The sequence below is a fragment of the Sceloporus occidentalis genome, unplaced genomic scaffold (genome assembly GCF_023333645.1).
Source record: "Sceloporus occidentalis isolate IW3139 unplaced genomic scaffold, rSceOcc1.0.p SCAF_30, whole genome shotgun sequence".
NCBI lineage: Eukaryota > Metazoa > Chordata > Lepidosauria > Squamata > Phrynosomatidae > Sceloporus > Sceloporus occidentalis.
Window position 1 is genome coordinate 2142402 of NW_028317010.1, and position 72089 is coordinate 2214490.

Here is a 72089-nt window from a genome sequence, read left to right on the forward strand (position 1 = left end):
ACATGCCTTATTTTGTAATTGAAGGAAATCTTACAAGTCAACATCTGAAGATACATTTACTATAACAAACTCTTCTTTTAGTTATGTCTTCAGCGCAGGTTTGGCTGATTATGTACTGGGAGATCTCTGCACTATATGGCCACCAGGTTGCTTAGGTGTGTCTGTTTCTACACATTATACATTTAATGTGAGCTAATACAATGTTAGCCTACAAGGACAAGTCCTCTAAAATGGTGGGATGCCTTGCAACAAACAGTTTTGGGATATGGTGACACTCCCTGGAAGGACTTGGGAGGAGAGAAAAGGCTGTCAAGGTCTATCTGGACCCTGCTGAGATCACTGGTTGTTTCTTTTGGTGGCTGATCACATTGCTGTCATTGCTACGGAGCCCAGCTTTCAGATCACAGTGTGAGGGAGATCCCCTCCAAGGAGGAAAGGAGAAGTTTCCGTACAGCAAAATAACACTAAAAACAGGCTACAAAAAAAACAAAAACCTGGCTTATGACATAATCGGATAATAACCCATTTATTGAAAAGTATATTCTTGAATAACTGTTTGTTGTTTTTTTTTAAAATACATTTAAACATTAAGTGCCAAGAATAAAATTACATCTGCTAAGGGATATTAAAGCGGAATAAGTAAAAGTGATATTTTTTACTTTGTGATTTTAGTCAATTTAAGAACTTGTGCACAGAGCACAAACCATCTTTTTAATGGAACTTACATCCTGCCCCTGGTTACCGATAGCAGTACAGCTGTGCAGGAACCACAGAGGGGTTTATTGAATAAAGGAAAAGTCGACAGGAGAGTTGAGTTTTCAGCTCTTTCTCGCCATCCATTATGAAGATCCAACCCAGTGCTTCTGCTGCAGGAAGATCGTTGTTGGTTCTCCACTATCTGTTTTAAAATCTGTGAGATTTCTTCAAACTCTCTTCACCCATAGACTTATGCATTATACAAGGCCAACTTAACTCTTCTTGCTGGGGAAATTTGATAGTGTTGGCCCATCATAATAAATACTGAAGTGTGACAACCCACAACCAACCATTTCTTTAGTAAATAAACCCCCACAGAGTATGTGTCGCAATGGATTGGATCACCCATTTTTCATGTGCAGGCCTGCTTTGGAGCTAACATTTTTTGGAAGGGTATGTTTGCTAATCTCTTTCCACAAAGATTTATTTAAAAATGTATATTTTCCCTGAAGATCGAAAAGAATGTAATTGCGTTTTAACTAGATTTTTTTTTTTATGTCTATGCTATATATAAGACCAAGGACCAAATAAGGTTTGAGGTTTTTATAGAAAAAAATCCAGTCCGGAAGAGCCAAATCGTCGTTATCTGCAGTCAAGTTGTGTGTGTGTTTTGTTCTTTCATGTGTAACGTCAAGCATTGAATGCAATAGCTTTCTTAAAGGCTATTTTCAGCCATTGCTTAAAAAAGCTGTAACTTGTATATATGATTGTATGACATTAGAGCCACCATGCTTTAGACTTACATACTACTCCAGTGTTTATGTTGGAAGGTTCGGTGGTATTGCCAATCTTGAATCATGTGATTAATTTATAAACATACGTATGTTTTGTAATATTGTATTATGCAAGAAACCGTTTCGTTTATGTATATTTTTCATGACTTTAGATCTAAAATCTTTCGTCTGGATAATCTGTACTTCCGCTGCCTTTTGTTTCACAATTAATGTATAGTTTCTCTCATGATTTGTCTAGGAACATTTTGAATTCAGAAACTTTGATCCACCTCCTTGTTGGCTTGTTCTGGAAGTTTTAATTCTGAATCTAGAAAGACTTATTTGTTTCAAGATTCCCTCATACACATTATAACAAATCTTGATGGAACAGTAAAACTCTTATATAGCCTTATATGCAGTCCTGGACCTGGTCTCTAGACCCCAGAACCCATGTAACATGGGCAAGAAAGAAGTAACATACCTTGTGACTTTGTGTGAGGGTCTTAGACATGTCCGTGTGTTCTATTTCGCATCTAAAAAAAGAAAACGGTATTATAACTGTTTTATTCTAGTAATCGATGTGAAAAAGTCAATTTCTTCTTATCTTTCATATGCTGAAGCTGCCAAGAAGGCACCTGTTATAATCGCACACAAAGCCAGGAAGCTTGATTTTTCAAAGTAAAAGAAGTTTGTCTAATTGGGATAGTTGTCTTTGTTACAGGCCGACCTTTGACCCTGAACAATAGAATGCTTCAATGCTAGGCTTCCCCCGTGTCCTTGTTATTTATGGATTCCTTTGTCCTCTCTCATTTTGTAAACTTACAAATGTGAATTATTGTTGACACCATGCATAACAGAAGGCATTTACCAATGACCACTGGATTATGCTGTGCTTTAAAGAAGACCGCTGCTACAGATCTTCGGCTTTGGTCCTATACAAAGTACCCATCGGTTCCTCTAATCACTACAAAATGCTCTGTGATGGACAGCAAAGACTTTTTAATGAAATAATTATTCATAGATGTGATGAGGGGATCTGGATGAAGAAAATAATATGTTTGTTGGCATTGATTTTTAGCTATGTATGTTTACCCTGCATGTGTTATACATAAATAATCCATATGAACAATTATCAATTCTAAATGATGTAAGAGTAAACAAATTTATACCACAGGTCAAGCAAAATACCCCATCTGGCACATACCATAGGACCAGCTAAAAGCTTGTGTTAGAAAAGGTCCATCGGAACCTAAACGTTCTCAAGATATTATACTCATCACATGCTGATGTGTAGAGTAAGAAATTGGTTTTGGGATCCAGTAGAAATCTCTGAAAGTGACAAATTATCAAACCTTCATTGGTGTTAAAACTATTAAACATGTTTTATTGAGAACAAATGAACAGAAGCTACATTATTGACAAGAGCTGTTATGTGCAGTCTCACAAAACCCCTTCTTCTCAGTTTATGAGTCATAATCCCAGCATAAGGCAACGATGACTTTGTTATGCATCAAGGAGCTGAAATTATTGCCGTAATTTGGTATGATTACAAATAGACACTCTAATTACTGACACACGTATTGGAAATGCGACACGCCTAAACGTTCAGGGAAGCATGCGAATAGAAGGAAAGCTGCTTCGTTTATGTAACAAAAATAAAGTGGATAATGTGGAACACCTAAAAGGAAGAAGAAGAATACCATGCTGCGTATATAAGAAGTACCGTATTGGCTCGGATATAGGCCGCACCCGAATATAGGCCGCACCCTAAAAGTTAGGTGCTTTTTTAAAGAAAAAAGTTTCTGCCCCCCCCCGAGATATGCTGCCACTCTGTCCCGAAGATGTACCCCCCCGAGATATGCTGCCACTCTATCCCCCCGAGATATGCTGCCACTCTTCCCCCCCCCCGCCCGAGATATGCTGCCACTCTGTCCCCAAGATGTCCCCCCCCACCAGACTTACCGGTGCAGACTCCACGGGGTCTTGTGGGGCCGGCGGGGGACATCTACGCATAACGCGTATTAAACTTCCGATTCCGCTGTGGGAAGTACCGACAAGGAAGATTTTTTGCGCAGACGTTCACCGGCAGCGGCGATGCGGGGGATCTGTATCCTAACCCCGCTGCCTGCCCGGCGCCCAGGACTGCGTGTCCCAGGCGTCGGGCGCTAGACCCCGAATATAGGCCGCACCCCCACTTTCAAGACTTAAAGTGGGGGGGGGGAAAAGTGCGGCCTATATTCGGGCCAATACGGTATATTTTTGGGTCCTGGCTTGTATGGATGGCTTGGAAACTTGACGTAAGGATAATATGGGCAGCAAATGATGTGAGAAGATATGTGGTATATTTGTGATCTATGTACCATGCTCCAGAATGATCCTGTCAAAAGGCCTCCTTTGTATTCAGCGATAGGGATCTCAAGGCAGCGGGAGTCTGGAAGCCTGTTGGCTTAACAGCAAAGTATTATATGTATAATAATATTCCATTGTAGTATCACTCCTTCTTGGCCCCCACTGTCCATTCACTACCGATGTTGCTGTCTATTAGGTTTACAGTAAGGAATACTAAAGCTTTCTTGCCCAGCATGGTTTCTCAAGTTGCTACTTATATAAGGAAACATTTCTTAATACCGTATTTGCTCGATTATAAGACGACCCTGATTATAAGACGACCCCCCAAAATCTGAATATTAACTTAGGAAAAAAAGAAAAAGCCTGAATATAAGACGACCCTAAAGGAAAAAAGTTTTACCAGTAAATGTTAATTCATGTAAACTATTTTTTTAAATAAAAGCTATGATTGAGAAAAATATTTTTTTTGTTTTTATTTCCTTGTATTTTCCAACCTGTCCCCCAGTTACGCACATCTGCCCCCAGGCTTGCCACACCAATATGGCACTGTGGCCCATGATATGCCTTTTAACCCTCTATATGCCACTGTGCCCCATGGTATGCCTTTTGACCCCCTATGTGCCACTCTGCCTCCAGAAATGCCTTATACCCCTATATCCCATTCTGGCATTTAGGGGGTTAAAATGCATATTATGGGGCAGAGTGGCATATAGGGAGGTATAAGGCATTCCAGGAGGCAGAGTGGCATTAAGGGAGTTAAAAGGCATTGTATAGAGCACTCTGCCTCCAGAAATGCCTTATACCCCTATATGCCACTCTGGCATTTAGGGGGTTAAAAGGCATATTATGGGGCAGAGTGGCATATAGGGAGGTATAAGGCATTTCAGGAGGCAGAGTGCTCTATTAAATGCCCCCTTAACGCCACTCCAGAAATGCCCTATGCCCCCATTTAACACACACACACACACACACACCCTATACCCCCATTTAACTAACACACACACACACACACTCTCTCACCCCTCTCACCCCTCTCACCCCTCTCTTCCCTCTCTCCCCTCTCAGCCCTCTCTTACCGGTGCTTCCAGCCGGGGCAGCAGGTTGACGTCGCCTTCCGCTGCAGCCGGAAGGAGGTGGAGTTGGCAGGGGGGGTTTGTATGCGTCCGTCGCGTATACTTTCCCCGGCTGTCAGAGATCAGAGTTCCCCGCACCGGTGCGGTTCCGGTGCGGGGAACTCTGATCTCTGACAGTCGGGGAAGGTCTACGCGACGGACGCAGACAACCCCCGCTGCTAGCCACACCTCCTTCCGGCTGCAGCGGACGTTGTCTACGCGAATCGCGTAGACGTCAACCCGCTGCCCCGGCAGTACAGCAGGAAGCACCGGTAAGTGTGTATGATGGGGGGGGGGTGAGACAGGAGGATCCAGGTCCCCTGCAGCGGTGGGGGGATCTGGATCTTAGTCTCCTAATCAGACCTCTATTTGAGGTCTGATTAGAAGACGACCCCGATTAGAAGACGAGGGGTATTTTTCAGAGCATTTGCTCTGAAAAAAACCTCGTCTTATAATCGAGCAAATACGGTATTTCCCTTAGATTATTTAAAAGGACATGATTGGGCGCCCATAATCTGCACTGAGTAACAATATATTTAAACATTCTGAGGTCCTAGAAAAAGGGACAATAGGGACGATGGAGGGACAGATTGGTTTGGGTGGCAGAGAGCTACACTTGGCAGTAATGCATGCGAGACTTAATTGCTTCCCGTACTACATTTTAAGTAAAGGTTAATTGGTTGTCAGTAAGGGCCCTGTCCCTTTTTTGCTTTACCAAATCATTCTGTGCTGGGTGTAACAGCAGTTTATTAAACATTTGCCGGTGGTGTCACTTGTGAGTAAGCGTCTATGATGTCCATGATGTCCATGATACACCAGTATCTGACTTTTAAAGATATATTAGGTCCTAGAATAAGAATATTTATTGGGCCATCTGTTTCTTGCAGTTGGCCATCAAAAGCTACAGAGATGCAAGCAGTTTGATGATGATGATGATGATGATGATGGTTTTTCACATTGTTTCTAAAGTGATTGTGAACAGATATTTAGGGCTGCTGACCCCCCCCCCCCCCACACACTTTAATACTACTGGCTTAGTGTTTAATATCAAGTAATTCATATACATTTTTGTACCAAAAAGGAATATTAATATTTCAAATTTATGTGTTTATTAAATACCCGTTTTTGATGTAAAGAAAAAAAATAGTGACCATTAAATTCAGTGCTTTATGTAATAATGTAGATTAGCATTGACAAAAATCTTATTTTATCATATTGTGTCAAAAAAATAAAACAGACCTGCGTCAGTCATGTGACTTGCTGTCAGTCATGTGATATTTTGGGTGACCGTCCCTGCTCGAACACCATACTGAGCTGATTCTATCCTTTTCTTGGTATAAGATTATTTCTCCCCATTATGTTATCTTTCTTCTTTTGGTGGGTTACTGATTGTTGATAATTGGTTCAGGCAGGCTTTGTGTGGGTAAGGAGAAGGGAACGTACTTTAGGACAGGCAATTAAACATATAATACTGGTCCTGCCACAGGCTGCCACTCATCTCGGTTTCCGTGAGATTAGTTTTTTAAATGAGATATCTCTAAATCAGTTACATTGGTTAACAAACAAAAAAAAAAGTGCAAGCAATAGGTAGTTTTGAAGATCTTGTCGTGCATGTGCTTGCAGCAGAAGGACTTTGGAGTCTGCTGGGGCATTGGGACTGTCCCAATTTTCCCTAGTAACCTGACAGAACATCCCAGCCGGCTCATCAGTCGTATTTTTTAACACATTGAATAAGCCAGATACATTCTGTGCATACTTTCTTTTCGGTGACTCGGGCAGACACAGTAAATATATGTGTAGGAAGTCAAACTGTGTCTAGGAGACTGGTATTACGTGTCTTTTAAAATGACAGCTTTGTCACAATATAGTCTCACAAATAACAAGATTAGCACGTAGAGCTTTTGTGATGGTTTTGCTGAGAACTATTCTACCCGTAATCTGTGCTAGGATTGGCTTTATATGTAATAACACACTTATAGTGCTTTTGTATTTAGGGAAAATCTTTTTTTTTTCTTCAGGAAATGTTCTCTCCAGTTTAACATTTAACCACTTAAAAGATGTTTTGGAGATATTTAGATGTTCATTCTCTGTGTTTCTAGATGTTCAATGGGGTCACCTGGTTTTGGCAGAGGTACTAAACTATTGAAAAGACATTTGTGCATATTAAATGAGTACATCTGGAAGGTTATTGGTTGTTAATTACTGTAGCTGTTCCAATAATCTTTTGGATATGTTCTGGGTGTTTCAGATACAGAACTATATTCAGATGTTGAGTTCCATCACCTTTGTAAGCAGCAGTTGCTTTTTTTTTTTTTTACTTTCAGGTGACCATCAGATTATAGTTGACCTGTTTTTGAAATATTTTCAAACATGTTATTTTAATGCTTTATCCCTCAAAAATGATAATAAAACCTAAAATCCTACATAAAATAACTAACTTATTTGACTTCTACAATAGCAAACACCATATATGAATCAAATTTGTCAAACTTAGTTTTTTTGTTATTATTTGTGGTGATTATATATGTGTGTGTGTATAATATATATATAAATCTTGTGGTCTCATTTGTTTTCTGTATTTTGTTATTTTATAGAGATAGGAATGTTCCCATGTGGCTGCAGGGGAAGTAAATGTTTTATTATTTATGCTGTCTTTCTTTCCCTAGACTAGTTGTGATGTTGAGAAGATATTTAATTTCTCTTGTAACATATGATACCTTGTTACGTAATTCTGGTTGTATCTGGATCTACTCAACATTTTTACCCTTATGCAGTGTTTTGATTGATGCTTCCCATTGTTCTTAATTGTCTTTTTTTGTGTCCCCCCCCCCAATTCTAGGTCCCTGACATATTCCAGAGGATGCTCCTTAAGATCGTGAAACATGGTTTTGCTTATCTCACCCTGCAAGCTTCTTTCGGTCATCAAAATGATGGATCTGTTCTAATTGAAGTGTTTCCTGATGATATTACAATACTTGCCAAAGTGTGAAGTCATGAAGTTTGAACAAGGCCGAGTAATTCCGCGCAAACCTTTGAATTCCGTTAAATAAACATATTTTAACCTGCCTGAAAGCCAAAATATTACATTTAAATTATAATCATATAATTTATTTTTCCTAATAGAATTTTTTTTTTTTTTTTTAAAGTCAAATAAATAAAGAGCCTTCTCCCGGAATATATTGTTCTCCATATTGCTAAGCGGGGTTTTATAGTCTTCCTCATACTCCTTTAAGTTGTCATCTTTATATCTGTTCTCTAGAAAGGCTATTAGTTAACTGTGGGAGGTGAGGCTTGCCGAACTTGACAAATCTTCCCAACAATGCAGCACAGTAATTAAATGACGCAACAGGTTTTTTTTTTTTCACCCTTCTTCAGCTGCCTGGATTTCCAGTTTTGAACTGACTAGACTAGGGCGCTTCTGTGTAATAATTAAATCCTTTAAAAGCTTTTGTGTCGAACTTGTTGAAACTACCAAGGAATAGTCGTGTTTCTTGTTGCAACCTGCCCTCGCTGAAGTTGTCTATCCTATCCCCCACCCCCTTTCATGATGCAGGGGGCTCCACGTCATGTGAGTTGTGTTGATTGTTGATGTAGAAGCTGCTTCCAGATCTTTTTTTTTTTTTTTTTTTTTTTTACTCGCTGTTCTGAGGATTAGGAAACACACTTCTTCTGGATCCGTAATTGTTGCTGCATTAGGGCCTTTCTGGACACACAAAGTCACAGTATCTATCCAGAGTTTTTAGATACTGTCATTGCTACAGTCTCAAGGATATTTTAGACAAGTTGCATGATCAGATCAAGGATGTACTCTGATGATTTTCCTACAAGTATTTCTACTTCTGCATCGATTGTACTCCCTGTATTCCTTCTGTACGGGTTAAGCCTGAAGTAACATTTCTACATTTAACAGTTCCTGCTGATTTTCTTTTGGTTTATACGTTTTCACTTTTACAAACGATCTTACTGGTTGCATCTAGAGGCTCTGCGGAGATTCCGGTCTCGTATTTTCTCTTTTGCACTGAACTCAATGATGTCCTGGAAGAGAAATTACTTTTCTACGGGTAGAGGAGGCGTACACGAGATGTTTACTCCACGAAATTCCATGTCCATTGCTCCAAGCAAAGGTCTGATTAATGAACCCGGACAGAATAGCTGTTTCCTAAACAGTGCACTGCAGGTAAGGATGCTGACTGCTTGTAAACACGGTGTAAGGCTTTGTCCTCCATGTACCCGCAGCTGCCTTCTCTGTAGAAAACATTGTGGGTTATGTATAACAAGTGATTTTGATGCAAAGTTTGGATAGTGGCTTTATTACCATAGCAACCAGCAAAACGGTCCAGTTCTTTAATTCATTTGGTTCCTATGCTAATAAGACTGCTTGGCAAAGTTTGAGCAACTACTACCTTTTTATACATAACCATCAGTAGCTGAAACTCTGAATTATAGTTTCTTATCTGTTCGTGTGGATACAACTATATACTTGCACAGAATATTACTGCCGTCATAAACTTGATAAGTGTGTGTTAAAAGTATATTTAACTTTATTTTATTGTCTTGTATTGGAACACCTTTAGAACAAATTGTGGACCCTATGTTGGCCAGCTATGTCCAGCGTACATACCATCAACAGCTCTGTAGAAACCTGCTTTACACTATTTAAGCAGGACATTCAATTAAATATTATTAATGTGATTGTCTAGGGGTAGATTATTATGGCATTGGGCTCATTATTAATAATATATTATAATCATGTTATTATATATAAGTTTATATAAGTGTTTTTCAGCATTTCTGGTATATAAATGGACTTTCAGAACATCTATAGACAGTTCAACATTGGGAATTCTTTCTCTATAACAAAGTACTAAATCTCCCCAGTGGATTTTATGCACCTAGTCTACAATTTTGGGCATATATAGAAGTAAAAGTTAAACTTGGCAGAAATATCGGTAGATTTCTTAATAACGTGTCTTTGTCAAACTATACAAAAAAAAATGTTTTAGGGGCGCCCCATTGACCATTACACTTTACATGAAGACACAGTTAGTAGCCATCACCCCGTTAATGCAGAGACATTGGTCTCTAAAGTTAATATACACAAAAAGTCCTTATTAGCGCATCCGTGAGGCTTCAGTCACATACGGTGACTTAGTAAGAGATTTCTAATTCAAGGCAAGGGGGGCTATTTATTTTGCTCTCTTAGCAAACCATCAAATTGGGTTTCATCGAGCTAAACCTGTATTTACAAAAGACAGTGGGAACTTTCTAGCCTTGCTGAGTTTTAAGGATACATTTTGTTTTTGTGATGCTGAATTGTACTAAATTAACGTTAAACTCGACCCGATTAATTCATCTATGTTTTCAGACCGACTGTAATTTCTAATTGCTTGCATCCTGCTGGCTACAGACCAATATAACCGCCAAGTCCTTGTGACATGGAACAACTCGTATAACGTTAATACATCAGCCGGTATTTAGAAAGACAAGTTCTAATCTTGTCATCAATGTAAACATAGAATCATAAAATAATAGTTGAGGATTTGACGGCAGATAAGAACCATTCGGCCGATCTCCTCTATCGGCTTTTTCCCGCTTATTTGGTCCTTGCATGTATAAATACCCCGATGTCAACTGACGCCGGCAACAAAGGAGACTTTCACTGTAATAGTTCTCTGTGAACCAAACTCGGTTTACTTCCCTAAAGAAAAAAAATGGCATGTCTTACTATTTATCTCACCAGTTTAACAATACATCACACGCGTATACTTCTTGTAGCAGAGCCTAAGCATTGAGGTTGCAGTTCTACCTTTTCTGCTGAAGTTCACACTTTAATAATTTAACACAGAATTAGAAACATCATTCCTCATACAGCCCAAACATGCACAATATTTTCACGATTTCTTAGGGAATTGTTAATTTAGTGCATAGAAATTAGATTATTCACTCGCGTCTTACTGAGTTTATGATGGCATATAGTATGGGCTTGTGTTTATTATTGTTTAAAATCCTGGAGTATGTATATAAATATTTGTTGTTGTTGTAATGCTAACAGGTGTACTTTACACGTCACAATATAATAAAGAGGAAGTGCAGTCATATAAGTACAGTGGTCATATAGACATTATGAACTAGGTACATTATGTATGAATACGGTAAAAAGGAGCTCCCTGCCCTAATTATATTACACTGTAAGTAGACTAGTCCCTTGCACAATACATTTAATAACGAGCTAAAACAAATCAGGGCTTTCTTTAACACGTGAGCTTGAAACAATGTGCCATGGCTGTAATAGTTCACTGCATGAGCTGTTTTAATAGCCCTAATATAATTTGCACCAAGCTGTCAATTGGGAGTTTCCATCCAATATTTTTTTTGGAAGCCGTCATATGGATGACTAAGGGTATTTAAATGGAATGATGATGTACGTGAAATTATTTGGAGCAGCATAGCTGAATGCCGGAGCGGGTAGGTCTGGAGACACAGTTGTGATGCTAAAAAATATTTATTTACTCTTTGAGTAACCTTGGAAAAATGCAGACTGTTCAGAACATACTCCCTAATAAAACAGTATTCCTCTAGCCCGTGGGAATACCCTTACCTAGGAATTCGACAGAACTGTGCTGTTTGCACTATACCAACCAAAATATTTGCTTGAGCTCCACGACCGCCTTCTTTATTGTGTCCTTTCTTTATTCTCTAGTTTTCCATGAGTTTTCCTCCCCACTGTTTGTCCTTCTGCAAAAAGGAATGTATTACTAAGGATGCTGACGGAAGAATAATTGACACATAACATGTCCTTTATTAATAATAAATAACAAAAATAGAACTGTATTTTTGTTGATACTAACAATTAATAAAAATGCTAAATAATAATAATAGACAATGAACTTTTCACCCTTTGAAGACATGATTATTCTACACCCTGAAACTTGGACAGTTGGTTTTTTTTTCTGCTTTTCTTTGCTTTACACCACATTTCACAACCATTTTGATAATGTTAAAATGGGTTTTTAGATGTGTCAACTAACACTTTGTGACAAATTACACCGACATTAATGTTCATTTCTGCAAATAACATCACTGGCTCCTTAGTCACAAATCGACACTGACATTGTCGGAAACAACCTTTAAAGTAAAAAGGTTCCCAGAGAGTCTATCCAGATCTACCTGAGGCCTGAAGGCTGATCAGCAGCAGTGGGGACCAAAGTCAAAACTTTAAAAATAGTTAAAAAAACAGATCTTAGAACATCTTAAACATATTATAGTCTAAGTTAATGCTTTGTTTTACCAATGCCCATGTCTGTTTTATAAATAATTCTGGGTTACAACGCCTGTATTTATATCCATTTTTATTCATATTTATATATATATATATATATATATATATATATTCATATTTTGCATTTTTATTTGGGGTCAAATTGCTTTAAACAATTCAAAATGTGTTTAAAGGCACAAGTTAACACATTGTTCGTAAAAGGCCCTTCTCATTTTAACCAAGGGTATATCTGGGATGAAAAATAACTTTTAGTTAAAATCAACCAAGCTGGTGACCTCTTTTATGTTTAAAGTTAGTACCTACACAGAGAAATTGTTCCTAAAGGGAGTAGCACACAGCTACAGCTGTTACATATAATGATCCTGATGAGAATACCACAAATCTTTCATATGTCCAATCTTGGCTGTCACATAAGTATATACATTTATTTCTTCCATAGGTTTTGTGGCACCTGGATATTTTCCGCCGAAGCTTCCGACAACTTACAACACATAAATGTATGGGCGATTCCTGCATATTCTGCGCACTTAAGGTAGGATAAGTATGTGTGTGTGTGTGTATGTGTGTGTGGTTCTTATAATGTATGAAGCATAGCAATGCATAGCGCTGGCCAATTCTGTGTTGCACGTTGAATGTATACGTTGTGAACTGTTGTGTATGGAGACACCTTCAATTACAGGTTTTGGTGACAGCAGCTAAATGTATTGATAAAGAAATGGTTAAGATTGCACAAGCTGTGTATATATTAATGTCTTTCCTAGAGCGCTCGGGCATTCTCAAGGTGTACATTTTTAGTATTTATTGAGAAATTGATTAGTCACTTGTACATCATCGCAGTGACAGCCTGTATACAATAGGCAAACCTATTTCCTTTACTTGACAACTGAACAGTGAAGAAAACAATTCTTGATTAAAGTGTAGCAGCAGCAGAACCAAACACTGATTTCTCACAAAAAAAAATAAAGTTTAACATACTGCTTAAGTTGTTGGGTTTTTTTGCCTGCTCTTAGGAAATCAACAAGGAATAGTAATCGCAGTACAAAACATAATTATGCTACACTGAGAAACAGTTGATAAACAACAAATTAAGAATTGATTGAGTGAAGTATTGGAATGCTGAAGCATTAGAATATTTTTATAGCAAACTGATCAGCTTCATCTTTGGCTACTTAGGTGTGAGACTGGCTCATTGGACAACGGGCGACAACAGCTTTATTTAGACAGATTACCCACTCAAATCTGCTGCTCGCTTATGCAATTAAAAAAAAGCAAAAATCTTCTTTTGATCCAAGAGTTATTCCTTCTGCAAGGGTTTGCCATTTATTTGCAGGACACATTTCCTGTGCTCATATTCAGCCTGTAGTAACTATGTATAGAAGTGAGAATAAACAGTCGTTTTGGGTAGAATGTGTTGAAAGTGTAGTCACTTTAGGCACTAAAAGAATGTTCCTGCTGATTATATCCCGAGTCAGAATAGTTACTAATGCTCGTTCTTTGTATTTGAGCAAATTTGATTGATATGGCTGTCCTGAAACTTGGCTAGTGTTAAGCCCACCCAATAAGTCTCATGTGTGACCCCTAACAACGTGATACTCTAGCAAGACCAGCCCTGCTAATTGCAAATGTGCTCTGTCTTGTTGACTGGAACATGATTAGTATTCTGATCCATACTGGAAAGGGTTATAGTATCAATGTCTTTGTTCTCACCGCCTCCAAAATCTCTTAGAGTGAAGAAAAAAAAACTACACAAAATGCAAAACTTCTAACCTGTTCTTTGTAGGAATATTTTTTGATAGAAACATGTTGAAAGATTTCTTTTTTTTAGTCTGTGGGTCATTGTTGTATGATGTATCCAGCTGAAATTCCTCTTTCATGTAATAATTCCTAGACTAGACAGAAAATATATTTTGCTTTGCTCCAAAAAGTATACAGGTCAATGTAGTAGACATTGGATCTTCTTATCAAAGGCTACACTGAGATCATTCAGCTGCTTTGATATGTTTCTGCAGTAAAAAAAAATCTGTCTCTTTTTCTCTCTCGCTCTCTTCTTGCTTAAAACAATAAATAATGCCAGTTTATGGCCTGTGCCTTTGCAATTAATAAGTCATATAGGTTGGTGGAGTATTGGCCGGGGGGGGGGAGCAGTACGCATGTACCCAAACTGGGTGCAGATTTCTAATACTGGGGTATCTAGCTCCCAATGTGCCACTACCCAACTGGCCAGTTGCAAGGAAGATCTCTAACCTTTAACTATGGAGGGCCATGCACAGCCTCCATAGCACACTTTTCCTTCGCAATATACATCCAAACCATAGGAAGGGCTTGATTATGACGTTGTATCAGGGCACTCAGCGGTAAACTGCCATAAAATCTGAAAACATAACTATGATTTCTCTTCTGTGATCTGCATAAAAATCACACTCTGATCTGCAATGGGTTAATAAATTGGGGATTACTCTAGCCTTGGTGTAGAGATAATCTAAATTTTATTAAAGACAGGAGGCGAATATTTGCATAACTTCTTTACTACAAAACCTCCAGCAGCAAAGAAACAGTTAACGTAATAAAAAGTGACCAATAGGAAAACAGGAAAAAGTTCATAAATATCACTCCAAAACAATCCCACTTCCTCTTCTTTGATGGTGTGCCGAAACGTGGAGCACAGGAATGTCAAAGTACTCAAAGGAGAAGAAACCTGGACAAAGGGAAAACCGACCATCCAACGAAAAAGTATGTATCAAGAGGAGAATCAAACTGCAAGAAACAGAGAGACATCATGAAAGTACACCGTTCATGAAAATAGTTTTAGTAAATAAAACGAAACATCAGTCAGAACATAAATAATGTAAATAAATAATATTCATACAATATAATAATAAAATATGACAAGATATAAATAATACCAGACAAATAAACCCAGGGAGGGAGAAAAGCATAATGGGTGGGAAATATTCGCCTCCTGTCTTTAATAAAATTTAGATTATCTCTACACCAAGGCTAGAGTAATCCCCAATTTTATAGCAAGACAGGAGGCTTCATATTTGCAATTTTAAAGCGACACCAATAATCTAGAGGAAACGTGAGGACGAGGGCGATAATAAAAACAGCGAAAAGTAGTTTCCCTAGACCAATCCGCCGCAGACAGAATATCAGAAAGGGAACCTCCCAAATCAAACGCAGCAGAGGCAGCAGCGCCTCGAACGGAGTGTGCGCCAAAACAACTATCGACACCCGCCAAACAGAGAATCCATTTAATCCATCTGGCTAGTGTAGGAGAAGAGACCGGCTTAAAAGGAGATACATAACTAATAAACAAAGGCCCCGAAACTGAGGATCGAAGAGATAATGTAGAAGCAAGATAAACACGAACACAATCCGCCACACACAGTTTAGGGTGGTCAGAAAAATAGGGGTAAACGACCGAAGAAGAAGAAGACTTCGTTCTACGAGAGATAGACACCAAAACACCCTCCGGAGAAAACGATAAGGAGGTAGTGTCAAAAGCTCTAATGTCTGAGACCCTACGAAAAGAGATCAAACAAAAAAGGAGGGCCAACTTAGCTGAAAGTTGACGCAAAGACAGAGCGTTGTTAACCGGCCACGATTCCAGAAAGTCAAGGACAAGCGAAACGTCCCAAAAAGTGGAATACCTGGAAGAAGGGGGTCTCGCGAGGCGAATCCCTCTAAGTAGACGGCAAACAGTAGGATCCTTACCTACGCTCGTCCCATCCACAGGAACATGAGCAGCGGAGATGGCCGACCGAACCACGTTGAGGTAACGATACGACTTACCCAAAGAAAAAAGATGAGCCAGAAAATTCAAGATCATCACCACAGGGGCCGTAAAGGGATCCACCTGTTGTTCCACACACCAGCGTTGCCAGGATTGCCACGCTTGTAGATAGGATCGTCTAGTACCCGGAGCCCATGAATCCCAGAGAAGATTTCTAGCTTCTTGTGATAAGCCTGAGAAACTCCAGGAACCCCGGAAACCATCCAAGCCACTAAGGACAACTGGCCTTGGAGAATCAGTGGATGAGGGTTGCCGTCCTGATTCAGGAGAAGGTCTCGCAACTGAGGAAGCAAGAGAGGGTCTGCACATGACATCTCCAGCAACAGGGGAAACCACGGTTGCATTTTCCAGAAGGGCGTGATCAGCAATAACGTGATCTGTTGTCTGCTCACCTGATGGAGGGTCCGGAGAATCATGGAGAAGGGCGGGAAAGCGTACGCTCCCGCCGGAGGCCAGACTTGAAGAAAGGCATCCACTGCCTGCGAAAGAGGATCCGGAAGCCAGCTGAAGAAAACTGGCAGCTGATGGTTGGTCCTGGACGCGAAAAGATCCAGAGATAGTGGACCCCGAAGTCGATCTAGAGATTCGAAAACCTCTGGAAGAAGACGCCAGTCGCTGACATCCCTCCAATGCCTGGAAAACCAATCCGCCACCATATTTTCTTTCCCTGGGATATACTCCGCCCTGATGGCAAGGTGATTGTCCAGGCAATACTGATACAGATCCCTGGTGAGATCCGACAGAAGCTTGGACTTGGAGCCCCCTAAATGATTGATGTAGCGGACGGCCGAAACATTGTCCATCCTGAGGACCAAAGAACAATGTGTTATGTTCTTGGTGAAACTTCGAATGGCAAATGAGCCGGCGATCAGTTCCAGGCAGTTTATATGGAACCCTCGTTCTTCTTCCGTCCAGAGTCCGCCGGTGGCCGAGTTTTCGCAGGCCGCCCCCCAACCAAGGAGGCTGGCATCCGACTCCAGATAAAAATCTGGAGCGTGACCGAAGATAGCCCGACCGTTCCAGGCATCCATGTGACGTAGCCACCAATGCAGTTCTACCCGAACCTCGTCCGTCAGTTGAATCGGTTGGTCGTATGAATCTGACCGACGTAGATAAGCCGTCTTGAGACGTTGCATAGCGCGATAGTGTAAAGGGCCAGGGAAAATAGCCTGAATGGAGGCCGAAAGTAACCCCAGGGTGCGCGCAAGGTCCCGTAGGGAAACACACTGGGAGCGAAGAATACGGCGTATATTCTTCCGTATAGCAATCAGTTTTCCCGATGGAAGTTTCAAAACAGCCTCCACGGAATCCACAAGAAATCCGAGGAACAGGACCGACTGGGAAGGAGAAAGGTCCGACTTCATGTCGTTGATAATGAAACCCAGGGACTGGAACAGTTGGACAGCCATCTGAGTATCCTTGAGAAGAGTATCCCGGTCCTGTGCCATCAGGAGAACGTCGTCGAGGTAGATGATGGATCTGACGCCGCGTTCCCGCAAAAACTCCATGACTGGTTTCAGCAGTTTCGTGAAGCACCATGGAGCGGAACTGAGGCCAAAGGGAAGGCAAGTGAATTGCCAGAGAACGTCCTCCCACCAAAACTGAAGGAACCGTCTGTCTTCTGCGTGGACCGGCACGGTAAGGTAAGCGTCCTTTAGATCCAAGCGAGTGAACCAGTCCCCTTGGCGTAGTAGATCGCGCAGCAGATGGATCCCTTCCATCTTGAAATGTTGATAGGTCACGTGGACGTTCAATGCTCGCAAATTGATGACAGGACGGAATTCCCCAATCTTCTTCTTCACCAGAAAAATGTTGCTCACAAACACCGGACGTCCACGAGCGCGTTCGATTGCGCCCTTCTCTCGAAGGGAAGAGAGTTCTGCATGAACCAACCTTAGAGAATCCCGTGACATATGAATAGGGAGAGGGGCCCGAGACTGACAAGGAGGGGAAAGGAAATCTATGCGAAAAACCCCTGACACATTGAAGTACCCAAGGATCCCGTGTAAGACCTTCCCAACAGTGGGTGAAATGTACGAGTCTCCCCGCCACAGGAATATGCGGAAGAAAAATAGAGGTCCTTACCTGATGGAAATCTCCCTCTGAAGGATGAAGATGTGCCTCTTCCTCTAGTAGAACCTCTGGTGAGCGGGTTCCGGTATTGAAAGCGACGTGTCGCATCATATTGGAATCTGGGCCTGTTGCCTTGATAGGCAGCTCTGCTGGTGACCCGGCCCCTCTGTCGACCAGCTCTGGACAAAAAACGGTTCTCGCTTCTGAAAACCCTGCGTAGAGACGTCTGCGCCTTATTCAGCGAGGTAAATATATGAACGTGTTGGTTAAGTTCTTTTAAAAACTTATCACCGAAAAGAAGGCCCTTGGCCTCAGGGCCCAGTTCCTTGGGCGCCAGCTCAGATAACTTAGTGTCCAGCTTAAACAATGCCGCCTTCCTGCGCTCGGCTGAAATAGCAGCGTTGGCATTCCCCAGAAGGCAAATTGCACGTTGGGCCCATTCTCTAACTAAATAGGGATCCAATTGAGAGCCATCATTCAAGGCGTCGTCAGCGATAGACAGTACCTGGGTCAGAGGGCCCGAAACATCCAGCAACTTGTCTTGTGCCGTCCGAAGGCCTTGTTCAATGCCTTTGCGTGGATCACGACCACTACGCGTCATGAAGGACACAAATGTACTGTCGAATTCGGGCGTCTGAGCCACCTTGTCGGGGATCGTAGGTCTCGGGCATTCAGCACGAAGTTTTTGACGTGCTTCTTTCTCCAGTGGGCGCCGCAGCCAAAATCGTATGAATTCGGCCACATGCGCAGAAGGAGCCCATTCTGAAAAGCAGCGGGCATTTGAGGAAGCTCTGAGTCAGACATAGCGACCAATTATCTGAAGAGAAAAAAACAAAAGGAACATATGTTGGACACAAGCACATAAAAGCGGGGGTCATCCGCTAAGCCCAGAGAAATTCAGTCAAGGGGCTTGGTAATAATTTTTTTTTTTTTTTTTTTTTTTTTTTTATAAATAGTGTGATATCTTTTTAGGGTAAAAACCCAAATACAGAGCAGTGACCAAAGTACTGCAATCAGATGGAGCAACAGCCCCTATAAACAGTCTATGATAGACATAAAATCACATCAGGCATAAAGGCTAACCCTTGCCAGGGATGACAGCCATATAAATGTATAACTGGGACATAAAACCTAAACAAACTCAGTAAAGTCCCTGTATATGCACATTGATGTCATATACAAATAATAAATATATGATTGGTTTTTAATTTCAACTTTGTTTCCTTCTTTTTTTTTTTTTTTTTTTTTTTATATTGAAACAAATGTGCGTGTCACTTTAATTTTAATAAAATGTAAGCCTGTGTGTGGTCCAGAAACAACGGCAACGCGGTGCCGAACACATACAGAGGGGAATACCCTCACAACAGGAGGTGGTCAACCTCCCACCGCACGGAACAGCCTGTCAGAGGCTGCAACGCGGGTACCAGGATAAAAAGAACAGTTTTAAAAAAGGTAAGAGAGCGAAATAAAAAACGAAGAACGGAGAGAGAGAGAGAGAGCGGGGTTTTACCGTTGTGCAACGTTAAAAAACCCCGCACTCGTACGAATAAACAACCCGACGGCAGAGGTATAAATATACCTCGCCGCCGGAACGAACAAACGGCCCCGCGAAGTAAGAGAAAACCAACGCGCGCTCAAACAACGCGCCGAAAAAGGCGCGAAAGGGAGAAAGAAACTGCGTCACATAAAACAATGGCAGTTAGAGAGCAACTGTCCCGCAAGGAACTGCCAGAGACCAAACAAAATGGAAAAAAGGGCAGGAGGACAGTAGGAACACAGAAAAAAACGGAAAAAAAGGTTAAAATAACCCAGGGCATAAACATTAAATTGATAGGCAATTAAAAGAGGAGAAAGATAAACAACCAAGGGAAAACCCAAAGTACAGTAATAGAGACAAAAACACATATATTGAAAATAAATAGTACAGATGAAATAAATAAACATCAAATAAATAAATATATATATGTATGAATGTCAAAAAAACCAGCCGTACAGAGTAGCACGTCTAGCATGGAGAGTGCTCACCTGGAGGCCAGCAGCAAAGAAGAGGAAGTGGGATTGTTTTGGAGTGATATTTATGAACTTTTTCCTGTTTTCCTATTGGTCACTTTTTATTACGTTAACTGTTTCTTTGCTGCTGGAGGTTTTGTAGTAAAGAAGTTATGCAAATATGAAGCCTCCTGTCTTGCTATAAAATTGTACGATTCAAAAACTATTTTCCTTCCAGTTACCAAAAGAAGGTTGGTTGTTTTGCTTTTGTTGTTTTGTTAAGAGGTTACATTATAAGGCATTGACCCTACAGGTCCAGAACACTTTATTGTTGTTTTGCGTATGGGTGTTGTAGGGTGGGCTGGAATTCTAACAAGATAGAATCAAATTATTTTCTTCTTTTGCAACTGTCTCAGAAGAATGATTGACAGCTATGTCAAACTCAACCATTCCAAAACGTTTATATCTTAAAACGGGGAGCTTTGCAACCCTGGGTGTAGTTGCTTTTTGCCAACTGTGGCCGGTACACAAAGGAGAAATATCCTGATTATCACTCTGACACTGCAATAACACAATCCTAGCATTACAGCGAAGAACTTCCTAACATGTTAATCATCCTTTACGTACCTTCTTTTTAAATCAGCAGTAAGCAAAAGGTGTTTGAATGCCTCCAGGCAAGTGTTGTGCAATGTTTTAATACAGGTGTGGGAGTCCCAAACCCTTCAGAAGGTTTGGTTGGGATGTCTGAAGTGCTATTAATATATATATATATATATATATATACTGTAAAACCTTAGTTAAAGTATGCAACTGTGTATAATACACCGGTACAAATTTACCCTATATTTTTAAGAAAAAATAAGTACGTTTGTATAATACGCAGCTATAACTCCAGCTTCACAGATTGTTTCACATAAACCCATTACATATACTAGCACTAACACTTATACATGGACACACCATATACAAACTGCATGCATCACACACTCCCATCTACATTTAGGGCCCCCCCCTTACCTTACCTACCTTTTGTAGGCTCAGGAGGAGGCTCTTCCCTTTTTGATCTAGTACCTGGTGACAGGACTGGTCTCCTGCTCTCTCACAGTCCAAGCTCGGTGTTCAGGCTTGGACAGCGTGCGGAGACTGAGGGAACCATGATGGAGAGGGCACCTTGACTGGGTCCGAGTTTGGGTCTGATATCATTTCCCTCTTCTCAGACACAGGCAGCATGCTAGGACTGCAAGGGGGCAGGAGACCAGACACGGGCAGCATTTAACTCCTTGACAACAATTGACATGCTAGGCACGTCACGGAAAAACCGTTAACGACAATTGACGTCACGTTATGAATTTAAACGGGTGTAGAAAGTGATCTACAATCGCTTTCCTCACCCAAATGGTGTTGCTGTAATGCCTCTATGTGACGTGAATGTCCGCCATATATTGTATGGTGACGGACGCCTAAAAGAGCTTAGGAGGCGATCAACGAGGTGTCGTTGAAATGCCTTGATAGTGAGGCATTCAGTGGCACGGAAACCCCACCCTGGAGAGCGTTCACAAGCGCCACTGCGAGAGATTTTGCCTCTCGCAAGATGCAGGCTCCCTTTAAATAAAAATAAGTTTCCAAGAGGGTCTCTCCAGACCCTCCTGAGATCTCTGGTCCTTCCTGGTCATTAATAATGCATAGGTTAGATAGTGAAACAATAAAGTTTCATGCCAGCTCACTCACTTTTTAAAAAAAAAATAATGTTTACTCCTGGGCAGAACAGCCTGTATTTTCTAAAGTACAAGCTGTTTTCTCTTAAGGCATTAGTGTATCAACTGTTTCTTCTAAAGAAGATTTTAATAAATAATCCCATTGGTTACAGTGAGGTTGGCTGCATACCATTTGCATATCACTATAAAAATATCAAAAAAAATCACAGAACATATTAACATATCTGCTTACAAATAAGTGTACATTCAGAATTATATTTTAAACACTATTGTATTAGGAATGTGGGTAACCTAGATTTGTGAGTTTTTCACGGGCTATAAATATCCATTAGAAATGGAAGAGTAATTAATCATCCCAAGGAATGTTGAAATAAACCCTTAAATAAAGCTCTCCAAAATCTCATTTATTTATATTTGCATATATTTTCCTGTAAATAAAACCGCACTCCGCACTCACGTGTCCTTGATATTAAGTAAAGTAAATTGTTTTTTACAAAAAGAGGTAGGTATAGGTCCAGTAAGGATTAAATTGTTTCACCACAGAACGCGCTGAGAGCAGCCGCTGCTGCAAGTGATTTTGCCAAAACGGGGGGGGAAAAGTGCACTTCCCAAATGTGGCCCTTTAAACCCCAAACACCAGACAAACCCATGCATGTGTGGTATCACTGTACTTGGGAGACGTTGCTGAACACACATTGGGGTGTTGTTTGATACCTGGAATTATAAATGTATACCGGATGTACAATTTGTGTGGGAAAAAAACCACAAAATAAATTACTACCACAAAGTTTGACAAAGGGTAGTAGTAGAATTAGTACATGGAAAGGGTTAAAATACCAGCATATGAAATACCTTGAGGTGTCTAGTTTTCAAAAATATATGGCTTAATGGGGTAAATTGCATTGCCTGGCTTCAAATATACCTGAAATAGCATGGGGCAGAATGACCAGCTTTGGGGGGGAAAAATGCGTTTTGAAATAGCAAAACGCTACTTGTACTTATTCCAGAAAAAAGCAAAAAAACATAAAAACATTGGGTATTTCTAAACTCAGGACAAATAGTAGAATCTATTTAGCAGGTTTTTTCAATAGCGTTTTTGGATGAGTAAAAGATTTTTTCAGGTAAAAGTCAGAAAATTTGTTGTTTTTTTTCTTTCAATTTTTTGTCATAGTTTATTATTTTTTAAATGGAAAATTAGATAATATGATCAAAACAATGGTATCTGAAGAAAGTCCTTCTTGTCCTGAAACAAAACAATATATAACTTGTGTGGGTGCCCTAATGGGTGAGGAGAAAAATTACATCTAAACACAAGCGCCGCAAAAGTGTTAAAACAGCCTCGGTCCCGAAGGGTACAAAAGGTAAAAAACAGCCCGGTCCTTAAGGGGTTAATCGAGCTATGCCCACGCACAGTTTCACCTCCCTCACTTTCAATATTTATTATGAAGGGACAGCAGTGGCATGTTTTTCTGGGCTGGCCCTATATAATGAATAATTTAATGCACGAGGACACTTGGAAAATAATTTCTTCAGTAGAAAGTCACTGGGGATGGCCCTTCATAAGTATAGTGAAGTGTGGCAGATAAAACCACAACTCTCCTGTCAACTCCTCCTTTATTGAATTGACCAACATGAGGGCTTTGGCTGTAATACCCTATAGTCTCTGCTATCTGTAAAACCATCTAGTTCCGCAATAATTCCTCGTATTTCCTACCAGTTTTAAAATGGAAGCACCTTTTTTGAATAGGTTTGAAACTATACTTATACATTATCACATGTCGATATCTTCATATTGGTAGGAACAAACTGTTTTTGGCAAATACTAGCCCCACAAAATACTGGTTCACTGACATGAGGTTATATGGTATTTATAGTTGTTATTAAGTGTTTCATATTTAGAAGGTATTGTCTCTTCAACCATAAGAAGTTCAGGAGGCAATTGCACGTGTGCTTCAAAATACTTCACTTTCATTTGTTCTCTAGTAATTCTGACATGAGACCTAATAGCAGGATTACAAATCTATCGGGACATGTAGTAAAACCCTCTTATTTTATTTCCTTAGTTAAAGTGTGCAAACAAATATAACACATTTTGCTCCTTGGAAAGTTTTGCATGTAGTTACAAAAAATAAGGGAAGTAAAACGATTGCAGGTGGGATTGAATAAATGCATTTATTCATAAAAAAGCTCTGTTGGAGAGAGAACAGTACAGATTAGTTTCAATGTGTTTGTCTAGTTTAACAGATGAATAAAGTGGTCTATTGTTCCCATAACAGAACTACCTTGTCCTACAAATGTAGGCAATGTCACGTGACGAATACGACCACAGAACTGTTACCATGAGACAAGGTAGCCTGCCAAGTTTATTGAGCAAGGATATCTTTTTTTTTTTTTTACTTCTAAAACGACTTTATATAATATATTTAGGTTCAGCTAGTTAAAGAAGAGGTAGTGTGTCTCCATGGATGAGAAATTACTCTTAGAGCAATATTTAGTCAGTGACCATGATTTGAAATCTAGATGATCACTAGAAGTCACTAGAGATCCAGCATTATTCTGAATTGTGTCATAGGGGTCTTCATGTACCAAAAAGTAAGGCCTCATAATTGCCTCACTTTCCTCGATGATTTATAGTTCATGCCCTTTAAATAATGTACTGATAGAAACATGTTTTAAAATGCCACCAAAGGGACTTTGTATGTCTGTTCCTGAACTGTACTTTCTTCCTAAACAGGGAATATTCAATCAGTTCCAGTGCAGCAGTGAGAAGGTGTTGCCGTCAGACGCTCTCCGTAGTGCGCTTGCCAAGACGTTTCAAGATGAGCAGCGTTTCCAGCTAGGTATCATGGACGATGCCGCAGAATGCTTCGTGAGTATGAATTCCTCCTGACAGATTTGGCAACATCATTCCCTGTTTATTGCTTTAATTAGATTGTAAGCTCACGAGCAGGACAATAAGAAACCCCCCCATTTTTGATGACAAGCATATTGCAGATATTTCAGTGCATTCTGCATGGATTGCAGTGCATTCTATCACAGGAAAACCGATAGTTGCACCAGCTGACACCAGTCCATGCATGTATAAAAAAATAATAATTTATTGAGCGTCTGTGGACAATAAAATCGAAAGGAACAACAGTACGTTAACACGAACAAAAAAAGGCTAAATTGCTTGATGCGTTTCGCACAAACTGTGCTTAGTCATAAGACTAGCATTTTAAACTTAAAAAATCATCAGATAGTGTGTGTATATATATGCCACGAACGAAAGACAAAAAGGGAGGTCGGTATAACACGCCAAGTCAGAAGCCAATGATCAAGAACAGGACACCGGGAACAACCCAGGACCAGGAACAAGCCACAGCAAGGAGCTGCTTACGATACACTGCAAAGGCACTGTCTGAGGAGTAGGGCAGGTCTTTCAAGGCAGGGCTCAACTCAGGTAATAAGGTTCAGCTGTACCTAGTAATTGGGTCCTGAGCGCTCCTGAGGGAGGAGGGTGGCCACTAGTGGTAGCAGATGGATATACCACATGTATGATTAAGCCATGGTTCAGGCAGCGAAAAGTGGACCCTGACAGATCTAAGGAAATTAAAAAACAGATGCAAAAGTAATTGACACCTATCAGCCTGGAAAGGGTTATTAAGCCATTTTTAAGGCTCTGTGACTCCAGCTAATCCTTGGTGAGAGCCATTGTCTACAAATGGAGAAAACATGGAACAGAAGTGAACCTTCCCAGGAGTGGTCGGGCTACCAAGATTACATCAACAAATCGTCCAGGAGGTCAGAAAAGAACCCAGACTAACATGCAAGCTGAAGCCTCACTAGCCTCAGAACGAGACTGAGCAAAAATATCATCCATGGGAGAGTAGAAAGGTGAAACCCACTGCTGACCAAGATGAACACAAGAGTTCATCTTACATTTGCATCTTGAGGATCCGCAAGTCTTTTGTGATAATATTCTGTGGACTGATGAGTCAAAAGTGGAACTTTTTGGAAGAAATATGTCTTGTTACATCTAGCGTACAGCTAACACAGCATTCCATGATAAGAACATCATACCAATAATCAAATGGGGTGGTAGTAGTGCGAAGGTCTGGGGCTGCTTCAGGACCTAAGTCACTTACCATTATTGATGGAACCATAAATTCTGCTCTGTACCAGAAGGCGAATGTCCAGCCATCAGTTTGTGATCTTGAGATCAAGGTCCACCTCTGTATGGCTCAGGAGAAACAAAATTAAGGTTTTGGAGTGGCCTACTTGAATCCAATTGAGATGCTGTGGCATGACTTTAAATGGCAGTTCCTGCTCCAAAATCCTGCTCAATTTAAACTATTCTGGCAAGAAGAGGGGGTCAAAATTCCTCTGCAGCAAAGATTTATTAACCAGTTTTTGCAAACATTTAATTTCAGTTGTTGCCACCAAGGGTGGCACAACCAGTTACTAGGTTTAGGGGGCAATAACTTTTTCACATAGGTGATATAGGTTTTGATTAACTCTTTACCTTCAATAAATGAAATGAACATTTAAAAGCTGCATTTTGTGTTTACCCACATTGTCTTATATTAAACTTAGTTGGATGATCTGAAACATCTACATGTGACAAATAAGCAAAAGTAGAAAAAATGGGTAGGGAGCAAATACTTTTTCACAACACTTTATATTCAGTAAGAATACATTACAAACAATGTACTATGTTCTCAATTTGCAAAAATGCCCTTTTAATTTCAGAAAGGGTAAAACATTATTGTGGCAGCTGGCACCATGTTCTTCACTCTATATGTTTTGACAGACCAAAAAGTTGTCATATGCTGCAGATATACTTGATATGTGATAATGCTGCAGATGTATATAAAAAAGAAAATTTGTGTTTCCCCACTTTTTATAGGAAAATCTTCTAATTCGCCTCCACATCCACATTGCGGATGAGTCCAAGGAAGATATATGCACTGCCCAGCACTGTATTTCTCATCAGAAGTTTGCGATGACCCTGTTTGAACAGGTACAATACCAATTCCAAGTGACATATAGAAAACAGAGCCACAATAGTTCCTCATTCTTGAACTGGACAGTATAGAATGCCTGTATAATTGGCTCATAAGAGATCCAGACATTGTGTAAATCCTGTCATAATCCATGGTGCTATGGAGATGGCTGTGCAAGTTAAAAAAACAAAACATAAAGCTTCTAGTAGTAGTGATTTTTTGTTTAAAGAACTCCCATAAACTGGTTTTATAGCTAGTTTCAGATTAAAAACTAGTTTTTAATCTGAAACTAGCTATAAAACCAGTTTATGGGAATAAAAAAATATTCTGCCGTTCCGTTTTTTGTATAATGCAATGTTTTCACCCAATTGTATGTCAGTCATTTGTATTTGTTCTAGCTTTGCTATCTTATCCCAATCCCCTAGATAAAATCCTGAACTCCTTAACATATTGCCTGTGATAAAAAAAAATTGAATGACTCGACAGACATTGTGGTTAATAAAAGTCTACGGAGGAACAGGCTTCCTTTGCATTACCATAAAGATTCAGCTTGGTGTGGTCTTTAGGCAGGCAAAGTTACCCAAAACATGACTGACAACCGTGGCAGCCCCCAGGACTGCAGAGAAAGGAACACAATTTGATAATAGAAATCTACATTACTGTGTTCACCACAACATTTTATTCTCAAGTAAAAAAAAAATATGTTTCCATGGGACCGTATGTGTGTCATTAACAGTTTTTGTTTTATGTATTACAGTGTGTTTGTACAAGCTGTGGTGCCACATCGGACCCGCTGCCATTTATTCAGATGGTGCATTACATTTCCACCACTGCCCTCTGGTAGGACTATCTTAAATTATTTTGTGAAACAGGAAAAAACGAAGCATTTACTCATATTTCTTTTAATGACATCATTAGTATTCTAATTTTGTCCTTAATTATGTTCATTCCATTAGGGTTCTAACTTTTTTAGAGTAAGTAATTCAGTAAAATCTTGATTTTAAATTGATTACAATGTTTAATACTTACCACCTTTAATGGTGTTCTTGAGCGTACATGCATTGCGACAAAACTGCCAATGAAAGTAATTTAAAAAATATAAAAATTATCAAAAACCCCTTCCTGGACCCAACTGATCTATCCAACTACCTTCCCATCTCTCTATTTCATCTCTCCTCCAAACTTCTTGAATACATTGTACACACCTAACTAAGTTTCTTGACTCCAACTCTTTACATAGCCCTCAATCTTGACTGCCCCTACTAAATTTACTAATGACCTATTTACGGCTTAATCCAAAAGCCACTACTCTATGCTAATCCTAGTGGATTTTTCTTTTGTTTTTGACTCCGTGGAACACCCTCTTCTCCTTCAAAGTCTTCACCATCTTGGTCTCTCCTGGTTTACATCCTACCTTCTGATCGTACCTTCAGCATCTCCCTCTCCAGTAACACTTCCCCTCCAATGCTAACATTCCTTCAACAGTTTCTCTCAATGTCATTGGTGCAATCATCCCCCCATCCACTTACACTTGCTGCCTCCGTGTCACCCTTGACTGAACACCTTTCATTTACCCCCTCCGAATCCATTCTGTTTCAAAAAACTGCCATCTCCATCTTACAAACATTGCCTGCATCACTTCCTAAGACAAAATGCCACTAAAGCTCTTTTTCATGCCCTCATTATTTCCCATCTTGACTATTGAATCTCTGTTTTAGCTGGTCTCCCTCATACCCGTTAAGACCCTGTACAATCTACCTTGAACGCAGCTGCCAGACTTATTTTCCTCACCCATAACTTTAACAACACCTCTCCCCTCTGTCAGTCTCTTCATTTCAAAATCCTGACTCTTACTTTCAAAGCTCTTCATAGTGGTCTCCCTACTCCTAATACATTCCTCACCGGTCTCTCTGCACACCTAATGATCTCCATCTCTCCTCTCCTCGTATTTCTAGTTCTCATGCACACTTGCAAGATTTCTCAAGGGCAGCCCTTATCCTCTGGAATGTATTTCCCCGACTTATCTGTCTTTCCCCTGCCTTTGGTCCTTCAAAACTTTTTAAGGATACCTACAAACTTTCCTGTTAACCCACTTCCTCCTATCTTCCTTTAACTCACATTTCCAAGTCCCTTTCCTGTAATATTTTTACTAGTGTGGCTGGTTCATCCCTAACAGTGGCACTTTTACCTCTTGTATAATACTCCCTAACTCCCTCCTTACCTCTTGTTTCTGTATACACTTGTTATGTCCTGCGTATCCATTGTACCGTGCTGTGAAATATGATGCTGCTATATAAAACTCATGATAATTATATTAACATAAATAGAAGTTTATTATGAGGCTGTTTAAATGAATATATACATTCCTATTTCTTGAAGGCACAATGGAACATTGTGTTTATACTAAATTATGCATAATCTCACCTGTCAACCGTTTTATTGAAAATCTTAATATTATGTTCCGTAAGTGAAATGAAATGCATCAAATTTTGCTACTGCAAGATCAAGTCTTTATCGCTAGACGTGATGAAATATATGAAGAAAGAAGATTAAGTAGGGACATATTTCATATTCTGCAGTTGTTTCTGTTTATCTGAAATGCCAGTAACATTCATCAGCGGCAGTTTTCATGAGGATAGATTTCTATATAGCCTACATAAGGAAAACTCCTTAAAACTCCTTTTAATGCACATATACACTGAGTTCTAATTAATCCTTTATTTGCTTTAACATAGTAACCAGGCCATCTGTATGTTGGAAAGAAAAGAAAAGCCTACGCCTGACATGTTTGGGGAACTGCTCCAGAAAGCTAGTACTATGGGAGACTTGCGAAACTGTCCAGTGAGTCAACGTTTTCATGTGTGTGGTTGTGTATCTCAACTATTTGTCTTGCGTTAAATAGTACACTTTTATGTTATATGTGTACTGAAGAATAAAATATCTAGAGTGTTGCGAAAGAATAGTTGCCTGTTGAAATGTCTTTATGTGGTCCTATTGTAACTCGTATGTGAATTGCTTTACAGAGCAATTGTGGTGAGAAAATAAGAATCCGCCGTGTGCTCATGAACGCTCCTCAAATCATAACCATAGGACTGGTGTGGGACTCTGATCATTCAGACTTGGCTGAAGATGTCATTCATAGTCTTGGCACCTGTCTGAAGCTCGGCGATGTGAGTTTTCCCACAGTGTTGCTGAACTGTTATAACTACTACAGTACATAACTTAACTGATAAAGGATTTCTCAGTTCTGGTTATTGGAAAAAGCCCAGCTTTCTAATCACAATGTGATTAGTAAAATATTCAAAAAAAAAAAAAAAAAAAAATGTGCTAACATTTAAAAATAATTATGCAGTGATGTCACTAGATGAACCATCCAGTACCAGCAAAATGTGTAAAAAAAATATAAAAAAGTATTGAAAAAATAAAATAAAATAAAAAAATAAAGTTTATTATTTTGGGCAAGTGCTAAAATTTCTCAAAAATCTCAACAAAGAGTTAAAATAAAAGCACTTCAAATACCCAAGGGGTGTCTAATATAAAAAAAAATGGCTGATGGGGTAAATTGGAGTGGCAGAGCTCAAAGATAGGGCAAAGGTACAGACTGACCAAAATGGAGAAAAAAAGCGCACTTCCCAAATGTGGCATTTTAAATCTCAAACAACACGACAAACCCATGCATGTCGGCTATCACTGCACTCAGGAGATGTTCCTGAACACACATTGGGGTGTTGTTTGACAGTGACATATACCAGAACCTGTATATCTATAACTAAAGTACAATTTGTGTGAAAAAAATAAATAAAACAAATTACTATTACAAAGTTTGACAAAGTGTAGTTGTATAATTGGTGCATGGAAAGGGTTAAAATAACCGCAATTTGAATACCCTGGGGTGTCTAGTTTTCAAAAATATATGGTTTGACGGGGTTAAATTGAGTTAACCAGATTCAAAGATATTCCAAAGAGGAGATGGAGGCAGAATGACCAGATGCTAAAAGTCTGTGTTGCCTCAAAAGTAGCCCTTTACCAGCCAAACAATCTAACAAACCCATGCATGTGGGGTATCGCTGTACTCAGGAGATGTTCTTGAACACATATTGGGGGGTTGTTTGACAGTGACATATACCAGGACCTGTATATCTATACCTAAAGTACAATTTGTGTGAAAAAAAAAATAAAAAAATTACTATTACAAAGTTTGACAAAGTGTAGTTGTATAACTGTTGCATGGAAAGGGTTAAAATAACAGCATTTGAAATACCCTGGGGTGTCTAGTTTTTAAAAATATATGGTTTGAATGGGTTAAATTGAGTTAACCGGCTTCAAAGATGTTCCAAAGAGGAGATGGAGGCAGACTGACCAGATTTTTTAAAAAAGGTTTGGAAATCATAAAACGCTGCTTGTACTTATTGCCCTATAACTTACAAAAAAACAGCAAAAAAACATAAAAACATTGGGTATTTCTAAACTCAGGACAAATAGTAGAATCTATTTAGTTAGTTTTTTTACTTGCTTTTTTAGGTGAGTAAAAGATTTTTCAAATAAAAGTCATAAAATTTGTTTTTTTTTCAATTTTTCACCATGTTTTTTTTATTATTTTTTTTTTAGTAAATAAGATGATACGATCAAAATAATGGTATCTGAAGAAAGCCCATCTTGTCCTGAAAAAAACAATATATAACTTATGTGGGTACACTAAATTACAGCTGAACACAAGCACCACAAAAGTATTAAAACAGCCTCGGTCCCACAGGGTACAAAAAGAAAAAACGAGCCCGGTCCTTAAGGGGTTAAATTGGTATCAGTTAAGATTGCGTATAGGTAATTATGACTTATGATCACAGCAGAGGTCAAGCAATCCTCTTTCTCAGTTGTTTTACAGAGTAACAGACGACAGAGCAAAACACTCCGAACTCTACCTGGTTGGAATGATTTGCTACTACGGGAAACATTACTCCACATTCTTCTTTCAAACAAAAATACGCAAGTGGATGTATTTTGACGATGCCCATGTTAAAGAGGTAACCTTCAGAAGAATTACTTTTTGACAGTTACGTTGCTTTCGATCTGAATCTGCACTTGTTTGATTGTTTATTAACACTTGATGAATAGTATAGACAATATAAACAAAGTAGACAAACCAAATACATAGGATAGACAGAGAAATATGTAAAACCATTCAGGCTTTCGATATTGTGGGTCTTGAAGTCTAGAGCACCTATCTCCTGATTTCAAAGTTCCCTTCATGATTAAAAAAGCTTATGTATAGGGCATATTATGTATTTGGCCAAATAGGGACCTTCCCATGGTGGATATAGGAGCATAGTATATTTTTTTGAGTAGTGTCTCAATTTTTAATGATTAACCTGTCCTTTTCCTAAAGTCTACTTTTAAGCTTGGATCTGTAATTCAGTGTTGCCTGTTTGTGTGAGTCTAATCTAAAGAGACTATACGTCTTTATATTGAGCACATTCACTTTATAATTTATAGAGGCCCTCTTCTGTTCTGTGTTGATATTTAATCCGGGATTGGATTTCTGTGCCGTTTACCTGTAATAATTTAAGCATGAATTTAAATATTATACTGAAGTCAAAGTGAACATATACCATGCACCCAAGTTTTGAAATGATGTGTAAGATTATCTTGTTCAACGGGAGAGCTTTCTACTATGCATGTGCACTGGTATGTTTGTATTAAACCCAACACATCTCCTGTATGGAAAATAGCAGAAGGGTGGGAAAAAGGCACTTGTGCTAATGGGGGAGGGGGGGATTCTGCAACGGGGACAACATAAATTTAAAGGGATTTATTTATTAAAATGAATATGATGTCCCTTCAATGAACCAAACAATTTTCAGTTCTTTTTATATAAATTCGATTTCTTATGTCTTATTTTTTGCAGTATCACAGACTTAACAGAATTAACGAATCAGTTCAAATCTCAGAGTATCTTAACCATTTTTCCACTTTTTCAGATTGGTCCAAAATGGAAAGATGTAGTTACAAAGTGTATTAAAGGCCATTACCAGCCATTACTGCTTTTATATGCTGACCCCAGGGGTACTCCAGTATCTGTTCCAGATGTCCTGTCTCAGATGGATATACGTCAGTACAGCAGAACCTGCTATGACAGCGAAGACTCAGGTAATGAAGCTGAACCCTGTCTCGCAGCGTTGGAATTCGTTTAATGCACTATAAGAATTAAAAAAATCTAAGACTCATTTTTAATTTTATGCATCCTCAAAAATATGTGCTGGAAAAAAAACGTATAAAGCGGCGACTTTATTGTCAATTCAAAATACATTGTGCATTAGTATTATTATTGTTATTATTATTATTATTACTATATGCTTTACTTTTCAAGTATGATAGCCTTACCCATTATTGTGGGTTGCATCTTAGGCAAATAAAGTGGCAGTTTTTGTGTTCTATATGTGTTATACGTCTTTTAATTTTTTTATTTTTACACAGGGAGGGAACCTTCAATCTCTAGTGACACCAGGACAGATTCTTCCACTGATAGCTATCATTATAAGCATTCCCACCACGAGTCTGTGGTCAGTCACTTCTCCTCTGATTCCCAAGGTACAGTGATATACAACCTGGAAAATGATGCAGCATCACAAAGCAGCCGTGACACAGGTAATGTATAACTTGAAGAAATTGTTCGTTCGCTAAAGGGAGAGATGTCAGAGTTGTGTCTCAGCTCCCTGACTTTACTATACATTATGAAGGTCCATCCCCAGTGAACTTCTGGTACAGGAAGCGCTTTGCTAGCGCAAAACATTGAATTATGCTTTATAATTGATTGATGGCGCCATATTAAACAATAAATGATAATAAATATACACAGCTCTTGTAGTCGAAGGAACTTGATTAATAATGAATGATGGCATGTGGGAGGGAACTTTCTTGCAAACTTTCCTGACCACTTTTTTAGTGAATAGACTCAAAAGTGCTAGTAATTACTAAGATAGGATCTTACCTGTAACAAAGAACATGTTATAATCTTGACAGTTAAATGTTCAATTGTCCATTCCTTGGCAGAATTTGAGTACCAGTATCGAATAACTCTATACAAGGATAACCTATGATGCTGTACCTTCATTCTAATCCACAGGGCACCTGACAGACAGTGAATGCAGCCAACGACACTTCTCGAGAAAAGGACCCATGACGGACCGAAAGCGAACTTCTAGTAGACCCAGAAGGAAAGGAGAAGAATCTCAGTCTTCTGGCTATCACAGCGAAGGTCAGCCTTCACTTTTATTTGTTTCCTTTCCCCCGTGATCCTCAGCTGCACTGCAACAAGTGAACTGTAGCTTGTCCTCCTTCAGGTAGGACAGGAAATTAATAAAATCAGCCCCTCCCAACTGCCTCCTCAGTGTTTTTCCTGACCTACTGCAGGTAGGAGCATTATTTTTTCACAACTTTTTCTTTTAGGTTCACGGGAGGACCTGTATCCCTAGCTCCCCCACATACACTCGGTAGAGCAATCAAGTGAGGAGATATATTTGGAACCTGTAACGGTCTCCTGAGAGCAATCTGGGTTCTGCCTCTGGTTTAAGAGGCCATTCAGATGGAAGTGAGCTCCCTCGGGTATTACCGTATTTCCTCGATTATAAGACGACCCTGATTATAAGACGACCCCCCAAATCTGAATATTAATTTAGGAAAAAAAGAAAAAGCCTGAATATAAGACGACCCTATAAGAAAAAAGTTTTACCAGTAAATGTTAATTCATCTAAACAATTTTTTTTTTAATAAAAGCTATGATTGAGAAAAATATTTTGGTTTTATTTCCTTCTATTTTCCAACCTGCCCCCCAGTTATGCACATCTGCCCCAGAAATGCCTTATACCCCCTATATGCCACTGTGCCCCATGATATGCCTTTTAACCCTCTAAATGCCACTGTGCCCCATGATATGCCTTTTAACCCTATATGCCACTGTGCCCCATGATATGCCTTTTGACCCTCTATGTGCCACTCTGCCTCCAGAAATGCCTTATACCCCTATATGCCACTCTGGCATTTAGAGGGTTAAAAGGCATATTATGGGGAAGAGTGGCATATAGGGAGGTTTAAGGCATTCAGGAGGCAGAGTGGCGTATAGAGGGTTAAAAAGGCATTTCTGGAGGCAGAGTGGCATTAAGGGGGTTAAAAGGCATTTCACTGAGCACTCTGCCTCCAGAAATGCCTTATGCCCCCCATTTAACACCCCCCCCCCAAACTTACCGGTGCTTCTGACTTCCCTGTCATGTAGCCGGGGCAGCGTGTAGATCCCACGCTCTTACGCTGCAGGCGGAAGGAGGCGTGGCTAGCAGCGGGGTTGTCTGCGTCCATCGCGCAGACCTTCCCCCGACTGTCAGAGATCAGAGGAACTGCGGGGAACTCTGTTCTCTGACAGTCGGGGAAGGTCTGCGCGATGGACGCAGACAACCCCCGCTGCTAGCCACACCTCCTTCCTGCTGCAGCGGAAATCTACACGCTGCCCCAGCTACACACCGGGGACTCAGAAGTACCGGTACGTGGGGCGGGGGGGGGAGACAGGAGGATCCAGGTCCCCTGCAGCTGCGGGGGATCTGGATCTTAGTTGTCTCATAGTCAGACCTATTTGAGGTCTGATTATAAGACGACCCCGATTATAAGACGAGGGGTATTTTTCAGAGCATTTTCTCTGAAAAAAACCTCGTCTTATAATCGAGCAAATACGGTATTTTCTCACCTCCACTCACAGATATCTTTAGGTCTTCCCTGGTATTGTGGAGAAGATGCCAGCAACACTTTTTTTAAATTGTTCCGTTCCAAGCTCTAGAATAATTTTGAACTTTTCAGGAACCAGATATTTTGGGACATTATTCAGGACTTGCAGATGAAAGAAGTGCTAGTTCCTGTGCCTACAGGGGTCTATTCACCTTTCAGCTCACCATAGACCACCATTTCCAATTAAGTTCACCCTACCATTGAAATTCTGGGTGGAATCTTTAAAGTCGATACAAGAACTGCTGATCCTCTGTGACTATCTGGCCATTCTACAATAGATTTAGAGGACTCTGATCTACATGTGCTGAATGCTGTTGGCTATCAAACATTTCTACGTCTGGCTCTGCTAGGCCCTCAGTGGACTGTTCACACTTAGTTTTGAGCACTCCATTTGTGAGCATCATCTGCTCCTCAAGTTTTTACTAAAAGAGATACTTTACCTGGACTATTGGCTTCTGGGTGCTCTCTCACTTGCAACCCTTCGGCCCCAAGTCACCAGCATTATTCATACATTCCAAGAACCTCTGCTCGATAGTGAATCTTAACAAGTCCCAGTTGCTTCCCTTCTAAAGACTTATTTTGAGAACAGTCATAGACACACAAGGCAACAGGCCTTCCTTCCACCAGAGAAGGTACGACATCTTCAGGACTTGACCATAGATCTCTTGAAACATTCCTCCTGTTCCATCAGCATCAAAGATGTCTGTTCCTTGGCCAGGGTGTGTTCTCTACGGACGTTTCTCCTCAGAGTATGGGGTGGCTCTATGGCTTCTCTCTTGTGGCTAAATTCTCATCATATAACCAAAGGGCTGTCTTGGCGGGCTCTGTGTTGGACAGTGTTCAGTGTCGGTAGCTACCTCTTAGGCTAAACTGGCAGTTGTGCCTCCAGATTAGGTCTGTAGAGTGGCAGTTTGGTCTTTGTTTCACACTTTTGGGAGACAACTTGATATTTCAGCAGCAGAAACGTCTGTTATTTCCCACCCTTTCTGCTTACCTATATGTCACTTGTTAGTGCTGTTGAGGATCACAAGGGAAACATTAAATTCTTACCTGAGAAATGATTTTCCTAGTGTATCCTGCGGCAGCACTATATTGTTTCCTCTCAATAAAATGTTCTTTTGCATAATACTTTGTTGGCTTTGTTAATACACTGAGAGTGGCGTTGGGAGGTGCTGGTTTTGTTGATTCCCTGCCCTACCTGTGGGAAGAGGAGCTACATCTCACCTTTTAGTTCTGCTGCAGGATACACAAGGAAGGAAATTGCCAAGTAAGAATTTTCATTACGTTACATTTTTTCCCATTTTCCCAGTTTACCGATATTACATTTTTTTTTTATTAGGTGAAACATTAAAGGAGAAGCAGGCTCCCAGAACAGGCCTTAAATTGTCCAGCAGCTCAAGCAGGCTCAGAGACTTTAAAGCTACTGTTAGCAATATGATACATAGCAGACCATCACAAGCATCACAGACATCACAAACCGTGCATCATGTAGGGAGTGGAATGGATCAGACAGAAATCAAACCTCCATCAAGCTTGACTGTGCGACCTCGGGACTGGGAGATGGAAAGTGGCAACAATGAGGCCAAGTCAAATGTATCCAATAGGTATCGTCCGAATTGGCGTCCTACTCGTGAGCCATTAAATGTAGATAGCGTCTTCAGATCAGAAAAGAGGAAAAACACTGGATACTGTCCGCTCAGTCCTTTCAATGAAGATTCAGGTGAGTTTATTTATTTTTTGTCTATGTATGTTTTAACCCCTGATCACAATGTGATTAGTAAAAAAAAAAAAAGATAGTTAAAAAAACAACTCTATTTAGAATTTATATCTTAACAAAAATCCTTGCATGAAAAGAGTATTATTTAATGATGTAAAGCAAATTGGCCAAGTTCAATGATGTCCCAAAGGACATGGCCACAGGCTGACCAGATGTCAACATTCCAAAAAAAATGCACACTTTTTTCAGCACAAAAAATACACTACTACAAAGGTTGGTGGTAAAATTAGTGCATGAACAGGAATAACATTTGAAATACCTTGGTGTCTAGTTTTCAAAAATACATGGTGTGATGGGGTAAATTGAATTGGCCGGCTTCAAAGATGTCCCAAATAGGACATGGGGCAGAATTTTCAACATGTCAAAATTGCAATTTGGGTAACTGAATTGCACATGCACCAAATGTGGCCTATTACCCCCCCCCCCAAACAACCGTACAAACCCATGCATTGGTGGTATCGCTGTACTCAGGAGATGTTGCTGAACACATATTTTTGTGTTGTTTGGCAGTAAAACATACAAGGAGCTGTAAATTCCTACTAAAGTAGAATGTGTGGGGGAAAAAAAAACACACCAAAAATACTGCTGCAAACATTGACAAAGGCTAGTGGTAAAATGTGTGCATGCAAAGAATTAAAATACCAGTATGAAATACCCTGGGGTGTCTCGTTTTCAAGCATATATGGTTTGATGGGGTAAATTGAACTGACCAGCTCCAAAGATGTCTCGAATAGGACATGAGGCAACATGACCAGATTTGAAAAAAAAAAAATGTTTTAAGTAACAATATGCTGCTTGTACTTATTACCCTATAATGTGCAGAAAAACATAAAAAAAACATTGGGTATTTCTAAACTCAGGAAAAGATTTCTAAATCTATTTAGCAGTTTTTCGTTAGCTTTTGTAGATGAGTAAAAGATTTTTCAAATAAGTCTTAATTTTTCACCAAAAATTATATGGTATGATGAAAATAATGGTATCTAAAGAAAGCCTTTCTTTTCCTGAAAAAAAAATATAGAACTTGTGTGGGTACAGTAAATATGAAGTAAATTTACATCTAATAATAAGCACCACGAAGGGTACAAAAAAAAGGCTCCATCCTTAAGGGGTTAATGATAGTGCTTTGCTAGTGCTAACTTTTGTTAATAGTTATTTTCCATCACAAATACTGCCAGTCTGAAATAGTCGAGTGATTAGTGCAACTACCTAAATGCATTTTATCCACACAGATCTGGATGTTTTGACCTGTATGATATTACATGTTTGTTTGTTACATTGTTGCATAATATCACCCAGACATGGGTTGCTATGTGAGGTTATTGGTTTGATGAGTTGCTGGTTCTTTTGTAAGTAATTTTACCTGCTTTGTAATTCTTGTGTTTTTCTTCCATTTTCCTTCTCATAAAAGCTAAAGAACTGACCGTTAATGATATGCACGATCATGCCATGCATGATGCAAAAGAGACGCATCAGTGTGTGAAATACAGGAGTTGGGGTGTGGGCCGGAGCATTCCACACCTTATTGAGCACCAACAACCTCGCCTTATTCAGAGGATGGAGTCTGGGTACGAGAGTAGTGAAAGGAACAGCAATAGCCCTATTAGCATGGACCTGCCTTTATCAGAAAACTGTAGTGCTTTTCGGTAAATATTCAATCTATTTAGAGTTTAGTCATTAACAATGTAAAATCTCAAATACAATACAAATTTGTTGTTTTCCCTACAGCCTCGGTTTAATGCATGTGCATTTTTACAGTACATATTAATGTACATATTGCTTATGTGCAGTTTTAGATATGCAGATTAACCCTAAGCTTTCATATTTTATGGCAGTTTTATCATTTAGCTGAATAATAAAGATGAATATCTTTTTAAGGGAATATCATTCAAGAAAAAGTCCTGCCGCGGCACCCACCTGGCGAAATATCCCCAAATCCCAAAGCAGCAGTGCATTGGATATGGCAGATTCAGCCTCAAGTGTCTGGGTGAAGGTCCACCCTTCGCATATGGGTAAGATGAAAACCCTAGACAGCCTTATAATTGTATGGGTTTGTGTATTTGTGTGGATGAACATTCCAAATTTAAAACTGTGTAAAGTCTCCAATGTACATTAGCAATTCCTGAAAAATACAGATATAGATTTTTGATTCTTTATCCACCGCTATGTAAAACGTAGCAGTATGCCATGTAATGATAAGGAATCAAAAGATGACATACATTGGATCTTTATATCCATTTATCTATTCTCTACCTAGAAGTCTTAGATTGCTTAAGAAACTTACACCTCTTTAAATGCAAAGAATAATGGTGTTAAAGTGATCCTGAAGCTGAAGGGAAAGAAAAGGCAGTATCAAGGGTAGTTTATTATCAGAATCAAACAGGCCAGATTCAAGATGGTAAGGACAAGAGCAAGGTCGGGTAGGTCAAAGAGCAAAGAAGGCTGCGGCCAAGAGCACTCAAGGTCAGGCATGAGGTCTGGATACTGAGGAACACGTGAATGAAACAAAAACGAGATATCCCAGGAGGCACGGAACCTGTGAGCATCTATGTGTGGGTTTACATAAGATGCCAAAGTACAGTACCTTGCAAAAGTATTCACCCCCACTTGACATTTGTCCTATTTTGGGTGTTTGTATCATTTGATTTACACAACATGCCTACCACAAAAACTGAAAGCATGCATAACTATTCACCTCCTCAAAAGTCAATACTTTGTAGAGCCACCTTTTGCAGTCACTTGGAGTATGCCTCTATAAGCTTGGCACATCTAGCCACTGTGATCTTAAAGGCAAAACTGCTCCAACTCCTTCAGGCTGGATGGGTGTTACTGGAATACTGCAATCTTTAAGTCATACCACAGATTCTCAATTGGATTGAGGTCTGGGCTTTGACTAGGCCATTCCAAGACATTGAAATGTTTCCCCTTAATGCGTTCGAGTGTTGCTTTAGCAGGATGCTTAGGGTCATTGCCCTGCTGGAAAGTGAACCTCCGTCCCAATCTCAAATCTCTGGAAGACTGAAGGTTTCCCTCAAGAATTTCCCTTTATTTAGAGCCATCCACCATTCCTTCAATCCTGACCATTTTTCCACATCCCCACAGTTGTATGTTGCCACTGTACATGTTCTCAAAATCGAGACTAGAGAGATGTACTGACACTGGCTATATAATTCCACCAGTCACAGAGAACAAGTCTCTCTACTTGTCCGGTCAACAGAAGACTACAAAAAGAAACTTGTAGACAGGAGACCGAGGATGGGAATCTTTACTTTTATTTTAGCAAAGTAAAAATAAAAACAGCATTGTTACATGGAATTAAAAAATTAGATAAATGTATTGTATCTTCCTTGGTGTACTATGTGCAGTGGAGGACATTTGTTCAATTATTCATTATAGCTTTATGCCTGTCCGGTGCTTGTTTAAATGTCCTTACTGTATTACCCTCTACCCCTGATGGGAGGCTGTTAAATGTATCTACCATCCTCTCTGCAAAATCTCCTTAAAAAAACAGAACAGTAAAGGTACTTCTCTTCCGATCATTGATGTCATTTTTTTTTTTTCTCATGATGTCTTCACTATGCATATGGCATCCAGGGGTTGTGTCTTGTTGATTAATTAATTTAGTCCCCATTCCCAGTGTATTTTTCTCGTTGGCATATGGACCTCTCTCACTATTCGGCAAGTATAATACTCCCCATTGTTGGACGATAGCTCCGTTTGTTTTAGCAAGCATGTGGCTGTGACTGATGAGAGTTTCAGCAGAACCAATGACGGTGGTGATGGTTATCCAACTCTGATTTTAATGTAAGCTAGTTCTGTTTGGTAGCAATAGTTATTATGCTCGTCACGAAGACTCGTTTGATGTACTTGTTTGGGTCAGAGTGTTAGATTTTTTGGTTCAGCTGTTTTCTGTATATATAATTTTGTGTAATTACTGCAAAGCAAACATGATTATTATGTTGATGAGTCGTGTTTTTGATGTAAAGAGAGTGTGGTTAAGAACTGCAGTTATGGTGTATGCATTGCATACAGTATTTTAACCCCTTAACGACAATTGCCGGTCCTGGCACGACACGGAAAAGCATGTGCTTTACGACAATTGACGTGCCAGGACCGGCACGTCTTTAAACGGGTGCAGAAAGCGATCTGTTTTCACTTTCTGCACCCAAAAAACGTTGCTGAATGCCTCGACCTCGAGGCATTCAGCAACGCCGCTATCAGAACGAAGGGGCCATCTCTGGCCCCTCCACGGGGCGTCAACATCCGCCATACTTTGTATGGCGGCGGACGCCCGTATTAAAAGCGTTTAGGAGGCGATCGACGATCGCCTCCTAAACTTAAATGGTGTCGCTGGAATGCCTCGATCAGGAGGCATCCAGCGACACCAAACACTTACCTTTCGATGGGCTGTGACCGCTCCGGAGAGCGGTCACAGCCGCAGCTGCCGATGATCTTCGCCATCAAGCAAGATGGCCGCTGCCCTGTAACAGGAACAAACAAATTTTAAAAGTTCGCTAGACGGTCCAGACCATCTAGAGAACTTTGGCTCCACTTGCAGGTTGAATACAGGTACTGCATTCACCATGCAAGTCAATGGAAGCCAGCTTTCTAATCACAGTGTGATTAGTAAAAATAAATTAAAAAATAAAATAAAATTTATAATAATTAGAAAAAAAATAGTAAAAAACTAGTAAAATGTAAAAATCATTTCCCACTGATGTCACTATCAGGGGAACCTCCAAGTTGAAAAAAAAAGTTAAAATTTTTTTTTAAAAAAAGACAAAAAAAAAAAATATATATATAAAAAATATATTTTTGTGAGCAAGTCCTAAAATTAGCATATTAGCTTAAAACAATTCTCGCATGGAAAGAGTTAAAATACTGGCATATTAAATGCCCGTGGGGTGTCTACTTTTAAAAAAGGTATGATTTGATGGGGTAAATTGAATTGGCCAGGTTCAACAACGTCCCAATTAACACCGGGGGAAGGATGGCCACACACCTAATTTCCAATTAGAAAAATGCACACGTACCAAATGTGGCCTTTTAGTTCCCACAAAAATGACACACCCATGCATGTGGGATATCACTGCACTCAGGAGATGTTGCTGAACACATTATGGGGTGTCGTGTGACAGCGGCATATATCAGGAGCTGTAAATTCATACATAAAGTAGGTGTGTGTGGGAAAAATACACACACAAAAATACTACTGCAAACTTTGAAAACATGCTGGTGGTAAAATGTGTGCATGCAAAGAGTTAAAATACCAGCATTTAAAATACCCTGTGGTGTCTAGTTTTGAAAAATATATGGTTTTGTTGGGCACACTGAAATGGCCCGGCTCAAAGATGTACCAAATGGGGCATGGGCAGTGGATCCCCAAATGCCAAAGTTCAACATTGAAAAATGCGCATGCCCCAAATGTGGCCCTTTTGCCCCCAAACGGCCAGGCAAAATCCTTCATGTGAGGTATCGCTGTACTCAGGAGATGTTGCTGAACACATATTGGGGTGTTTTGTGATAGTGACATAAACGAGAACCTTTTAATTCATACCTGAAGTAAAATGTGTGTGGAAAACCAAATGCAAAAAAATGACTACCACAAAGTTTGACAAAGACTGGTGGTAGATATGGTGCATGGAAAGAGTTAAAATACTAGCATTTGAAATACCCTGGGGTGTCTAGTTTTCAAAAATATATGGGTTTATTGGGCACACTGAAATGGCCCGGCTCAAAGATGTACCAAATGGGGCATGGGCAGTGGATCCCCAAATGCCAAAGTTCAACATTGAAAAATGCGCATGCCCCAAATGTGGCCCTTTTGCCCCCAAACGGCCAGGCAAAATCCTTCATGTGAGGTATCGCTGTACTCAGGAGATGTTGCTGAACACATATTGGGGTGTTTTGTGATAGTGACATAAACGAGAACCTTTTAATTCATACCTGAAGTAAAATGTGTGTGACAAAACAAATGCAAAAAAATGACTACCACAAAGTTTGACAAAAACTGGTGGTAGATATGGTGCATGGAAAGAGTTAAAATACTAGCATTTGGAATACCCTGGGCTGTCTAGTTTTCAAAAATATATGATTTGATGGGGTAAATTGCATTGGCCGGGTTCAAAGATACCCGAAATGGCACATGAGGGGAAGAATTACCAGATTTGGAAAAAATGGCTTTGAAATAGCAAAACGCTACCTGTACTTATTGCCCCATAATGGGTAGAAAAAAGCAAAAAAACATAAAAACATTGGGTATTTCTAAACTCAGGACAAATAGTAGAATCCATTTAGCAGGTTTTTTCATTACCTTTTATAGATGAGTAAAAGATTTTTCAACTAAAAGTTAGAAACAGTCATTTTTTTCTAAATTTTTCACCATATTTTATACTTTTTTTAGTAGTAAATAATATGATACAATCAAAACAATGTCATCTAAAGAAAGCCCTTCTTGTCCTGAAAAAAACAATATCTAATGTGTGTGGGTTCAGTAAACGGGAAAGAAGAAAATTACAACTAAACACGAGCAGCGCAGAAATGTTAAAACGGCCATTGTCACGAAGGGTACAAAAAGTAAAATCAGCCTTTGTCACGAAGGGGTTAATCTGTAAACATGGTTACTTGGTTTTTTCAGCATACTGCAGAATTTGTATGTGTTATTTTAGGCCATTCTACTCAACAAACACCCTGACACCTTATACTCCCTGCGTGAAACATCATTGTCAATCACCCAGGCAGACACTATACTAATCAGTCTACATAGGAGCCAATTTCATTAGCATTGCCGTAAAGAATAATCCCAGTGTGGTGTTACAGCAGGGAAAGTTACTCAGAGTATCACATGACTGACAACAATGGCCGCCTCCTGGTCTGCAGATAATGGGAGCTTATTTATGAGATAAAACCAGGATTATGTGAAAGCTAAACTACATCACTGTGTACAGCACTGTATTTTATGTTCAAGATTTTTTTTTCCTAATGGAACTTGCCCTTTTATTTAGTGAGAAAGTATTTTCTGTAATATTAGGAGATGCATAATGTAACCGCAGCAGTTCTCAGTATTGCTCCCATTGCTGATTAGGATCTTTTCACACAGTGTTATACTTATTTGACAGCAGGAGTAGAAGGCCCTGTGCCTTTAAAAACTGAGCTTGATGAGTTACAAGAGGAAGTAGCAAGAAGAGCGCGAGAGCAGGAGTTACGTTGGAAACGTGAGAAAGAGATTGAAGCAGCTATGGGATTTAACCCTCGGCCTAGGCGATTTTTGGATTTGGATGAATTACAAAATCAGGGTAAAAACCACATACCTTATTGTTTTTATTATTATTTTTTTGTTCTTTTTACCATTATCAGAAATGATAGTTTAATTGGAGGTTATGTATAAAAAGTAGTTTGAGCAACCGATAGAATGTTCTTGCTGTTTGGGCCAGTCCTTGTTGTAGTAATCAGATATGATGTCTAAGTAAAGGTTAGCTTGACTGTCTTTATCCAGTAAATGACAACTGCAGAGAAGTTGGGCTTTTAGAATAATGCTTGGTTCATAACTTACTGATATACAAAGTTAATGTGTAAATGCACGAACATCTATCTTTTGTTCAATGCTGGCCCATGGGGACCAGTTTAAGCATTTGTTATCAAGTACTCTCTAGAGTATTCTGTATGTAATATGTACGTGCTTGGTCTTTACAATGGATCCATTTGTGGTATGTGGTGCGCTTGCCCAAAAAAAGCTAGCAGTTAAAATGTATTGTTCCTCCAATGAAGCACACACTTCATAACCAGTACAGGCTTTTGGGATACATAGTGGGAAACTAAATGGAGCTTTTGAAAGTGCTCTTGTGAACACCTTAAACAATAACGAGGCTGACACAAACTACACAACTGCACTAAAAAGCCACAAAAAAGAAGTTAAAGTGTGGACAATCTTATTTGTGGACTTTACAGGAAGGAATGACAGCTTTGAGCGATCCATGCAAGAAGCAGATTCAGTGTTTGAGCAGTCACTGAGGCTTGAACAGAAAGGAGATTACTCTTCTGCTTTGGCCCTGTGTAACGAAGCTATTTGTAAGTAACTCATACTAAATCCACTGCTCCTCTTTCAGTGTGTATTGCATTAAACCGCATGTCTAATATATACCATTATGCTCGGGGTTGGTGGGCTATATTTCATGTCTATCACTAAAAACTTCTGATGCTTAATTTAAGAATTACTAAATGAAAGGAGCAGCTATTTAGTATTTGTAGAAAACCGGTGCACACGTTGCTTTAGGTTTTGTTCTGCCAAAAGGACTCAACCCTTCCACTGTAAACTCTACCCCTTCTTCTTTCAGTCCTACTCCCTTCTCTTTGGGCTCCACCTCTTCCTTTCTGTATATTAAGTGTAGATACCAAGTACTTTTAAGTATATTTTGTCGTTGTGTGCACCATTTCAAATATTTATTAGTTCAAGACATAATAATCTTTAAATAAAATAACTAAGAGTGTAAATTTAACCACTTTCACCAAGATCAGTCATCCATGTCAACAATACTAGCAAGATCACAGATCTCAAATTGGTTGAATTAGCACGTGGTCAGTCCATGATGTGTGTAATAGCAACCGCTGTAACTTTATATTGACTCACTATTTGCGCCTTACATAAAGTGCCATCTTTGTCCCCAAACATCTTAGTTCCATCATTGTGCCCAAACAGCTTGCCTCTGACATTGTTGTTCCCCAATTTCATAATTGTCCTCAAGTACCGTATCAGTGCCATCTTTGTCCCCACACAGCTTGCCATGTTTGTACAGTGCCAACCTTTTCCATGCTCTCCCACACGTATACATACACATACATACAAACACTTATACACTCTAAGGGGTCCCTTACACCAAACACAACCTTTTCTCCTGCTGTGAGCAACCTCGTATTACGTGACTCCGCTACGCTCAGGGTGCCCCGGGTGCCACTCATTAGGGGTTGCTAGATGAGCACACAGAGAAGGACTTCCCCCCTGAGCTGGTCCAAAATTGTTAGCAAAGAGCTAATGTGTATGTTATTTTGCTCCTGCTGATAAGCACAGGTGGGTCCATCAATGTTTCAGACCGGTGCGAGTTAAAGAGCCACCTGTTATGATATCTGAAAAGCTCAGCAGCTGAGGGGCTTCCGGACAAATGTTATGAGGCTATGCTAGAAAACAGCAGTGATGTCATATGAGAGGAAGGCTTGGAAGGACTGACAGTTCCTTCTGGCATAGCAATAAAAAAACATGCTCAGTCTGTATAATGGTTGAGTTTTTTCCCCCCATAATTATAATGCTAAAATGCTTATGATCATATTCAGAACATTGAATAAAAAATGTTTTATATTACATAGTTCACTGAAAGAAGTTAATGTCCTTTGAAGTGCTTTGCTTTTTAATACTGCTATATATCCTTGATTTTGATGACAAAAAGGAACATCCTGGAAGTTTTGAATCCACAACTAATGTTGAAACTACCTTTCCTTTTCTTAAATGCAGATTTACTGGAGCAATTTTAGTAAAGAGTGGCAAGTTTTAAAGTGCAGACATTCTGTATAATTATAAATGTAAATTGCTGCTTTGTGTAGTAGAGCATTCAATAAAAATGCATTTTGGTTGTCATTGTGATTTTTTAACTAACTTTACACAACGTAGCGTTTACAATCATGTGATCTACACCCATTTACCAGAAAATGTCACACCAAAGTTTACAGTAAAGTCAGGATAGACTTCATTGATACTTTAAATGCAAACAAGGATTTGCGTTTTCTACTGATTGTGAAGCATGGACTAAATTAGAGATGGGGAGAAATATAATCCTGCATTTAATTTAGGAATCAGGTACGGTATGCTAGTAGCCCCATGCCTTTACCCAGGCTTTTTAGCTTAACCGTGTGATATGTCCTGGAATTTTTTTTTTTGCAGTTTGTTTGCTTTTGACATGTCTATCAACTTAAAGATATTATTAAAATGCTTTCTTGTTTCCTTCTAGTGTGTTTTCTAAGATTTTGAATGTTGGAGGTCTTTGTTTTGAACAATCCACAACACTCAAAATATCTGTGATAAGCAAAAACTGTTTGGCAAGTTCCTTTCATGTTCAACTGTTATTAAAGGAGCACTCTAGCCCTTTCTCATGTTAAATGGATATTGGACCCAGCTTTGCATGTACTCCGGTTCATTTTATGACATGCAAATTGGTGCATGCATTCTTTAATTATTGGAAAACGAGACATTTGTCTCATTGAAATCCTCCTCTACTGAAAGCTAAGAGCATACCTGAGTATGCTTCCTGCAGATCTTCAGTAGAACACCTATTCTAGTCAGTAGTAGTATCAACCAATCACATGTATGCATCTGAATGCTGGTGTTTTGCTTCAATGCATGTGGTTGGCTGTGGCTCCCGTGACTTAGGTGGGGGTGTTACTGAGCGTGGTTAAAAGGTTTACACACAAATGCTTCCTGGTTTCTGTAAAGGAAGACTGAGGAGGACATAAATCAGACAGAACTCTTAATTCTAACTCCAGTAACCAAAGAATGCGTGGCCAAGTTTGCATACAGTAAAATTAATTATGGTGCATGCAAAATGGACTACAGTGTTTTATTAAAATAAAGACAGTTTTGGAGACTAGACTGTTCCTTTAAAGCGAGCCTTATCCCCTGCTGCCAGTTTGTTTCATGCCACTTATGTTGGATCAGTCAACATTTTATAAATGCATTGCTTACATAATGTTCACTATTGATGAACTAATATAGAACATTTTTAATTTTTCTTTGCTCTATTTTGCATGGGTCCATGTTTATGCTCCTTTTTGCATTTAAATTTTAATTTCTTTATTATTATTATTATTTTGGTTTGTGTGCGTGCATCTGTCTCTGCTATGTTTTCTTTTGCATTTTAGCTAAATTCAGACTTGCCATGCATGATGCCAGATCTAGCACACACTGCAGAGCCCTAGCAAATAAGAAGTTGCAAATGTGTATTCGAAACGCTCGGAGTCTTCAGGACCGCATGCAGCAGCCGACAATTCCACTACCACCGCCGTCAGTTTACCCCTTGCCACAGGGGGGAGCTTTAAGCCAATCTACAAGGTAGCTGCTGTCTAACTTCCCTTAAGTAGGAATGAATTAACTAAACTGTTTATTTTACCTTATATTTCAAGAAAAATAATTTAGATATTAAATATTAGCTAAGGTTTTCCCTTTGGACACATTCTTTTTTAAATAATTGTTTTACGGTTCCTGCTACATGACTTCATTTGGCTAATTAAATGAAATTAGGCTATATGTGAAAAGAAAGGAAAATCTGTCCAAATTACACCAGCAGGCTTCCATACTAATCCATTACTAAAGATATTTGGTTATCTGCTACATTAACCTCACTATCGTGCGATCCATGTCAGTGTTACTTGCGTCATGTTGTAAGTTCTTAATTTTAATGCTTTCATCCACGTGATTGAGATTGTTCCTTATTCTTAAATTCTATGGCTGCTCAATAAATAACATTTGTTTTTTTTCTGTGAAGTAATTACTTTAATTATCACCTGTCGTTGCAGTGACCAGGCTATCTCGGACCAAGTTCCAATGAACCCACAGGTACTGCTGGATACAAACACAAAGGAGGACTTTGCATCCGCTCCATTATTCCACTCGTTTGCTACTAGCCATGAGTTGCTTCCATTGTCCTCTGAGTCTTCCAATTTATCAGCTTCTGACCATAGCTCATATAGCAAACCATTTTCCAAACACCTTGCTTCATCTACAGATCCTGATATTCGTGGTACCGCCTCACCTCCTAAGCATAACTTAGTTAACAAAGCAGTAATAACAGAGGATTTCACCCAAGGCCTCCAAAACGGTATGACAAAGACTGAGAGGACAAGTGATGAGAATCCAGATAATGGCAGTAAGCTGATCGAGGAACATGAGCTTAAAGATGGTTTTCTATCACTACGTAAGGTGAAACGCAATGGCATTAAGTCTGGATCTTTACCATCCTTGCTATTCCCCTGGGCACGGCGAACACAGGCTCAGTCTCCAGATAGAAGCAACCCACCGAGCTATTGTAACAAATCTGTTAGTACTGAAGGTCATACAACCACTGATCAGACTGGTTCTTGTGTTTCAGTCGCTCCGACAGGTTCCACCAATTTCCACCTTCCCTCAGCCAGTGTGTTCTCAAGAGTCAACAGCCATGGCATTTCATTGGAAAAACAAATTGAAACTGGCAATGCAGAACTTTGCAAGGCTGAGGCACCTAAGAGTAAGGGGTTAGTGCGGTCTCTAGCAGAACAATTTCAGAAGTTGCAGGGGGGTTCACCAAAGAGAAACAGTTTAGGTGTGAATTGTACTGGTGTTGACAATCCAGAGCAGAAGCCTCCACTAGCACAAATACAGGAATCCATGAATACTTCACACACAGAGTCAAATTCCCAGCCCGTAATAGTTCCAGAAAACAAAGCCAACTGCACAGAACAAGTCTGCCAAGATAAATCTTTGACCATAAATGGTTCTAACACAAATATTCATAACCAGAATATTGCTGTCTTCACAGGAGAATTACCTGAAAATATTAATGATAATATTAACAAAGTTAATAGTTCAGTTAACCATGGAAAAATGTTGTACAAAGGGGAAAAAAAGGTAAAATTTGGAAGCACTGTTCATTTGCCAGTCTCTGGGCCTGTGGACCAATGGGCAGAGAATGTCAACAAGTATTATAGTGCCCATGTGGATGGCACAAATCGCCCAGTTTTATCGCCTTGGTCACATCCAGTAAAGTATGGCTTGTCAAAGAGCTCATTAGATTTGCGCCAGGAGTGGAAGGAGACAAATCAAGAGACTTCAGAGCTGGACACCTTATATAACAGGAGTTTACAGGCTGGTCCTAATAGGATTGCGCAATGGAGGTCTGAAAATGAAAGACAGAAGCCACGTGAGTGCCTTAATCAATAATACCACAAAAGATGAAAAATCATCTTTATTATAAGAAATGTAGTTTGTTGCAACAATCTCTATCCATGTTTTAACAGAATTTGCCATATGTTGTAATCGCCACATTTTTTGAACACTCAGTTTACAAAGGGTTTCTACATACTCACCCGGTAATCTTATGTGAACCACCATTTAAATGGCAATTAAGCCTCCTCCTTAATAGCCACTCTGCTTCTTTCATTGAATTGGGCACTACGTACGGTGGTATATAGTGCTATTAAAAACAGAGGTCAGATTCAGGTAGCTAGCACTGTTTGAGTGAGAAATATAAAGATCTGCGTTAATACACATTTTTGGAAAATGCCAGGAGCTGACCACTTGTTCAAAGCATATTTATATTAAAAGGAAGGTATCGGCTTCATTAAGAGTTATGGCGGGAAAAGTATGCTGATCTCCTCCTACAATCTTGTCCCTGGTCTTCACTGCAGGACTAGACCCGGCTGCATCCAAAAAGCACACTCAGTTCCTTACTTATTATTTTGGTTTGTGTGCATCTGTTTCTGATATTTTAGAAATAGCATTGAGGTCTATTATTTGGATGAGATTATGCTTTGACAGCATATTACAATGACTTGAATCATTTTGTTTTATTGTATTTCAGATCATGTATTTGTCCTTGTTTTCCCTTTTAGTTCTTGACAACACAACAAGGAAGATGCAGACTGCTGGTGGCAAAGGTCTATCAAGGACACCCACAGCAGATATAGAGCGCAGTCTCTGTGGAACTACAGATTCACCTGTATCTAAGGTAACAAACATATCTGGGAAATGGCCAGGTCCAGTGTATTTAATATGGGTGTTGGGGTTTGTTTTTTATTAGCTGTCTATGTGTTTGTCACATCACAATGTAATTCTGATGAACTCGCACCTGGCTAAGCTTTTTATAATTGTAAGAAGCATTTTTAATCCATTTTGATTAAGGCATACCAATATTACAAATGAGACAGACGAATACATTTAGGCATGAGTTTACATACAATCTTACATCAACTGCTCTGCTCTAGTATCACATTAAAATCTGGTCTTCTATTGGATTGTTTGCCTTTTTATAACAGTTCTAGTTTTCATATAATGTAATGTTCACAGAGTTCTCTCTTATCTTATACACTTTGAACATCTATGGTGAGGATTTTGTGGAATAAGCAAGGACTTCATTAGCATTGCAAATAAACAGCTCAATATGTAGTTTTAGCAGGAGAAAGGCACCTAAAATGTCATGAATTCAATGACCTGCAGATAAAGGGAGTTTATTGGGCCAAAATAAGTTAACTAGATTTTCCCTGCCAACCCTGGTGGCACTTGAAGTAGGGCTTTTTTTGTGGACCCTAGGTTGGGTCTAGGTTTCTAGCTAAGCCCTTGTGGCACTTTTAGCCTCAGGTCTGGCTAGTCATTATGCGGCCATAAAAAAATAAGGGGGAAAATGTTTTGACCTCCTGTATAGGCTTGCTGGACACTATGATCACACTGTTTGGTGTTAGTATTGTCACATCTCACCATTACACCAACAGGGCATTCTAAATACACAGACATTAATATGTTGTTTTCACCCCTTTGCAACCATAACAGCTTCCACTCTTCATGGAAGGCTTTTCACAGGATTTTGGAGTGTTTCTGTGAGAATGTTTGCCCATTTATCCAGTAGAGCATTTGTTGGATGAGTAAAGTGTGGAAGAACTTGACTGTCCCGCACAGAGCCCTGGCCTCAACCCCATGGGACACTTTTGAGATGAACTTGAATAGAGATTGTGAACAAAATTCCTACAGATCCACTAAAAAAATCTTATTGAAAGCCTTCCCAGAAGAGTGGACGCTGTTATATCTGCAAAAGGGAGAACTAGATATTAATGTCTATGTATTTAGATGGCAATGTCATAAGAGGAGTCCCTGTTGGCCAGGTGTCCCAATACTTTTGTCCATATAGTGTAAACCACCATTTAAAGAAGACTACTGGCGAAAACACTGGATGCCCCAGAAGAGATCAATGGTGAGAAAGCGCTGTCAATCCTTTCGTCAATCATCAAGCATTTCAGCAAAGACAATGGAAACAGAGAAGGAACGATAGATCCTATGTCTGGTGTTCCCAAAGATGCTGTCAGCAGTAGCAGCACATATCAAGAGTCTAGGTATACCAGTCTTCCCATACCTAGACGTTCTGCATGCCGGTTCCCACTCTCAGCTGCACGATCCTCTTCACATCACCCTCTCTGTACTCCAGCAAACAGGTTGACTGGTGAACTGGGACAAATCTCATCTTGTTCCTTTCAGGCACATCACTATCCTAAGTTTCATTCTCAACACTTTGCTGAGAAAACTTTTTTTTTTTTACCTCAGCACAAGCAAGACAAACTGACCGAACTAATAGTTTATATTCGACCAGGCTTCAGAATATGCATGGCTCTGCTCACGTATACAGTGTTCTTTGGGCATTAGCAAGTATAAGACCGCCTCTTTTTTCCTGTTCTCTTGAGTGGATGGTCACAATGCATCTTTAGATCAAAATGTAAGACTTCCCTTACAGATTCTTTCCTCGCTGCATTGGTGGTTAGACGAGGCCCGGTTGACCTCAGAAGATCTTGGCTGACACCAGTGCTTCTGGTCATCACCACGGATGCCAGCAGCCATGGTTGAGGTGCTCCTTCCTCAGATCAGGTTATCCAGGAAGGCTGGAGAAGACAGTAATCTCACCTTCCTTCAGGGCGGACGGCTAGGATGCCCACTGGCAGGGCGGACGGCTAGGAATAACACAGGGTCGGGTACAGGGCCAAAGCAGAGCGGTTCAAACACGTTAATGCAAAGGCCCTGACTGAAGGGCAGGGCAGATCTTTTAAAGGCAGGGCTTCAATCAGGCAATAAGGCTCAGCTGTACCTGGTTATCTGATTCTGAGCACTCCAGAAGGAGGAGGGTGGCCACTAGTGGTAGTAAATGGACATGACAGCGAAATAATTATGCATGGTCCGGGCTAGCAGGGTGGAATCCTGACATACCCCCACCGCTAAGAGCAACCTCCGGGTGCTCATAGAACTGTATAGAAGCGGTGTCACCTTCTGTGGCGAGACATCTTTGTTCTGGCACGTAGCGCTTCTTCAAACACTTGCTGATCCTCACGGCGTATGATAGTTCCGTTGGAAGCTAATACACAGCATGGTGACAGCGCCTCATCTCCTGGACACACAGATGCGATAGTCCTACATCTAAAGTCGTCAGGGGTTAGGAATACACCCTGTACACAGAGTCCCTCTGATTGGAGTTGGTTATCACCAGGACTGGACTGGGTTGAGGCTGGAACGAAGGACAACCTACCAGACCTTGCCAGTTGGATTACACAAGTTTACTGCTTACCTCTCTGGGGCTCAAGGTCCATTCCACAAGGGCTATGGTCACCTCATATCTGAAGTCTATCTAGACTCTCCAGAAGAGATCTGTATATGGGAAACATTTGCCAAAACTTACAGCTTGAGTGACCTGGCCATGAAAGGACTTTCCTTACCGATTCTCATTGATGCCTTTATTTTTTTTCTAACTCTTTTTCTCTTGTAAATCTCACATTATGTGCCACCAAGTTTGGCAAGGAAACATTGATTCTAGTTACAGATAATTTGGTACAATTCTTCTGCCCTCCCTAAGTTTTTCTGTAATAAACTTTTTTCACTTTTGCTGTGTACCTGAGTTTTCAGGCATGTACCACCAAGGTAATAACAGGGGAAAAAAAAATCTTGCTATATAGAATGTATAGTTTTTTAATGCCAGTCTACACTTTTGTATACCTTGTTACATACTCACAGAATTTTTTTTTTCCATGTGCTTTATATCTTACACTAAAATTTCACTTTTATGAATTTCAAACTCTTTGGAAATTGTTCATGCACGGAAATCTTGGCAGAAGCTGTTTTGCCAAGTAGCAATAGCATTAGTGACCCACTTACCCTAGTAAGCTGTAAACAATGTGTGTTCCTGCCACATTGCATTTGTGTGTGCACCTGCAGGTCACTCACGTCAGCGACCAAACCAGGGAGTGTGAGGACGACGAGCTGTACAGTGCAGATCATTTCCGGCGCCTGGCCCGGAGCCTCAGTGGGACAGTCATCACTAGCAGAGAAGACACTCTTGTCTCTTCTCAAAGTTTTGTAAGTAGCACATCCTACACCAAATGGTTTGGTCCATCTTATAGAAAAAGGAATTATGTAACAGATTTGCATAAACAAGTTCCAGTTAAGAATTTTCTTCCTCTAGTGCACGACTCCAGTTCTTGAGTGCGCCAAACAGGTCACCATTTTTGGATATCACAACTTGAGCGCAGATATCTCAAATTTGTTAAACTGGTTGTTTTAAGGCAAATATACACAAAATTCCTGCATTGTTTGTGTCCCTCGACTACTTGAATTTTGCAGCCCTGCTCTAAATGTTGAACTTTCTTAGGGGCTACCTACTAACTTCTTGGCTTACTCTCTTATTGCAAAGTATGTTAATGCCCCTATTTAATAATTAAATAAAAGGTTTAAATTATTAAAATTTTAAATAATTTCACAAGCATTTAAAATTTAAGTGCATTTAGTTGTGTACTAGTGGCTATTTCATTAAAGTGACATTAAACTTTATTTTTCACCCTTAAGAAAATAATTAAGCAAACTTTTTGAAAACTAAGATTTGCACAATCATTATCTTAAGTATTTAAGTATATAAGTCATATTTATTTCCCATAGATCACTTCCTGCTAACTGCTACCACTCTCCAACAGTACAGGCACCAGCAGTGTCCATAAAACACAAAGATCTGCCAGTGCATGTAGATATTGCAGGTTCCTATATTGTCAGATAGAGGTGGCGATAGCAGGTAGCAGACAGCAGGCAGTGATCTGCAGTCAGATAAGTAATAGTCAAAGCTCAGGATAACAATTGTGCATATCTTACTTTTCATGTAAGTAAGTTTTATTTAATAGTTTTTCTTATGGGTCAGAACTCTATTTTACTGCACATACGTGTGGTCGCTCTCTTTCAATTAAATGCATGTCCTTCGAGATTTAAATTTATAGCTTTTCACATGCAAATATTGATAATAGTTTTAACTATATAATTTAGTGTTATATTTATGTTGGTCAAAAAGTTGTATTGTTTAAGGTGCCTATACATTTTTTGCAATTTTGCTTATGTTCTGCTAAACAGCAACACTCCCACATACATTATTTTTTATGTTCTGGAGGGCCACATTCAGCTTTTACATATTTTTACCCTATATATATATATATATATTACTACTACTGGCATGTTTGGAGGTAAGTTTTTAATATTTGAAGTGGTAAGGCTAAGGGATATTGGGGTAATTATTTAGGATCTCTCATATCACATGACATCACTGGGCTCCCTATAAAGTTTATTTAATGTTTTTTATTTATATATAATTTAAATAAACAGAACTGATCACATTATGATCGGTAAGCATGGCTACATAGATCAGCCAGCAGTGGAAGCAATCAGAGATCCCAGCAGTGTCTGGATAGACCCTCCTGAGTCTCTTCTCTTCTCCAAAGACCTTCAGGCATTTGTCAACATTGACACTTACTGGAAGGCAATGCACAGTGGGACTATTGGGCATTCATATTTTGTAGCGTTGTAGCAATGCTGCTTTCTGCAGACAGGGGAGTGTCCCCATCTCTTTTTTTGCTAACAAGTACAGTAATATATATCTTGAAACACTGGTACAAATAATGTACGTTTAATACATTAAATATGGGGGGCCATACCTTGTTAACAAAAAATTTTTTTTTAATATTGAAAAATTGGACCCGAGGAAAGCATTTCCTTGGGCCCCCTCCACGCTTCCTAGCATGCAATCACTCCCTCCGCTCCCATACCCCATACCACTATTTGCCACACTGATTGCAGATTAGGGGTTGACTGTGAGAGTCAGTGCAGTCTTCCCTTCTTCTGACCCTACCGTGACTTTGGGGATGATTACGGGGGGAGATGATCTCTCAGAGTCCCTTTGTCCCCTCATTCACTAAGCCACAACTCTTTTCCTTCCTCTCTGTAGTTCAAGTATAGATCAAATAAACAACAAATATAAAGAGCACTTGCATGTATAGATCAACTGAATAAGACATACAAACCCTATATTTGCAGGTATACATAATGTATGAAAACATAGCATAGCAGGTATAGATCAACAGAATAACACACAAACCAAGCTTTGCATGTATAGATCAACTGAAATTCATATGTGAACTCAGGATTGAAGGTATAGATCAAATAAACAACACATGGAAACAGCACTCCAAGTATAAATCAGCTCAATAAGACATACAAACCCTGTATTTGCAGGCATACATAAATAATGTATGGAAACATAGCATAGCAGATACAGATCAACAGAATAACACACAAACCCAGTTTAGCAGGTATAGATCAACTGGAAATCACATGTAAACTCAGCATTAAAGGGATAAATAAACCCCCTAAATTACAGGCATAGGTCACAGGTTGCACACCCCAAAAGCCAGCCCTGGCATCCACATTCTCCACATAGAACCTGACCAGCACCCAGATTACACAAAACGATTCACTAATCATTCACACAATTCATACACACATTAATTCATTCATTCTCTCACTCATTTACACAATTCATCCACACATTCATTCATTCTCTTACTCATTCACACAATTGATTCATTCTCTCGCTTTCTCACTCTTTATTTCAATATTCTTATTACTCCCCATTTCTTACTATCTATCCCAACTTTCTTACCATCTACTCCCTTTCCCCTCTTCTCACTATCTACCCCCTCCCCCCCTTTGTCGTTCACTTACCTTGCTGAAGTCCTGTGGTGGGAGCGCAGTGCCTCTGTCTTGCTGCTCTGCCGAGGTGATCGCAGCTTCACTGCTGAGTGCTGGAATATGACATCATATTCCGGTGCTCAGCGTGGAGCACCGGCACCGAGATAGACACCTCGCGCTCCCACCACCGCAGTCAGGGCACCGCTGAGGCGGGTGGCTGCCAGAGCAGAGGAGTAAGATGGGTTCCTGAAAACTTTCATGAGCGACCACTCGGCGCACCTCTCTCTCCTCCGCCGGCGTACAGCGTTTCGATTAGGGGGGGCAGTCTACAACTGCTGATCGGTCGGCTGCGCACTCCTTGCAGCTGCGCCCAAGGCGAGTGCCTCTAACTGGGGGGGGTTTCTTCATTATCGGTCCCCCCGCATGATTTCCTGGGGGTAGGACCCAGCATTAAGTGACGAAATGCATTGAAATGCATCAGGCATTCCTTAATATTTGGGAACACCTCTTCCCTTTCCATGAAAGTCTTTGTATTGTTCACAATCATAAGTTGGTCACTTTTAGTTTTGATCCAGTCAATCTACATGAAGGCCAGGGTCTGTTTATGTGATTATTGACGTATTTTAGGGTTTGTCTAGATCGGCTGTGTATGGACTAAACCAGTGCATGAAGCTGCATCATTTTACCATGTCATGTTGGCAAAAATCCTGCAACATGCATTGGCCGAGTTTAATATTCTCAAGTGCCAGGTTAGCATGTCAACACAGGTAGCACCTGCTACTGTCTTAGCAATATGTTGAACTGTGAAAAATCTTTATCTTTACTTACCTCTTGTCTTAGAGTAATTCCCATCAAATTTAGACAACGACTTTGAGACAGACAGTAGCAAGGTTGTAATTCTTATCTGAAATTATCAGGCGACTTCACTTCCAAAAGCCCAAGCCAGCCAAAGCACCAGCTTCAGCATGTGGCATTTTTTCTTTTTGTAAGATTCATTGGGCATATTTAACGAGAAGTATAGCTTCAATAAAACAAACCAGCTTTTAACATGCTTCCGAGGATGCATGTACATTTGTAACATAACAAGGTTTTTTTGTTCTGTTTGAGAATCTTTTAAGTACATTTTATAGCTTTTTGTCCTTTAGTTCATCATACCAACTGGATATATTTAGGTTGTAATCATGCAGTTGGTTGTATGCATGTAATCCTTCCCACATATGTCTTGTCTCCATTGGGGGAGTTAGCTTTTTTCAGTTCTTGCATTTTGTCCTCTAAATTATTCAGTGTCAGTAACTGGTAAACATTGTAGATACACTCCCAGCACATATGATCACCTCTGCAGTGTATTAGGTGTACTGCAGTATACTGAGTGGGGCTTGATGCGTTGTTATATGTTATCCTTCCTTGTTATGCAATATGTGCTTTAATACAGTATTTGATCCTGCTTCATGTTAACCATCTTGTTCATTTGTATATTTTTTTCTTTTTTTCTGTCCCGTTTGTTAAAAGGAGGCATCCAATGAGAGGAAATCGCTTATGGACAGCAGCCATCGCTCTCACAGCTCCTCCTCCCACCCTTATACCCACAATCCTTCTGTCTTATCCTATGAACCCCAGCACTACCCAACCCAGCTGCAGCACCCATCCCATGAGGTTCTGGCGCCCAGCATGGTGGGTGAGACACACAGACCACCAGGTAATCTCACAGAATCCTTCCTGCATGTTCTCACATCACTTATTTGTCATCTTGTAGACACCTTCACTTGTTACATCTGGGAACCGTTTGCTTTACCCAACCTATTCTATGTGTTATTAACCAATATGTGGGCTGCCTCTCCAATAACTATCATGTCTCTGTAATGTGGGATTTCACTTTATATAAATGTAACATATTAGAAATTATTGTAAAATTGTACAGGGATAAGTCCTGTAAACACAGAACCACATGTTTTGGACCTATAAATAATAATTTGGATGCCTATGAATGTACTGCACAGATACAGTGATAATGTGGGGCTTATTGATCTATGAATAAGCAATAAATGTCCACAGTTATGCTAACTGATTGTATTAGACCTCACCTGAATGAGCATAGAAAGATGATTACTATGGTCCATAGACAAAATGCAAATTTAGGCTTTTCAACAAATGTTCTTCAAGCATTGTATGTATTGTTGAAGAATTAGAGTCATTATATTAGTGGTAACAGTTTGGATCATACTGTTCCATTTAGCTGAACGGTTCTGGCATGACACTTACAATACTTTTGTTTCAATATAAAACAAATCAATGTCAATCAACAGCAACAAATTAACCGATATAGGAAAGGCTGAACTTGATGGACGAATGTCTTTTTTCAGCCTATATAACTATGTAACTATGTAAATGTCCAGTTACACTAATTCTTATTCAAACAAAGTGTGAAGATGAAGTATGAAATTAGGTAAGTGAGGAGGACAGACTGGGAGTGAAAATGGAGATTAGGGTGGATAACACTGCTGTTAGGAAGGGCATGACATGAGTAAAGAGAGAGGACAGTGGAACATAGTAGTAACATTGTTTGCTTTTTCTTGATTTCAGAATATTTATAGATATTTTTACCCATTCCAGCAATTACTAACAAACAAGATGAGAATAAGATGCTATTTTGTCTGTAGATTAGAAGCATTGCCCATAATCCCTATCAATATCCGTGTTCCCTGGTAGCTATGTATTTACTTGTTTATTTATAAGTTGTTCTGATGTTCTGATGTATCTCTTTCATGTCACAATTCTTCAACCCCATTCCTTTCCTTGTTTTGTGTTGTTTCTTTAAGGAGGTACCAACTTCAAAAAGCTTTTGGCTATGCCTGACCGGGGTGAAATTGTCAGAAGCAACAAATATTCAAACATGGCACTGAGCTATGCAACTCTGCCAAGGGTACCAAAGCTCAGTCCTGGTTTACACTCCAGTCCACCACAAAGGTCTGTCGACCACTGGCAAGACGCAGGAGCTGAAGAACAAAATATTCCAGGTTGTCTTCTATGGTCTGGTCAGATATCTTCATCTGAGCAACACATGGTGAATTGTGGCTCCATAGGCTCACCAGGCAGAAGATCACAGGTTGGCCTCTCACAGCAGACATCCGGATTCAGAGGCTATAAACCCTCTACAATGAATTGCAAGCCACAAACCACCACAGGGTACAATACATTTAGAATGCCTCGTAGTTCTTCTATGGGTAGAGGAGACACATGGGAAAATTCCTTCATGCCTCAGCCTAGAACACAAAGCCCAAAGAGGGTTGACATGCCACCAGAGGATGACTGGAGACAAAACAGTTTTGCACCCCAGTTAGGTGGTAGGAGACCTCGTCCAGTATTTTCGCCCCATAGGACCTTTTCATCTGCTTCTGATGTGTATGGGACATCTAACTGGAGAGGAGCCTTTGCCTTGCACAGAAATGGTCAATAACTTTTGTCATTCAGCCAGCCAATCATGGAAGCATCTTTCCTGATTAGGTACTGCCAAATTTGCAGTTTCCATCAGAATTCTATGCTTTGTAATGCAACTGAATCTCTTCTAAAACAAAATGAGTGCCAGTCTTCTTTTAACATCTTTATTCCTGTGGAGAGCCACCTTATGTTAGTTTATCCAGCAAGAATTGGAATCCATGTACCCAAGTGGTCTAGGAAGGATTTGCAATGAACTTACACTGGGATCAGTATATACGGTTTCAGAAATGCTTGTCTAGGGAGCTTGCAACCACTTCGGGTCTGAATTACTGACAGACATTTCTTCCACACAATACATATTACGAGCAATTGATTTTTATACATTGTTAGCATGGTGCTCGCCCAGCAATAATTGCTTAAAGGAGAATTTAAAAGCGGCAAGAGGTTTCTAAGATAAACCCAGTAAAAGAGAAATAAACTACTTAGATTTTCCGAAGCCATTGCCTTCAGTCTTTCAGGCCCTGCTTCAGTTAGCAATAGTCATATGTTGCAGTGGTGTTAGATTAAACATTGAGTTGTTTGGAGTTATATGTTGGTAACCTTGTTGGTGAATTTATGACCAAAGGACCTTATCCGTTTCGCTAATCCATGCACTACAGTCCTACAGGACACATAGTATTCCTAGACCTCCCTTAACTCTTTTTGGAATGTTTTTTGCTGCCGCAAGGGCCTGGGATCTCCTGCCAGGCAAAGGGGTTAAACTTGGCAGACCATGCACATCTGTAATTGGCCTTCCAGAGACACCCAATACAACAAACCAGCGTGTAGCTTGTTGGTCTGTGGACTGGAACCGTTGATGGATAGAGTTAAGCACAAAACTTGACTACTGTAAAGGCGGTGGGAATCAAGTGAGGGCAATGCCACGGTTGTTAAGTAAGCCCTCCCCAACCTTATCTTTCCCTCCAGTAATTGTAGCAATGCTCATAACAGAAGACTGTTATTTCTGCATGCTTAATCCCACTGATGTTAACATCTAGAGTAAAATTAAATATTTTAGTGTCAAAACATTTGCTTTTGTAAGTATTTTTCAAATAAATATATGAAATAGTTCTATTACATTTTTATGTGTTGTCTTCATTTTTGTTTGAATATCTGTGGTTTGTATGCAATAAAATATTATTGGACGAGTGTGGAAGGGAATGGCCGCTATGGTGCTGTTGTTGGCCACTTTATTGAGAGGTTTATGAGCTGAAAAGGGTGAAGGACAACAGATGCCCTGTGGTACTTGTCCCTTTCTAAAGAGAATAAGTAATTTATTAGGACTGAATTGTCAGATTAGAACTGAATGGGTCACAATTTATTTATTTTATAAATCATGTGAAATGAAGGTAAATAAACTCAATGCAAAAAAAATGTATGTGGTTTTAAAGAAAATAAAAAGTATCACATTATTAGAGGACCAACAATTTACAGTGTTATTTACAGTGTTATCAGTGTCACTCACTTTTGCCCAGCTGTCCTTTCTGCTCAGCGCCAGCATATAGCATATCTTAAGGATGCTTCCAGCCCCCACTGAGCTTCTGCTGCCGGAAGAGCTTGGCCGGCACAGTATTAGGAATACTCTCTAGTTAAATCATCAAGATTTCATAGTCACCTCCATACCCATTAAATTATGCATTATACAGTGTCGGCTCCTTATTACAAGAGGAACTTGACATTGTTGCCCCTTCAGAATGAATAGGGAGTTAAAACCACGACTCTCCTGAAAACATTCTGTCCGACTCTGCCTTTTAGTGAATGGACCCACACTGGTTTCTAAAAGTCTAAGACAATCTCTAAAACTTCTGAACAAATATTATAATATTGCTATTTGAAAAAGCACTACTATGTGAGATCCAGGTTCAATTTTAGAGCAATATGAGTGCCTTATGCAGATAATTTTACACGTCAGCATGAATAACTCACTACTTGTATTTGCAATCTTCTTCTAAATTACCGGTATACCTTGTTCTGTTCCTGAGAGGACTGATGATGGTGAAACTGCCATGTCCTATATACGTCGAGAATAATGTCTTCACTGTGGTGTTTTTAAATGGAATTAAAATATATTATTATCAAATACATGGTTGAAATATAATCATACAAGCCTGCAACACTTTCTTGGTGCATCTCTTAATAGGTTAGTCATTATATGAATATGTTTTATATGTGTTGCTAATAGGCAGTAAAAACTATCTTTCTTCTTGAACATTTTTTGTATAGATACTTCTCATGTAGGTTTTTGTATATTGCAATCCATGTATTTGTGCATCATCGTTTGGATCAAGAGTAGGAAGGTTAGGTAGAAGGGTTGAACTTGATTTGACTTAGGTCTTTTTTCAAACGTACTATGTCACTTTCTTATTTTTGAGTGGGAGTTTCTTAAGGTTCTTAGCTTTGGAACAGTTGATATCAGTCAACAGTGTACATGTATATAAAATCTTTAAATATTCCTATATAACAAACAGAGTGGTAGGGTGGGCTAGACAATGCACTTCTCAACACACAAGAAATATTATGATCTTAAATTCCAGTAGTAAGGGAATGCCCAGTATAGTTCAGGAGCACAAATAGAGAAGGAAATAATACAAAGAACCTCATGAGACAGTAAAGGTATAAAATGCCAGTATAGATATAGGAACAAAATACTATTTAGTCTAACAGGTGATTGAATACACTTGTGAACATTTACTTTAAGGAATAACACTTTCACCAAGAAATGTCAATGGAAATATGTTTGCTTGCTTTTCAGAGCAGATTACTGCTCTTTTAGGCTACTTGCTCACAATTTGTGTGACTGTTATTTCTTCCCACAGTAGCTCTGTGTGTGTAAATTTTCTTCTTTAAATATTTCTGTCTAGGAATATTCATGAATTTCCGTTTATGTAAATGTACCAAATGTAATGGAACAGGTAATGCTCATATTCACTTATTACAATAATAATTGAATGACACATTGACCAATATCCTTCTTGCAACTTTTCAATTTCTCTCTGCACCATATATAATGTGTGTGTGTGTGTGTGTGTGTGTGGGGGGTTAATAATCACGTAGATGTAGGGAACAGTAAGCTATGATATATTTCCCTTGGTATACACAAAAGGTTGGAGTTTATACATGTTGCTTATTTGTATCTGTAAATATCATTACATAGTTTTGTTTAGAAAGGACAAAATGCATTTTACTGATGGCATTGCATTGTGAGAAAAAATTTGAATGACCTGATAAATAGAGGAATTGTAATTACAGCACTTAAGAGCAGAGTTGGAATGGTCTTCCATTTTTTTTAAATAATTTTGTTAATGCTGATACAAAGAACCAATTCATGTAAATTTGTATAACGCAAACAGTGACATCTAGTGCTCAATGTTTGTAATCACTCCTTTTTTCAATTTACCGGTAGTCTATCAGGTGATTGAATACACTTGTGAACATTAACTTGTAAGAAATAACACTTCCACCAAGAACTAATGTTCCTTATGTCAATTGAAATCTAGCACTGGGAGACTGGCTTGCCAAATTGCCAGGTTATACCATTTACATGTTTAGCTTACAATACATATTGTGCACATGCATTCCCTAATGTATCGGTTTGTCTTAGTCTGTCAATTCTTGTCTTGTCATATCCCTTGAATTTATGTATTGTATTAAGCGCTGCGTAAACTGTTGGCGCTATATAAATAAAGGATAATAATAATAATAATAATAATAAATAAAAGGAAGGAGAAAAGTGTGTAGAAAGCAGGCTTACATTTTGGATGTTGAAGAATAAACAACCAACCAAATTCTAAGAACATGAAGTTAAGATGAATTAGTTTCTAATTTATTGTCTAATAAATCTCTAATTTATGTGGGTATTTAGTGCCCTGACCTGAATTAGCAAATGTGATTGATCTACCCTTATGTGCTTATGTGTGATTTAACACAATGCCGTATCTTTTCCAGAAAAGGAAACAAAAAGCAACTGGTATGGCCTCTTACTGTCCTGCAATTGGGCCATTTTATTTTTTTCTCCCCACAAAAAATTAGACAGGCTTTTAGAGTATCATTGTATTATTGACTTATCACATGTTGAATAAAGTTGGCACTTTGAAAATATTACAAGCATTTGTTTATAATCACACCCCAAACCTTCTAAAGCTGCTATTTGTAACAATAATTCATTTTAGTTGTCAAGAAATAAACAATGAATCTTGATTACTCTGGAATTGCAGATTTGAAGGGACAAAATAAGCCCCACTAAATAAGAATGCATATTAACCCCTTCAATCCCGGGGGGTTTTGGTACCTCAAAGCCCGGAGCATGTCGGTTTAGCGATTATTCTCCTTTCCTGTGAATAGTGTACCCATGTAAACTATATATTGTTTTTTCAAGGACAGATAGAGCTTTCGTTTGATACCATAGTTGGATGATTAGCTGAAAATTTAGATTGAGAAATTTAGTAAAAACTAGCGAAGATTAGAAAAAATAAACTAATTTTTTTTACATTTTCCCTCTGAATCCTCACAAAATTAGGTAAAGTGATGGAAAATCCCCTCCAAGTTTATCAATTCAGGTGTCCTGATTTCAGAAATACCTAATTTATATAGATTTTCCAGACTTTCCCAGCACCAGGGAGCATACTATAAGGTGTACAATTTTGTATACTTTGTATGCCTATGGCTTAACGGGTTTGGGGGTTGTGAACGGGGGCAGGAGGGTTTACTGGCTAGATGTTATGCTAGGGCAATGGGAAGTAAGGTTTTTTTAATATATTTTTTATTATCTTTTTTTATATATATATTTTTTTTATTTTTTTTTATTTTAATTTTTTAAAATTTTGTTTTGTATTTTTTATATATTTTTTTTTAACACAGAAATGGTTAGAGGTCCTCTTGGGGACCTCCTGAACATGCCAGTGATGGCACAATGACATCACAGCTCACATTATAATTTTTTTTAGTATTATTTATATTATTATTTGAATGATTTATTTAATATTATTTTTTTAATGAATTAACTTTTTTTTTTTTTCCAGCTTTTCTGTTTCAGGACGGGAGGGGGAGTGAGAGATATGGTTTCTCCCTCCCCTCCCCGCGATCCCCCTGCACCGATCACACTGTGATATCAATGCAGGTCCTCACAGACCTGCATAGAGATCGCAGCGTCTCTGTGCCTCATCGGAGGGCAGGATATCCCTGAAGGGGATATCCTGTCCTCCGATGACCTTCCGCGTTACGTCAACAGTGACGCAACCCGGAAGGGAATGCCCGATTGCGCGTTTGAAACTGCGCGATCGGGCAGTTTACAGTGTAACAGCTCACCGGCTTTCATGCCGGAAGCTGTTACAGGAGATCGGACAGCAGAAAGCCGGCAATGCCGGCTTCTGCTGTCAGTGGGGAGTCCAGGCTGTCAAACGACAGCCTGGTGCTGCACGAAGGGCTGGACGTACCGGGACGTCCATAGGGGATTCTTAAAAGGCGTTTTTTGGATGTCCCGGTACGTCTATAGGGGAATGAAGGGGTAAAAGTACTATAAGAGCCACTGATCAGTTACAAGCAGGCACTCGCACTGAAATCAATGAAAGCATTCTCCGCACATTTGCACAGCGCTGGCAGTAAGTATATCAAGTGCAAGGAGATATGTTCGGCCGACCGCATCTCCTGCATGGAAAATAGCCAGGATGCATGGGAAGGGGTGTATGCATTTGAAGAGATTCTAAAGAATCATTTGGTACACAAGGTCTACATCACATAAAATTAAAGGGACCTCTTGTCAATCATGTGCATTAAAGTACATACGATGGCTGGAGTGTTCCTTTACTCTTCCAATATGACACATATTAGTGTCTTTTGTTTTTAGCAGTACTACATTTCTGCCAGCAGATGCCACTAACGTGCCTCGTAATTATTGCACAGGTCTTCTTAAAGCAGATCTTCCACTTCCCCTACTTTGTAGTTTTCCATGCAAAGTAAACCTTATGTATACAGTGCTGTAGAAAAGTATTTGTCCCTTCTTGGTTTATTCTATTTTTGCATATGTATCACACTTAAATGTTTTAGATCAACAAACGTGTTTTAAAATAACTTACAGAGAAACAAGAGAGCGCTCTCAATAATAACCAAAAACCAAAAGTTTCCGAAAGAATATAAGACAAAGACAGCATGAGAAAACAATATGCAGCTTTTACATGTTCATTTAATTTATTGATGGTAAATAGTTAATTGAAACCTGTATCACCCATGTGAAAAAGTAATTGGTGTTGGCACCCTTTGCGGCAACAACTGAAATCAAACTGTCAGTAAGTGTTACATTTTGGGCAGAACTGTTTGAAATCAACCACATTGGACATTTTGCACAGTCTTATTATGGAATCATAAACATTGACCTTAACTGAGGCTAGTGAGACTTGCAGTTGTTACGCATTAGTCTGAGGTCTTCATTGACCTCCTGGATGAGTCGTCAATGTGCCCTTGGAGGAATTTTGGTAGATTCACCACTGTTCCAAGTCTTCTCCATTTGTACGTAATGACTCTCACTGTTGTTTGCTGGAGTCTCAGAGCCGTAGAAATGGCTTTGTACCCCTTTCCAGACTGATAGATGTCAATGACTTTGTCATCTGGTCTTGAATTTCTTTAGATTAACCCCTTCCGTACCGGCGTTCACGTACTGTGTCTCCCCTTGAAGACCGCAGTATTATTTAAATATTTTAATTCCGTGCTTGTGATTCGCTTCAAAGCGATCACGTGCACCGACTTGAGGGGGAGTGGCTGCTACGGATCCATAGCGACGCTGGATCGCGCATCATCGATGACGTACCTGGTACGTCACTGTCTGTGGGTGACACCCAACCAGGAAGTACCAGGTACGTCATCGGTACGGGAGGGATTAAAGCATGTACAGTTTTTTTTAAGACCTTCACTTTGCAAGACAGGTTCTATTTAATTGATGTTTAGATTTAACAGGGCTGGCAGTAAGCATGCCTGGGTATGTCTAGTGAAATTGAACCCAATAATTACATTTGGTTAATTAGTAGATTTGGTAATTAAGGGGCAATTACTTTTTTCACATAGGGTGGATCGCTTGTTTCCTTCTATACATTATATCATCATTTTCTGCATTTCGTATTTAATCACATTGCCTTTGTCAAACATTAAAATTTGGTTTATGATCTGAAACATTTAAGTGTGACACATATGAATAGGAAGGGCTGTTCTTACCTTGCCCGGCTGTGCTGCTGGTACATGGCGAGGGATCCTCTTCTCCTGTTGTAATCATGCGTGACCGCTTTTGGCGTGAAGTAAGCTTTGCAAAGACTTAAAGAGCAACACACACCAAGTTTTAATTGCTTAAATTCTTTCCCCTTATACCTATATATACCATAATTGGAATCTGAACCATGCACCAGACCTCTGCCTTGCCTTAACTTTCGTTCTTCTCTTATCCCTTAGGGATACTGAGGTCCCAGGTGCTGCTCGGATTTTCACCTCGGATAAGGTGAAAATGTCTGCATGTACTCTGCATATTGCATTGTTAACTCTGCATGAGTCTAATCACATTAACTACTATTAACCCCTTAAGGACCGGGCTCATTTTTCGTTTTGTACCCTGTGGGACCGAGACTGTTTTGACACTTTTGTGGTGCTTGTGTTCAGCTGTAATTTTCTCCTCACCCATTTAGTGTACCCACATAAGTTATATATTGTTTTTTTCAGGACAAGATGGGCTTTCTTCAGATACTATTATTTTGATCGTATCATCTTATTTACTATAAAAAAAAACATGGTGAAAATTTGAAAAAAAAACACATTTTATGACTTTTATTTGAAAAATCTTTTACTCGCCTAAAAAAGCAAGTAAAAAAACTAGCTAAATAGATTCTACTACTTGTCCTGAGTTTAGAAATACCCAATGTTTTTATGTTTTTTTGCTGTTTTTTGTAAGTTATAGGGCAATAAGTACAAGCAGCGTTTTATGATTTCCAAATTTTTTTTAACAAATCTGGTCAGTCTGCCTCCATCTCCTCTTTGGAACATCTTTGAAGCCGGTTAACTCAATTTAACCCTGTCAAACCATATATTTTTGAAAACTAGACACCCCAGGGTATTCCAAATGCTGTTATTTTTTTTTTTTTTTAAGAAGTAATTTATTGTATTTTATGATATAAGAACAGAAAGAGAAACACATAACAGGTGTTCCATGAAAGCCAGAGCCAAAAGTAAAACATCAACATGGCATAAACACTCAGATCAGGGCACAGAATCAGTGAGTAAACAAGGACATAAGCTTTCCTGTAACAATCATACGGCAATAGGATGCCAAACACAGTATCGTGGTGTATGCGAGGCCGAACAAAAACGAAAAGGCCCAGAGTATACCAGGCGCAGCTGGAACCAGAGCCAAGCTCAGCAGGAAAACGGAATCTTGGTAACATCCGAAGAGAGAAAGCAAGAAGGCAGAAGAAAGACAAGGGAGAAAGAAGTAGAAGAGGTAGAAGAAGGTAAGGAGGGAAGAGGGAGGGAAGGGGAGGAAGCACGACAACTCTCACAGCCAGGGCGCCACGGCGGTGGACGGGGCGAATTTCTCCAGCCACGGTTCCCACGTGAGGTAGAAAAGGTGAGAAGTGCCATGCAGATATGCGGTAATCTTTTCCAGCTTAATAATGTCCCAGATTTGAGCGTCAACAGCCGGAACAGTAGGGGCCCCTGACTTCCAAACCTTAGCGATGGACAAGCGAACCGCCGTACAGACACGAAGAATCAAACGTTGGGCCGATGGGGACAGAGTGTCCAGCTGATAACTTCTGCAGAGAAGGGCCGTCCAGGGATCCGGGGCCAAGCAAACTCCAAGGGCTGCACTCAAGCTATTAAAGAAGTGGGACCAGAGAGACATGACCAGTGGGCAGGTCCACCAGGTGTGCAGAAAGGTCCCCTCTTCGTCACAACCGCGAAAACAGAGAGACGAGTTTGCTGGAAACATGCGATGAAGTCTAGATGGTGTAAGATGCCAACGGGAGAGGACTTTATAACAGTTCTCCTGGACCAGAGTACACGCCGTCACCTTCCAAACATTAGCATAGATCTCGCCCCACTCTGCAGGATCAAGGGAGTGCCCCAGATCCAGCTCCCAGCGCTGCGTAAACAGGGGAGGTAACGGGAATTTAACGTCCAGCATGTGGCGATACAAACTAGAAATCACGCCTCTAGGTTTGTGCGGGAGGCGGACAAGCTGTTCATAAAACGTCGGGTCACAATCCGGATGACGTCTAAGGAAAGCACGGACAAAATGGGAGAGTTGATGGAACCGGAAAAGTTCTGTAGCCGGGAGTCCATGGCGAGTAAGGAGGCGTTGATAGGAGCACGGTAAATTGTGCTTAAGCAGATCCCCCACCGTGACGACTCCCTTAGTGATCCACCATCGGAAGGGGTGAAGTTGACACCCAGCGGGAAAGTCCGAATTCTGAAAAAGCGGCGTCAACCGAGAGCTCGGGCTCGTAAGGCGCAGCCTATACCTCACACGGTACCACAGGCGAAGAGAATGCAGTAGAGTGGGGCTGGCAGAAATCAATGTCGTGTCGAGAGATGAATGCCACATAAGCCACCCCAGGTTAATCCCAGAGCAGAGGTCCGACTCCAGTTGGACCCATCGGGGAGGAGAGTAGACCACGGAGAGGGAGAGGAGCATCGCCAGCTGTGCAGCAATATAGTACTCATAAATCAGGGGAGCCGAGAGCCCACCAGTAGCTTTTAATTTGTAAACAGTGGCCTTAGCGAGGCGACTCCTACGGCCCTGCCAGATGAATAGGTCGATCGCCCTTTGAAGGCTATTGACGTCAGCCCTCCGGATAGGCAGCGAAATGGAACGGAATAAATAGAGAAGTCTGGGCAAAAGCGTCATCTTAACAGCATAAATACGTCCCATAAAGGACAGGGCATAGGACGACCATGTCGCTAGATCACGCTTCAGGTGCAAGAGGAGAGGAGGATAGTTAGCTGCATACATTTGTGAAAGTGAGGGTGTTATATATATGCCAAGGGAACGGAGAGAAATCGGTTTCCACTTGAAATCAAAATTAAGGGATAAAAGCTTCACCACAGGAGCGGTAAGGGTAACATTCAAAGCCTCACATTTATCAGAATTAATTTTGTAACCAGACAGGTCCCCAAATCTCTCTAGGAGCTGGTACAAATTGGGCAGAGAAGTAAGAGGGGACGTCAGGGATAAAAGGACATCATCAGCAAATAAGCTAAGTTTATAAACATTACCCCCCACCGAGATCCCCCTAATGTCAGGATGCATACGAATAGCTTGGGCCAGAGGTTCGATGGCCAAAGCAAATAAAAGGGGCGATAAGGGGCAACCTTGACGGGTGCCTCCAAGGATCTGAAAGGGCCTGGACCTAAAAGTGCCGATGTCAACCACCGCAGAAGGGTGGGAGTAGAGGGCCTGCACGCCCTGCAGAAAGGCGCCAGCGAAACCAAAGGCCCGCATAGTGGACCACAGGTATCCCCAGTCCACTCGGTCGAAGGCCTTTTCGGCGTCAAGGGACAGAAGCATTAACGGGGTTCCAGACCCACGACACGAGTGGAGCAGGTTTAGCGTCCTGCGGATATTATCAGGGGCCTCCCGACCAGGGACAAAGCCCACCTGATCCGGGTGAACCAAGCTAGGGAGAAGGGCATTCAACCGAAGGGCAAGGATTTTGGCAAAAATTTTCAAATCGACATTAATAAGGGAAATTGGCCTATAGCTGGTGCAAAGGGAAGGATCCTTCCCTTCTTTAGGGATCATCACAATCTTGGCCCTCTGCATGTCTGGAGATGGTCGTCCCGTGCCCATGAAGAAGGAGTTAAACAGGGACGTCATGTGAGGAAGGAGTGACGGTGCAAAGGACTTATAATATTTGGCCGTGAAGCCATCAGGGCCCGGAGCTTTTGGATTTTTAAACAGCTTGAGGGCAGCCGAGACTTCTTCCATGGTAATGGGCGCATTAATGGAGTCAAGCTTCTCATTGGAGAGTAAGGGGAGTTTACAGGAGGCCAGAAAATTTTGAGTATCGGACGAGAGGGATGGGGAGCAAGACGTCTTCTTACCATCATAGAGGTATGAGTAATATTCCGCAAACCGATCAGCTATTACGGCAGGATCGGAGGACAGGGAGCCTGCCCTAGTTTTAATAGCTCTTACAGTCCTGGAACTGGTAAGGTCCCGAAGTCTACGCGCCATCATGGTATCCGGCTTGTTCGCCTTTTCAAAGAATTTCTGTCTAGTTCGGAGGGTCGCTCGGATGGAGTCAGTAGATAACAACAGATTCAGTTGGCCTTGAGCGGCAACAATATCGCGAAGGAGACTGTGATCACCGGTACGCTTGTGGGTCGCTTGTAAGGTAGTCAGCGAGGTCGTGAGGGCTGTAATCTGAGAGAGACGCTGTTTCCGCCGGGCGGATGCAATCGCTATAAATTGTCCTCGAAGGACCGCTTTGTGAGCGTCCCAAACAGTGCCCAGGGAGACATCAGGGGTCAAATTGTCCTGAAAGTAAGCAGAGAGAGATTGCGTGATGGTCCCC

General features: G+C 40.0%; 1 protein-coding gene across 1 annotated transcript; it reads left to right on the forward strand.

Annotated features, from left to right (window-relative positions):
* Window positions 1–8960: 8960 nt before the first annotated feature.
* LOC149298896 (ubiquitin carboxyl-terminal hydrolase 54-like) lies at window positions 8961–60523 on the forward strand. The gene is made up of 22 exons (XM_089486758.1): window positions 8961–9107; window positions 12649–12741; window positions 24514–24648; window positions 26668–26781; window positions 27522–27604; window positions 29500–29605; window positions 29788–29934; window positions 31636–31785; window positions 32740–32908; window positions 33236–33406; window positions 33885–34016; window positions 36870–37250; window positions 38716–38950; window positions 39183–39316; window positions 44423–44599; window positions 45252–45371; window positions 48207–48396; window positions 48861–50239; window positions 50931–51046; window positions 54283–54423; window positions 58579–58765; window positions 59886–60523. Exons 1-22 carry the CDS (start codon window positions 8961–8963, stop codon window positions 60521–60523), a joined length of 5145 nt encoding a protein of 1714 aa, XP_089342884.1.
* The last annotated feature ends 11566 nt before the right edge of the window (window positions 60524–72089 follow it).

What these genes read in the sequence shown, in the direction of transcription:
- LOC149298896 (XM_089486758.1), top strand. Translation starts at nt 8,961, where the DNA reads ATGTCCTGGAAGAGAAATTACTTTTCTACGGGTAGAGGAGGCGTACAC. An exon ending in TCCTAAACAGTGCACTGCAG is followed by an intron (nt 9,108 to 12,648) that starts GTAAGGATGCTG and finishes TTTCTTCCATAG; the next exon opens with GTTTTGTGGCACCTGGATAT. An exon ending in ACGATGCCCATGTTAAAGAG is followed by an intron (nt 31,786 to 32,739) that starts GTAACCTTCAGA and finishes CCACTTTTTCAG; the next exon opens with ATTGGTCCAAAATGGAAAGA.